This window comes from Phaseolus vulgaris, chromosome 11, assembly GCF_051622355.1.
Source record: "Phaseolus vulgaris cultivar YP4 chromosome 11, ASM5162235v1, whole genome shotgun sequence".
NCBI lineage: Eukaryota > Viridiplantae > Streptophyta > Magnoliopsida > Fabales > Fabaceae > Phaseolus > Phaseolus vulgaris.
The window spans coordinates 20,168,300-20,240,388 of NC_143508.1; the positions used below are offsets into that span (position 1 = coordinate 20,168,300).

Consider the following 72,089-nt stretch of genomic DNA (forward strand, 5'->3'; position numbering starts at 1 on the left):
CTGCGCTACGCATGAGCCAGACACGTGGATAACACAGTACCAGCGATGCCTGGCAGACGGTCTTCTCCCGCTGGATCCGATGGAGGCTAGAAAAATAAAGAAGAACTCCAGCAAGTTCACAATGATTGATGGCGAGTTGTATAGGTTTGGGTTCACACACCCACTCCTGGAATGTGTGCACGGAGAAAAATGTACAAGAATTATGGCCGAGCTCCATGAAGGGATATGTGGAAGTCACGTCGGGGGTCGAGCTCTGGCCGCAAGAACCCTCCGTGCAGGTTACTACTGGCCAACAATGAGGGAGGACTGCAAGAAGTATGCACAGTGTTGCAAGCAATGTCATTAGCACGCCGATTGGCACAGAGCGCCCCCAGAAGAGTTAAAGTCAATTTACAGCCCTTGGCCGTTTCATACGTGGGGAATTGACATCCTGGGACCTTTCCCATTGGCGATCAGGCAGATGAAATACTTGGTGGTAGCAATTGAATATTTCACCAAGTGGATCGAAGCAGAACCAGTAGCCCAGATCACCGCACACAAGATCGAGAGCTTTGTATGGAAGAACATCGTGTGCCGGTTTGGTGTGCCTAAGCGCCTGGTGTCAGACAACGGTACTCAGTTTGCAAGTCACCTGCTGAAGAAGCTGTGCGAAGAGGTGGGAATTCAGCAGGTGTTTGCATCCGTCGAGCACCCAACATGAGGTCTGCACAGGATAAAAATAGACAAGTAAGCACAAGAGCAAGGGCAAAATATACGAGTATGTGTGTGAATAATGCAAACAAATGGCGCATGAATTTAAAACCAAGTCCAGTACGCAACAAGCAGGACGCCCGATGGTAGATAACAAAGATGCGAAATCAGTCCCAACACAAAATGAAAACCCAAGTGTTGAGGTAAAGGCTAACCTATATGAGCTTCAAGTTGGCCCTCGAGGTACTCGAAGGAGATTATTGAGGAAGTGGGAAAGGTGATGTTGGCGGCTGCTACTTTCTTCCAGAAAAGGCATAGATCTTTGTCTAGCTCGCCCATGTTGTCAGGACTTCTGGGCCTCCTAAAGCTCTCTTTGGCGTCTTTGTTCCCTTTGTATACCCAGTACAAGGGGAAGCCGTCGAGCAGGGAAGGATCTTGGTCGTTGGCGCACACCTTCACGAATTTTCCTTTCCAATCTTTGTAAGATTGCTGGAAGATGGAGAGGATTGACCTCCCAGCAATCCCGTTCAGGCTAATCCAGAGGCGGTCTCCTGGATTCTTAGCTTCAAAAAGGAAGAGGAAAACGTCGACCGAAGCTGGCAATCCCAGGTGTGCGCACATGATCTGAAACGCCCTTACAAATGCCCAGCTATTGGGATGAAGCTGGGCGGGGGCGATATCGAGCTCGGTTAATAATTCCCTCTCGAAGCGAGTGAAGGGAAGTCGGAGCTTCACCTTCTTGAAGAATGTCGCGTAGAGGAAGCAGAACAGCTCGCCATTGTTCGCTTTATCGTCAGTGCAGATCGAGTCATCCGGGTGGCAAGGCAGCACGGCCATTTTGCTGTCATGCTCCTTATGGAATGAAAGCTCGGATTGGTCCCCTTTCCTTAGTCGGTGCACGCCCAACTTTGTGTTTATGGAAGAGGTTTCTTTCAACAATGTTGAGGTGGCCCACGGGTAGAGCTTCTTGTAGTCTTGTGTGGGAATAGAGGCTCCTCCGGCGACTAGTGGAGTTGCCTGAGCGAGATTGGAGTGAGAAGTTGCAGGCCTCTCAGCCTGGGTAGAAGGAGCACCAGATGCTCGTGGTAGGTTATGCGCTTGGGGTGGAGGGTTTCGCGATGGAGGAGGAGGGTTCGCGGTGGTTTTCGTGCGAGCCATCGCGGGAACTGCAAAGGAAAAAGGAAAAAGGATGAACAAAGGTTACAGAGAACGACTCGATTGTGGACGGAGAATGGAGAACGAACGAACGGGAGTTCGTTGTGACGAATATAATGGAAGATGAAGCCCTAAGTTACGAGAGGGAAGAAGAGGAGGAAACAACCCACAGCGTATGCACCAGACAGATAATGGATGATGCGAATCGGTTAAAATGCAGCAAATATCAACAGAGGAAATAAAAGAGGTACCTTTTGATGATCAGATGAGCGTTGAAGGGAGTTGGAGATTGAGAGAGTTGAGGAGCGTCGTGGGTTCGCAGAGAAAACCTAAAGCGTTTGAGAATGCAGAGAGATGATGAAACAGTAGAAATGAAAGGGTTTAAGGGTTTTTCAAACGTTTTTGGAAGCGCAAACGACAGCTGAAGATGACCGTTGATGAAGCCACGTGTCGAGCGATTGGAAAAAGGGGTTTGGAGGAGCGTCAGAAAAGCAGAGGGTACGAACGTTTGGAATTCCGTGCCAGCGCCACGGAGGTCGGCAGTGATGTGACCTCTTAGTCTTTTCGCTGGACAAGTCTTCGCTTAAGACTGGGGGGCTTGTGTACCGCCCAGGTAGTCGGAATAGATGACGTGGCAGCAAGCTATAATATAGGCGTGTTGAACGGGACACCTGGCTGGCAGAAGGGAAGGAAGTCAGGAGGCTCGTGTAGTCGCCAGTCATTAAGTTGGCGTGCCCCGATCTCTAGCATACCTAAACCGGCGGTCACCAAGTTTGTGTCGTAGTCGCCGGATGTGAACCCAAGCGACAAGGCGATCGGAGATTGCCGAAAGGGGGACATCGCCGAAGGATCAGGAAAGCTTGTTCCAGGCTTTCGAAGCAAAGGATGAAGTCGTCAGATGGTCATTCCCTAGCTGGCCAGAGGTTGAGGTCGGGGAACAGCTTACCCGAGCATGCACAGTGAAGTAAGTAAAGTAGAATATAATGGCGGCATGCGAGACCACAGGGAAGATGTGTATGATGACACCCGTACTCGCCACACAGAAGAGATCGCGCTCCAAGGCAGCTATACGCTGAGTTGCTTCCTGCATAGGTAACTTAGTCGAACAGCCTGAAGAGTAAGAAGTGACGCTCAAGTCAAGGATGCTCCAGATGGTGACACGTGTACAGCTGGATGCGAGCCACGTGTCCAGATGTGTAACTGTCAGGAGAGAGAAAGCGCACAGGTATATAAGGGATCATAACGAACTTCTGAGGTACGCGCGTTTTAGAATACTTCTTTTACGCTCGCGAGAACTTGAGTACGCTGAGAGAGAACATTGCACGGTTCCTGAAGTTCTTAGTTTTCCTCTTAGTATTTTGGTGGTTCAGTCGCTGACTTGAGCGTCGGAGCGCGATCGGCCGCAGCGGTGCCGTTCTGTCTTTTGCAGGTTCTTGAGGTGAATCAAGGTGAAGGACGGGTGCTAACACAGTGCAAAGTCGATCCAGAGGAAGCTACCTTTGACGAGGCAAGGCTCTCGCGTTCTGGTCAACAGGCAGGATCATGGGTCATTAAGGAATTAAAGTTGGATGGAAAAATTGAAGTGGAAGAGCCATATACAAGAAAAATGAAAGTGATAACAAGAGCTCTGGTCAAGTGAAATAATTATCCCCCTTGATAAAAACTTTCGTCAAGCTAGATGACGTTAAAACGAGCGCTTACTAGGAGGCAACCCAATCCACATTTTAGTTTTATGTTGTTTTGTGACCTTTGTTGATTTTATTTTTCAAAAATAAAAAATAAATAAATAAATTCCATATGCCTCCTAATCATTTTGTAGGTTATGTATTTTGACCTGGGGACAGGTGTTGAATATGGGAAGCTTTGATGTACCAAATCCTCTTGAAGCCTGAAGCTGTGTGATATTTTAGGTTTAGGTTTTGGTTTGGGGTTTAGAATTGTTGTAAGATCAGTGTTGATACTCAAACAAAGCTTTTTACAATTTGTTTTTAAAGATTAAAGTGTTTTTCCATGCAAAGGGAAAAACAACCGATTAAAGTTTCGAAATAATCGGTTGTTTGTCACTTAGCTGGCAGAGCTGTTTTAAAACTGCTTTTTGAATCAGTTGCATAACTAACAAAACCATTCAATCGGTTGAATCGTGGTTTTAACCGATTAAATGTGTGTTTTCACAACAGTTTTTTTGAAAGTCTGTTTTAACTGTTTTGATCGTTCAAAACTGTAGTCATGATAGCTCAACAAGTTTTATAAAATGAGTCTTTGTTTTTAAACAAAAAAGATTGAAAAAGAGAGAAGATTTTTACTCTGATTGAGTTTTGATTTGAGACATTACGAATTATTTAAGAAAAGGTTTCTACCAAGTTTTTCTTTAGCAAGATTGCCTTTGAAGCTTTGTTGTGGTTCAGAGAACTGATCAATAGGGTTCTGGTGTATAGAGATTCCAGGTGTTTTCCTATCTTGTTCAAGTTCTTATAATTGTTCAATGTTACTTTCTGTAGAACGGTGGTAAAATCCTGTAAAGTCAGTGTGATTCTAGCTTGAGGTGTTTGTTGTGTACAAAGAAGGTGAGAAGGCTTTGTGGGATTCAAAGTCACTTCTTTGTGGTTGGTGTATGTGTAATATGTGATTGATTGCCTAGAGAATACTCAGTGGTTTGGCTGAGGACTGGATGTAGCTCTATGATTGAGTGAACCAGTATAAACTCTAAGTGTAATTCTCTATATCTTTTTTCTCATTAACTGTTTGTATTTTCCGCTTTCATAAAGAACCGATTGAATTGTAATTTCAACAGATTGAATTTCTGATACCAGTTTCTGTTTGTTTTCTATATTGGTTTTCTGAATTTTTTTTCTGGAATAATTGTTAAAGTTTCTTTCTAAGCAAAGTTTTGAGAAAATCTTTTGAAAACAATTCACCCCCCTCTTGTTTTAGCCATCAATTCTAACAACAGGTTCTATTATTCAAGGGCGCAGATCCAGTAAATGAAGCAAGACTGTAGATAAAGATTTTAACAAAAAGCTGGATGATTTCTTAAGAAGAGAGGATTGAGCAAAAATATGGTTTTATCTTTCTAATTCTCTTTTCTTTTTAGTTATTTGAATTTTGTCTTATTTTTCTGTTTAGTTTTTCGGTTATTTTATTTTCTGTTTATTTGTTTATTTGCTTATTTGGTAATTTGAATAAATTTGGTTTTGTTAGTTTTATGTCTTGAATTAATTTTCTTGAATAAATTTCAATTTTATATTTTGTTTTCTAATTTTATTTTTCTCAAATAAAAAAGAACTATAATATTAATTTTGAATTGTGGGAAAAAAGAATTTGAGTTTAAATATTAGATAGTGAGATGAGTTAGACATAGGTCAGAAAAGAAAATATGGTTGAATCCCTATTCAAATGTAGTTGAAATTATGATACATGAAAGTTTAATAGGATGATTGATTAGGACAGAGAATGACAAGACAAAAAGGAATGAAACCAATTAAACCAAGTGAGGGTGTGAACCTTAAACAGTTTTGAGAGTTTTACTGATGAATTGACAGTTGTGGTTGCTTAATTTTTAATTTTGTTACATCATAAAAGAGCATGAAGATGATTGAGAAATTTGTTGTGTTAATTAGGAGCCATGCCAAATAGCCAACCTTTATCTTATTAGAATCCCATTTTTTTATATATCCCCTTTGGGCCAAGAAATTTTTGTTAATATTGCACCTTAACCTTTAATGGTATATTTTCCTACCCTTTAGCATGTTTAAGGAATGAGAACATAGATGCAATACATATAGAAAAGGGAATGGTTGGTTCTGATTGTGAAAGCTTAAAAAGTTGAAAATAGGAAGAATTTTTTCCTATTATTGAAAGAGAAAAAAAGAAAAAAGAGAAAAAGAATCAAAAGAAGAAAAAGAAAAAGAAAAAAAAAATCATCATGAAAAGTTAGAAAGAAAATGAGGAAAAAGGACATCGAAAGAAAGTGGTGAATAGATAAAATATATGTTCTCTATAATTGAATTGTAGGTATGTTATTCTTCTTTAAGATGTGCTCTTTGTTATCTAAGAAAAACCAATATTTTTTGGAAGCCCAACCTCATTACAACCCTGGAAAAGACCTCAACATTCATGTTTCTAATATGTTTGTGATTTGAAGATGAAATGAAAAGCAAACGTGATTTGTTATTGTACCGCCCTGGTAGTCGGAAGTGATGACGTGGCATCAAGCTACAGTATAGGCGTGTTGACGAGATGCCAGGTTGGCAGAAGGGAAGGAAGTCGGGGGGCTCGTGAAATCGCCAGTTATTAAGTTGGCGTGCTCCGATCTCCAGTATACCAGAACCGGCGGTCACCGGGTTAAAGATGAAGTCGCCAGATGTAAACTCAGGCGACCAAGTGATTAGAGATCGCCGGAGCAAGCACATCACCGAAGATGAAGGTGGTGCAGATTATGAAGGCGGCCGGCGAGACCACAGGGAAGGTGTACGAAGGCACCCTAACTCGCCAATCCCAGTAGAGATCGCGCTTCAAGTTAGCTATGCACTGGGCAGCACCATGCATAAGTAACTTAGCCAAAAGAGAGTCAGAAGCAGCGCCCAAGTCAAGGAGGCTCCAGATGATGGCACGTGTACGACTGGATGCGAGCCACGTGTCCAGGTGTGTAACTGCCAGGAGAGAGAAAGTGACCAGGTATATAAGGGTTTCCCAACGAATTTCTGAGGTACGCACGTTCAGATTGTCTTCTTTACGCTTGCGAGTTCTTGAGTATACTGTGAGAGAGAACTGGTTCACGGTTCCTTGAGAGTTCTTGAGTGTTACTCTTGAAGTATTTGGTGGTTCAGTCACTGACTTGGGCGTTGGAGTGCGATCGGCCGTAGCGGCGCCGCTCTGTTCTTTTGCAGGTTCTTGAGGTGGATCGTGACGAAGGACGGAGGTTGAAGCGGTGCACACGTCGATCCAAGTTTGACGAGGCAAGTTCCAACGTTTTGGTCAACAGGCAGGATCATCAGGCGCCCACCGTGGGGCCGTGTAAAACTTGTTCCCATCCACAGCGTGAGTTCTTGGAGGTTTTTGTAGTTTTCTGCGTGGTTGTGAGCTGGTGCAACCATTGCTCGCTGTTCGTTTGAGTTTTGTTCGGTGATTTCGCGTTTTCCACCGTTCGTTTGGGTTTTTGTTCGGTGAAGTGAAGTTTTCTGCTGCTTACGCGAGATTTGTTCGGCGAGATTTGAGTTCTTTGGCTCGTTTGGTTTGTCGTGGAAGAAGCGGTGGTTTCTGGTGGAGTTGCAGGTTTCTGTGGAGGTTTGCTGTGTTCTTGAGTTTTCTTGCGGAGTTTCGCTCAGTTTTGACCGATTGATCGCTGAATCGATCGTCGCTGAAGGAAGTGTTGTTCATTACTCTCTGTGATTTGCTGAGTTTTCATGAGAAAAATGAGAAGCAACCGTTCAAGTCCAGTTGCGCCCGTTGCTGCTGAAGGCGCCGACGCCATGACCATGGCGCAGATGGTAGAGATTATGCGTTCGTTGCAGGCAACTGTGGAAGCCTCGCGCATAGAACAGGCGAGAATGCATGAGGACCTGGTCGCCTCTCGGGCCAGGAATGATGAGCTTAGCAAAGTGACTGAAGAGCTGCGTCAAGCTCTTCAGGAGCAGCAAGGGCGTCCTATTGCTGAAGAGGTCGCGCCGTTAACGCCGCCTCGTGTTTTTCCTATGCCTTTCGCTCAAGCGATTACTGACACGCCTATTCCTGCGAGTGTGGTACCTGTTAAGGCTGTTTTTACCGGCGTGGAGGATCCTGAGGCACATCTCACCATGTTCCATACGCAGATGATGCTGTCAGGAGGATCAGACGCTGTATACTGCAAGATGTTCGTGAGCACGCTCCAGGGAACGGCGTTGGAATGGTTTGTGAGCCTGCCTACAGGTCACATAACCAACTTCCAATAGTTCTCGAAGATTTTCGTCGAGCAGTACATCGTGAATAAGGCACCGCCCAGGGTGTCTTACAATTTGTTTGATATAAGGCAATATCAGGGAGAGTCCCTCAGGGACTACTTGAATCGCTTTGGGGCGCAGATGGTCAGATCGCCGGCCAAAGATGAGGAAATGCTGGTCTACGCATTTAAGAAGGGCGTGCTGCCGGGACCATTCTGCGAGGCATTGATCAGGGCTCACCCCGCCACGTTTGCTGAGGTTAGGCGACTTGCGGTGGCCCACATCGCCGACGAGAGTGAAGTCGCCGAGAAAAGAGGAAGCGTGGCTCCCGCTAGGCCACGCGCCCAGACGAGGATCCAGCCACAGAGGGTGCTGGAGACAGCGGCGGCCAGAAGGGATCAGAGGACTCGCCATCCTTATGATCCAAGGAAGAACAAGGGTAGGGGCCAAGGACGCCCGCAACCAGCACGCCGGGAATACAATCGCCCGCCTAAGCACAAGTTTGTCATGGGATTGGCGGACCTGATCGCCATTCCCAATATATCCGCTAGGTTGAAAGCGCCAGAGAAGGTGGGCGACAAGGTGCTGGGACCAAAGGCAGACGCCTGGTGTGAGTTTCACCAGGGCTTTGGCCACACCGTGGATTCGTGCTTGGCTTTAGGATACCAGCTCGACGATCTGGTTAAGAGCGGGTTCCTAAATGACTATTTGCTGGATAGAAGGACGGGGGGCGCGTCGAGCTCCCAACCAGCAGGTGGAGAGGCTCAGCAGCACGAGATGCCTACGCACGGGGAAATCCACACCATTGCAGGGGTTTTCTCAGGTGGTGGATGCACCGCATCACAGAGGAAGAGGTATGCAAGGTCTGTGATGACGGTGGATATGTTTGAAGACCACTCGCCGGAAGTGGACATTACGTTCACCAAGCAAGATCTTCGGGACGTTGTACCTCATGACAATGATCCCATAGTAATCTCTTTGATCACAGCAGGAAGAAAGGTCCACAGGGTTCTGGTGGACCAAGGAAGCTCGGCAGACGTGATGTTCTGGCCGACTTTCACGCAGCTGGAGCTGCCCCTTGACCAGCTGAGGCCCTATGGAGGGTGTTTGTATGGTTTCGCTGGTGACCAGGTGGAGGTCAGGGGGTACATAGAATTGAGGACTACGTTTACAGATGAGGCGGGTTCGAGAACGGAGAAAATCAAATACCTCGTCGTGAACGCTCCTTCAGCCTACAATATTCTGTTGGGAAGGCCCACGCTCAATCGGATAGGCGTTATACCGTCGACCCGGCACATGAAGGTGAAGTTGCCGTCTATGGAGGGGGTGGTGATCACCATCAAATCCGACCAGAAAGAAGCGAAAAAGTGCTATGAGAATAGCCTGAAAAACAAGAGGTCGGTAAGTTACGTAACGACCACCCCGCCTCCCGGTATGAAGCCCAGATCGACGGTAATAGAAGAGACCGCCGGGAGAGACGTAGAGATGGTGGATGCTGAGCTGGGGGAGGGGAACGCCGGTCTGGACGAAGAAGAGGCGAGGAATCGCCCTGAGGAAGCGAGGGAGCTGGGAATCGCCAGGGCGGTGATCGTCAGAGAGACCAGGCCAAAACCCGTCGAGCGGTGGCTCGAGAGAGAAATCGGGGGAAAGATCTTCAAGCTGGGAAGATCCCTGGAGGTTGAGCTCCAGGACCAGATCGCCAAGGTGATAGAACGGAATCTGGATGCGTTTGCATGGTCCGCTTCGAACATGCCCGGGATCGATCCCGACTTCTTGTGCCATCATCTGGCGATGGACAACTTGGTGAGGCCAGTGCGACAAAGGAGAAGAAAGTTCAACGAGGAGAGGAGGCAGGCGATTAGGGACGAAACACAGAAACTCCTCGCTGCAGGCCACATCAGGGAAGTCCAGTACCCTGAATGGCTGGCAAATGTCGTGCTGGTGAAGAAGAGTAATGGAAAATGGCGCATGTGCGTCGATTTCACTGATCTGAATAAGGCCTGCCCAAAGGATTCATATCCTTTACCAAGCATAGACGCCCTGGTGGATAATGCTGCAGGGTGTAAGTTGTTAAGCTTCCTGGATGCCTTCTCGGGGTATAACCAGATCAAGATGCATCCCATGGATGAAGAGAAGACTGCCTTCATGACCGAGAGATCGTGCTACTGCTACAAGGTGATGCCGTTTGGGCTGAAGAACGCGGGGGCCACGTACCAGAGGTTGATGGATCGAGTACTTGCACCGATGCTGGGAAGGAATGTGCAAGCGTACGTCGATGACATGGTCGTGACCTCGCCAGAAAAAAGCAAGCACGTTGCAGACTTGGAGGAATTGTTCACGACGATCGCCAAGTTCAAGTTGAAGCTGAATCCAGAGAAATGCATCTTTGGCGTGGAGGCTGGAAAGTTTTTGGGTTTCCTCTTAACTGAAAGAGGAATAGAGGCCAACCCGGATAAGTGTGCCGCCATCTTGGCGATGAGGAGCCCAGCTACCGTGAAGGAAGTACAACAACTAACAGGTCGGATGGCCGCCCTGTCTCGCTTCGTGTCAGCTAGCGGAGAGAAGGGCCATCCCTATTTCCAGTGCTTAAGGCGCAATAACAAGTTTGCTTGGACGAAGGAGTGCGAGGAAGCCTTCGTCAAGCTGAAGGAGTATCTGGCGAGCCCGCCGGTTTTGTGTAAACCGCTGGTGGGAACCCTTCTCAGGTTGTATTTTGTTGTAACTGAGAGGGCGGTAAGTGCGGTGCTCGCCCAGGACCAAGATCAGGCTCAGAAGCCTATTTATTTTGTTAGTAAGGTGCTGCAGGGCCCCGAAACGAGATATCAGGCCCTGGAGAAGGCTGCACTGGCAGTGGTATTTTCGGCGAGGAGGTTGCGCCACTACTTCCATAGCTTCACGATACTGGTGATGACTGACCTGCCCATCCAGAAGGTATTGAAGAAGCCCGACGTTGCGGGAAGGATGGTGAAGTGGGCAGTGGAGCTGTCGGAGTTTGACATTAAGTATGAGCCCCGTGGCCCGATTAAGGGGCAAATCTTCGCAGATTTCGTGGTCGAGCTCTCATCTGAGGCGACACGAGTTGAAGGGGACGATTTCCGTTGGGTGCTCTCGGTGGATGGATCGTCGAACCAGCAGGGTAGCGGTGCTGGAGTCATCTTGGAAGGACCCAACGGCGTGCTGATCGAACAATCTTTGAGGTTTGCCTTCAAGGCCAGCAACAACCAAGCAGAGTATGAGGCGCTGATCGCCGGAATTTTGCTGGCCAAAGAAATGGGAGCCAGGGTGCTGATGGCTAAGAGTGACTCGCTGCTAGTCACGGGGCAAGTAACAGGCGAGTTCCAGGCTAAAGATCCACAAATGGCGGCTTACCTGGAGTTTGTGCAGGAATTGAAGAGTTCCTTTGCCTCCTTTGAAGTGGTGCATGTGCTTAGAGAGCAGAATGCCCGAGCTGACTTGCTGGCTAAGCTCGCCAGTTCAGGCAAGGGGGGTAGGCAGAGGACGGTGATTCAAGAAACTCTGAAGACGCCGAGAGCATTTGTAGCAGATCACCTGGTTCTTCAGATAAGCAGGTCGACGGAAAAAGCGGCAAGAAGTCACAGGTCTTTGACGCAAGAAACATTGAGATCGCCGAGAATTAGAGCATGTCGAGGAGAGAAGGTGAACATGACGCAGGTCTGCGCTACCCATGAGCCAGACACCTGGATAACACAGTACAAGCGGTGCCTGGCAGATGGCCTTCTCCCGCTGGATCCGACAAAGGCTAGGAAGATAAAGAAAAATTCTAGCAAGTACACAATGATTGATGGCGAGTTTTACAGGTTTGGGTTCACTCACCCACTCCTGGAATGTGTGCATGGCGAGAAATGCACGAGGATTATGGCAGAGCTCCATGAAGGGATATGCGGAAGCCACGTCGGGGGTCGAGCTCTGGCCGCAAGGACTCTCCGTGCAGGTTACTACTGGCCAACGATGAGAGAAAATTGCAAGAGGTATTCACAATGTTGCAAACAATGCCAACAGCACGTCGATTGGCACAAGGCGCCTCCCGAGGAGTTGAAGTCGATTTACAGCCCTTGGCCGTTTCATACTTGGGGAATCGACATCCTGGGACCATTCCCGCTGGCGATCAGGCAGATGAAGTACTTGGTGGTGGCGATTGAGTATTTCACCAAGTGGATCGAAGCAGAACCAGTGGCCCAGATCACCGCACACAAGATCGAAGGTTTCGTGTGGAAGAACATTGTGTGCCGGTTTGGTGTGCCCAAGCGCCTGGTGTCGGACAATGGGACTCAGTTTGCAAGCCACCTGTTGAAGAAGCTGTGCGAAGGGGTGGGAATTCAACAAGTGTTTGCATCCGTCGAGCACCCTCAAACAAATGGCCAAGTAGAGTCAGCTAATCGGGTGTTGCTAAGAGGTTTGAAGAGAAGGCTGGAGAAAGCCAAAGGAAGCTGGAGATCCAGGAGATCCAGGAGAGCTCGCCGAGATTCCAGAACTTCGTGGAGGAAGACTCGAACGAGGAGAGAAGGTTGAACCTGGATCTACTGGATGAGGTCGGGGAAGAGGCGAGATTGAAAGCTGAGGCGGTGAAGAGAAGGATTGAACGAAGATATAACTCGAAGGTGATGCTGAGACAGTTTAGAGAAGGCGACCTGGTGATGAGGAAAGCCCACCAGTACGAGATGGAGAATAAACTGTCGCCCAAGTGGATGGGACCGTTTAGAATAACCGAGGCGCTCGGGAACGGCGCCTACCGCTTAGAGACGTTGGAAAGAGGGGCGATTCCTCGCACTTGGAACGCCACGCACCTCAAGTTATATTACAGTTAAGAACTTTGTAAGTAAAGACAAACACGAAGTTATATTACAATGTCTCTGTTAAAACAGTTTGAAGGGGGCACTCTTTTTTCCCTAAGGAGGGTTTTTAACGAGGCCACCCAATAAAGAGGAGTTTTCGAAGTTTAAGTTGTTTTAGATTGCATGCTTGTTGTTTTCCGAAAGTTTTGAAGAAAGACCTTGTCACTTATATGTGATTTAAGGCAAGTTAAAGATATGTTGCATGCTTTCTAAAAAGTTAAAGTCCTCATCGTCTTTCGGCGATCTAAGGCACCAGTTAAAGTTAAAGTCCTCATCGTCTTTCGGCGATCGGAGGCACCAGTTAAAAGACCTCAACGCCCTCGCGCGTTCTGAGGCGAGATAAAGACCTCCTCGCCGTCGAGCGAGAAGAGTGAAAAGTCCTCAGTGTTTCTGGGAGCGAGAAGATGTAACCCCTGGGGCAATGTAGAGGCACCAGTGAAAAGTCCTCAGTGCTTCTGGGGGCGAGAAGATGTAACCCCTTGGGCAATGTAGAGGCACCTGCGAAAGTCCTCAGTGTTTCTGGGGGGGAGGAGATGTAACCCCTGGGGCAATGTAGAGGCACGAGTTAAAAGACCTTCTCGCCTATGAGCGAGTTCAGGCGAGTTAAAGACCTTCTCGCCTATGAGCGAGTTCAGGCGAGTTAAAGACCTTCTCGCCGATGAGCGAGTTCAGGCAAGATAAAATCCTTCTCGTCTCGAACGAGTTCAGGTATGGTGTAAAGGGTGGAAGAAGTTTGGAGGGTGGCTAAGGTAGGTTCGAAGAGAGCGCCTAGCCACCCGGTCTCTTGTTCTGAAGCTCAAGGAGCTAGAGAAGGATCCGAAAGGCGCCTCTACCCCCAGATAAAGGAACAATGGCCAAGGTATGAAGCCAGAAAGAAGCTGATATCGCCAAGAGTCTTTGGCGACCAGGAAAAGTTCAAGCAGTGGCAAGAAAGTTAAAGACCCGTTTTGATGAAGCAGGCCGGGTTAGCGGTGTCTTAAGCCATTAGTTGAGTTAAAGTTCGTTGTTTGAAGAGTGATTTTACGCTAAAGTTCATTGCCTTGAGATTACAAGTTGTTAGAGTGATTGTTATTCGAAAGTCAGTGGTTCGAAGCAGTTAAGTGTATAATCGTGCTTACGAAATCGCTAAGTTAATTTCTTGAAGAAAATTGCGCATGGAAAGATAAAGTAGCCAAAGAAGTTACAAGAATAATGCAAGGACTTTATCATAAAGTAAGTATTAGATTCAAGGCACATGTACAGAAAAAGAAAAAAAGTTCATTACAATCATATGAAAGGAGAAAGCACAAAGGTAGTGGATGGGGGGAATCAATCAGTCTTCAGCAGGAACAACCTTCCCATCCACCACCTCGTTATTGAGGGACACCATGGTAAGATCTAGATCGGGGAACAAGCAGGCAAACTGTTCCCGTGCGGCCTCGAATCCAGCAGCAAGAATTTGGGCAGAACTCAGATTAAGTTCTTCGATCTGTTTCTTAAGTTCTTCAATTTGGTTCTTCAGCCCCTCGTTCTGCTGCTTCAGCTCTTCAGCTTGCTTCTTGAGTTCTTTGTTGGTTTCCTGAGCTTGAAGAAGGTCTTCAGCAACCTTCTTGGATTCTGCCTGCACCTGGCCCAGTTCAGCAGCGATCTTCCCTTTTTCTTCGTTGGCTTCGGCAAGCTTAGCCATGGTGTCGTCCCTCTCCTTCTCCACCTTTCCCAGGAAGACCTCCCGATCGGTTGACCTTTGTTCCAGCTTCTTCACCTTGGCGGCGTCAGTTTTAATCAAGGCCTCCAGGTCAGCCACTTTGACGCGATAAGGCACTAGCTTGCTCTCCAGCTCAATCTTCTCTTGAGCCAAAAGCTGCACCTTATGGCGTAGATCGGTGGCCTCCTTGCGCGCCACCCGGAGCTCGGTGCTCATTGCATCTTCTACTCGGGAGTGTTCAATCTCGGCGAGTGTAAGATTGCAGGATAACCTCTCCGCCTCAATCCTTATGGAGTTATTCTCGGCTCGGAGTGTGAAGAGGTCGTCCTGGAGCTTCCTGGTGGAGCTCTCCACAGCTTTAGATATAATGGCGGGGAAATCCTCCGCCATCATCTTTAGTTTTGCTGAGAAGGGCTCCCACATCCTCGTGACCTCAAGAGAGAGGTTTGCTTGTGGAGGCACCGGGTGGGCTCGTTGTTGGTTTTCGCCGCCACCTTCTTGAGTTGGTTGCTCAGCGGGTGCTTCTTGGCGTGGTGGCGACGTCGGGGATTCAGTAATAAGAATTGGAGAGTGGTGAGCACCTTCATCCCCGATTGGTGCAACGTTTGCGGTTGAGGCATTTGAAGGAGGACCCCCTCCAGCTGATACATAAGGCGTGGAGGCACTTGGGGGGTCCTCCATGAAGTTAGGCTCGGCGGCCTCAACCACAGGAGGCGCAGATGCCAAAGGAATCGCTTGGACTGGCGAGGCGGGAGCTGGTGGAGGAGGCAATGTTGGAGGCGGGGCAGGTGTAGATGGTGGTGTTGATGTTGGAAGAGGGGGTGGAGCAGATGGTGAAGAAGGTGCCACCCTCTTCCTCTTCGTGACGAGGCTATCTTCAGTCGCCTCGTCGTCTTCTTCTTCCTCCTCATGGACTACTTGGGGGGCTTTCCTCTTTGGTTTCCTGAGGATAAGCTTTTGGCGTTGGTTGGCGGGTTGGGCCTCAAAGGAAGTTGGGCCTTTGGGTGGCGATCTACCCTGAGCAGCGGCGATCTCCACCACAGAGTTTGGCACGGTTTGGGAACCCGATGCCAACCCATGGGATCGGGCGAGCGCCCTCAGTTCAGCGAGGTTTCCTTGGCCCAACATACGATCTGCATAATGCAGAGATACATGAGTTAGCTCAGAGGATTGCAAAGATACATGGGTTAGTTCAGAAGAAAAGGTAAACACATAAGGCAGTATGCAGCAAAAGCAGATAAATGGTGCAGAAAATAAAACCAAAGTCTTGCGCACAACGCACAAGACGCCCAGAAACAGTTAACAGAGGTAATGTCAAAATAAAGACTTAGACGTTGAGGTGAGTTCTAACCTATGCGAATTTCGAGTTGATCTTCGAAGAACTCGAAGCAGATGAGCGTGGTGGTGAGGAAGGTGATGTTGGCATCTGCCACACTCTTCCAGAAGAAGCATAGGTCCCTGTCCAAGGCACTCATGCTATCAGGACTCCTTGGCCTCCTGAAGCTGCTTTTTGGACTCTTTGTTCCCCTTGTTTACCCAATACAAGGGGAAACCGTCGAGCAGAGAAGCGTCCTTGTCATTGGGGCGCACCTGGACGAACTTGCCCTTCCAGTCTTTGTAGGATTGCTGGAAGATAGAGAGGATCGACCTCCCAGCAATCCCGTTCAAGCTCACCCACAGGCGGTCTCCTAGGTGCTTGGCTTCAAGAAAGAGGAAAACGTCCACTGACGCTGGCAGCCCCAAGTGGTCGCACATTATCTGGAAGGCTCGTACGAACGCCCAGCTGTTGGGATGGAGCTGGGCGGCGGCGATGTCGAGCTCGGTGAGAAGCTCCCTTTCAAAGCGAGTGAAGGGAAACCTAAGTTTCACCTTCTTGAACAGAGTGGTATATATGAGGCAGAACAACCCGCCGGTGTTCCCCTTATCATCAACGCACACCGGCATGTCGGGAGAGCAAGGCAGCACCATCATCTTCTCGTCGTGCTCCTTGTGGAACGATAGGTGAAGCTCGTCCCCCTTCTTCAATCGCAGAACTGCCCCAGCAGAGTTTACAGAAGATGTTTCCTTCAACAAAGTCGGGGTGGCCCATGGGTACAGTTTTTTGAAATCTGGAGAAGGCACGGAGGCTCCTCCGGTGACGGGTGGAGTGGCCTGAGCCAAGTTGGGGCGGGAGGGTGCAGGCCTCTCAGCCTGAGAAGAAGAAGCACCGCGTGCTCGCGGTGGGTTGTGTGCTTGTGAGGAGGGGTTTCGTGACGAAGGAGGAGGATTTGGGGTGATCTTTGAGCGAGTCATTGCGGAAGCTGCAAAGGAAGAAGAAAAGAAAAGGTGATCAGGACTCGCAGAGGCTGACTCGATCATGAACGAAGGGTGAAAAAATGAACGAACGAAGGTTCGTTGTAACGAAGACGAAGCCCTAAGTTACGAAGAAGGAGAAATAGAAAAAAAAACAACCCACAACGTATGCAGCAGACAGTTAAAGGATGATGCGAATCGGTTAAAATGCAGGAAAAACCAGCAGAAGAAGGAAAGGAAGTACCTTTTTATGATCGGAAGAGTAATGAAGGATGTTGGTGATTCAGGAGGTTGAAGAACGTTGAGGGCTTTTGCAGAAGAGAGTTGGAGCGTCTGAGAATACGAAGAAAGTGATGGAACAGTGGAGCGAAATGGGTTTGGGAAGCGCAAACGTTAACTGAAGGTAACTGTTGATGAAGCCACGTGTCGAACGATGGGAGGGGTGTTTGGTGGAGCGTCAGAGAAGCAGAAAGTACAACCGCTTGAAATTCTGCGCCAGTGCCACGTAGATCGGTATTGACGTGACTCCTTTAGTCTTTTCGCTGGAAAAGTCTTTGCTTAAGACTGGGGGGTTTGTGTACCGCCCTGGTAGTCGGAAGTGATGACGTGGCATCAAGCTACAGTATAGGCGTGTTGACGAGATGCCAGGTTGGCAGAAGGGAAGGAAGTCGAGGGGCTCGTGAAATCGCCAGTTATTAAGTTGGCGTGCTCCGATCTCCAGTATACCAGAACTGGCGGTCACCGGGTTAAAGATGAAGTCGCCAGATGTAAACTCAGGCGACCAAGTGATTAGAGATCGCCGGAGCAAGCACATCGTCGAAGATGAAGGTGGTGCAGATTATGAAGGCGGCCGGCGAGACCACAGGGAAGGTGTACGAAGGCACCCTAACTCGCCAATCCCAGTAGAGATCGCGCTTCAAGTTAGCTATGCACTGGGCAGCACCATGCATAAGTAACTTAGCCAAAAGAGAGTCAGAAGCAGCGCCCAAGTCAAGGAGGCTCCAGATGATGGCACGTGTACGACTGGATGCGAGCCACGTGTCCAGGTGTGTAACTGCCAGGAGAGAGAAAGTGACCAGGTATATAAGGGTTTCCCAACGAATTTCTGAAGTACGCACGTTCAGATTGTCTTCTTTACGCTTGCGAGTTCTTGAGTATACTGTGAGAGAGAACTGGTTCACGGTTCCTTGAGAGTTCTTGAGTGTTACTGATGGCATTTTCATGAAGTTCTTCTTGAATCAATGTAGAGTATGGGGCGGAAGCAATGAATGAGAGTGAGCAAGATCCTCCTAAGAGTGGTGTTGATCTTGTAGGTGCATGATAAGTGTGGGTATTGGGTGGTTCGGCCAGCCCAAGGGAAAAGATGAAGGAATTGAAGTTTAGAGCCTAGGATTCTAGGGAGAAGCAAAGTTGAGCACAAATGGGCAGCATAACTTTACTCACAATAAACTTGAAAATACAAGGTGTAGGCTCCTCATTTTATAGGCTAAGGAGGACCATAATGCAACCCTAATGCTAGCCAAATGAAATGTAAATGTGAAGCACATGGGTGCACATGGCACATGGGTGCACAAATGAGCACATGGGGAGGGGTGTGTCTAGTTTTTATGCTCACCCCCTCCATGGGCTTTCTAGACCGGCCTTGGTAAATTTAGAGGTTTTTTTAGAAACTCTAAGTTTACCTAGGTTGGTGTTTTAGGTGCCAAAATTAACTCTAAGAAAATTACAAATAAAGTTCCTATGCTAATTTTGACAAGAAATTAAAGTCTACTCTACACTAGAGTTTATGGCATTTGAACATGTAAAAGAACGTCTTCTTGGATCCTCTTGGCCATAACTCTATGGTTGGCCCAAATCTACCCTTTGGTGGGCTTGCACGTGGGCTTGTGCTTGGGCCTCTTCCATCATCCCCTCCCTCTTGAAAAGGATTTGTCCTCAAATCCATTGCTTCTTCTTCTTCATGGCTAGGGGAATGGATGTGGCTGGATGGTGTCCATCATCTCCTCCTTCTTGAGAAGATCTATCCTCAGATCTACAGACTTGATCTCGGATAACAACCTTTTGCTTCGCCAAAGCTTGTCCTCCTGGATCAAACGTCCACCTATAGAAATAATCAAATAAGGCATAGGTGTTAGTTTGCAAATTAATTTTACTAGGTTGCCATTTTTGTTTTTCTTTTGGTTTTGGCAACCTTGGACAAAGTTTCTCTTTTAATGGTTGTGTGTGGTCTCTAATCATCTTATGTATTTTAAAATGTTCATTTGTGGTTACTTTCTCTTTAGGCATAAATCCTATAGAAGATGGTAACAACTTAAAAGGAGAAAGATGATTGAACCCACACATAACTTTAAAAGTAGAAATATAAGTAGTTTTGTGAACTACTTTATGGTATGTTTGCTCACCTCTAGAGTTGTGTGTGCACTTCATGATTATTCTAGGCATAGTAGAAAGAGCTAGATTTTCAAATATATTTTGACCATGCGTTTGAGGATGATAAGAATTTAAAGTGTGCAATTTAGTTGCAAGTTTTCCAAAGGAAATCCTCAAATCATGGTTTGCGTAATTTGGAACTCTATTCAACACTATGCTTGAAGATAAACCATGAAGATGTATCACTTCTCTAGAGAAGAGTTTATCCATAACCATGAAGATTGAATCACAACCTTTTGTTGTCCTAGGGAGTTTTAATATGAAATTTATATCTTCCCAAGGATCATTTGCAAAAGGTGAAGGAGTATAGAGTTTATGAGACATTGCCTTGGGCGTAGTTTGAAAACAAGAATTGTACCTAAGGTAATGTATTTGAACTTCTTTTCTCATGGGGGACAAAAGTTTTCCTTTTAAAAGCTCTAGAGTTTTATCAACTCTAATTTGTCCCATGAGTTCTCCTTCATGAAAACTTTTTCTCTTATGTGTAAGGATAGTCTCGTTGTGACAACCATTGTTTATAAGGATTTGTACACTTTGCAATGGTTGTCTCAATAAGACATGACAAGTTTCTTTAGGCACTACTTCACATAAAAAATTGTTTTTGTAGATGCTTATAAAAAACTTGACATTCACTTGGTGATATCCTAGCACATATGAGAAATAATCTATTTCATTTTTATCTATGCAAGCTTCTTTTAAAGACTCTTCTTTTTCACTTAGGCTTGCAAGTGTTCCTTTACAAAAGGTAAGGCTTTGAGGTTGTTCAACAAGACACATATTTTCAAAGGTATTTTTAAATCTTTGGTCTTGTTGAATGACCTTGTGGGAAGGAACACTCTTCTCCCACGTCTTTTGTTCTTCAAGGGTCTTCTCATGCTTTTCTTTTTCTTCTTTTTCTTTAGCTTCCCTTTCGACTTCCCCTCTCTTCTTTTGTGTTTTTCTTTCCTTTCTTTCTTTATGGGAAGCAAACAATTTTTCTACCCTCATTTCCCAATCTACGCATGCTTCTATATTTTCTTTTCCATGGAAATGGGGTTGGTCTACCCTAACCCCTCTTGGGTTTTCTTGTTCTTTTCTATCTCTTCTATGTCTTCTAGGGGGTGCTTGATAATAATCATTTACTCTAATGCTCCCCTCCCCAAAAGAATCATGATCTTTAGAGATATATGCATGAGAAGGTAATTTTTTTAGAATGTGAGACTTCTCATCCTTTGCTTTAGTCAAAACATTAAGTTTAGTCTCACTCTCCAATTGTCTATAAGCAATTGATTGCACAGTTTGTGAAACTTCTTTCAAAAGAGTTTTTAAAGATTTTAATTCACTTCCAATAGACTTTGTAGAATGAGAAGAAGAAGACATGGCTAAAGCTTTGTGTATACAAGTATTTTACCTTGAGAAAACTTAGGAAAGTCAAAGAAGGTAGTTTTCCAGGTAAGGGAGGTGAGTCACAAAGGACTACTTAAATACCAAGCCTTTGCCTTAGCCAAAAACTATCCCTCAATGTCTTCACACAAAACTTTCTCTTAGTAAACCACTTAGAACACAATTAAGTTGAGAAATCAAATTTTCAAAGAAAGAAAACAATGCAAGCTACTAATCAACAAAGCTAGTCGGTTTAACACAAACTTAACAAAATAACCATGCAAAGCGTCACTAACTAAGCAAAAGAAAAGGCAATTACAAACAAGTAACAATTACTAATCAAGAATGCTATACTATTCGGCCCTAGGTGAGGCTTCTTGGACACTTTGAGCCCTTGAAGACACACTCACCGTCTAAACGTAATTAACAAGGTAATTAACAATAAACCAAGTTGCAAAGGAAATAAGAGAACTCCCTTTGTTGATCCTCTTTTGGTTAGTGCACTTCCTTGTTGTCTTTGTTTGTTGATCTTCCAAGTGTTTGTAGTGTTTTCTCAAGAATGCTTGTTTCGGCTTTGGCCTTGTCTTCTCCTTAGAATGATGGCCTTTAATCCTCCAATTTCCAGCACCTAGCAAAGGGCTAAACCTTAACCAAATCAAGTTCCCATTCACATAAGCACCAAAGAAGAATTAAATTCCAGCACCCAAATTAGAGGTCAAAGAACAAAAGCAAGAAACAAATTTAATTGAATAAAACAGTACCACCAAAAGGATTTAGATTGTGACAGCTAGAAAGAGAGTCAATTAAGTAAAGCAAACAAATAAAGGTACTCAATTAAAGGTTGGCACACAAAAGAATTCCTAAAGAAAAGCACTAGATTAGATGACCAAATAAAAAAAACAGCACCACTGGAAAATGTTGTGGGCCAGAAAACGTGTTTGTTCCCCGATTTATGCTGAGCTGTATTTTTAGAATTTGGCTCTGAAATTTGATATGCAAGATATTCAGGATCTTATCTAAAATCTGGCTTTGGAATCACTCAAAACGGATGCACCATTTTTTTTTAATAAATTTTGCAAAATTGGTGTTCGGTTATGCCAGCTGGAGCGCTTCAGATTTGCACTCTGATCTTAAAAGATTTATCATTTTTTTTCTGTTGCTTCCTTTGACCTAATTCTTTTTTTGTCCTTTCTATAACACTTTAAACTTGCATTTTCCAGAGAATCAAAATTTTCCTATGGGTGGAAATATTTTTCTGGGTTAAAACAGCCAAAACAGAGAAGGTGAAAACAGGGGAATCTGAAAACTGGAAACAAAAACAGCAAGATACCAAAGTTTAGACACAATGGAAATTTGTGAAATAGATTTGTGTATGATCTAAACACAATATGAACTCAAACTAAAAATTAAAAAGGCACCAAAGGAGCAAAGAACAGCAGATTCAAGCAAATAAAGAGACCCAAAATCAAGAAACAAATAAGCCAAATAAAAGGGGTACTATGAATTGTTGACAATATGGATGAACATGACTTGACAAAACATGTATAGATTCAGAAAATTAAAGACTCAAAGCATAATATGAACCAAAATAATGAAAGCAATAAAGACTCAAAGCCTAAAACAAAATAGCAACACAAAGGTGTATGGAATCCTATCACAAATTGCACAAGAACTTGTTCAAGATCAAATGAACAAGAGTGCTTCGGTTGGGTCTTCCACAAAGCACACCAAGAACAAATTAAAATGTAAAAAACAGCAAGACAAGTAAGGAAAGTAAATGACAATATGAAATAAAGAAGAACTAAAATTGAAAAGACAAGGAGCTACTCATCTTGAAGAACCAAAGCTCATGATACCAAATGATGGCATTTTCATGAAGTTCTTCTTGAATCAATGTAGAGTATGGGGCAGAAGCAATGAATGAGAGTGAACAAGATCCTCCTAAGAGTGGTGTTGATCTTGTAGGTGCATGATAAGTGTGGGTATTGGGTGGTTCGGCCAACCCAAGGGAAAAGATGAAGGAATTGAAGTTTAGAGCCTAGGATTCTAGGGAGAAACAAAGTTGAGCACAAATGGGCAGCATAACTTTACTCACAATAAACTTGAAAATACAAGGTGTAGGCTCCTCCTTTTATAGGCTAAGGAGGACCATAATGCAACCCTAATGCTAGCCAAATGAAATGTAAATGTGAAGCACATGGGTGCATATGGCACATGGGTGCACAAATGAGCACATGGGGAGGGGTGTGTCTAGTTTTTATGCTCACCCCCTCCATGGGCTTTCTAGACCGGCCTTGGTAAATTTAGAGGTTTTTTTAGAAACTCTAAGTTTACCTAGGTTGGTGTTTTAGGTGCCAAAATTAACTCTAAGAAAATTACAAATAAAGTTCCTATGCTAATTTTGACAAGAAATTAAAGTCTACTCTACACTAGAGTTTATGGCATTTGAACATGTAAAAGAACGTCTTCTTGGATCCTCTTGGCCATAACTCTATGGTTGGCCCAAATCTACCCTTTGGTGGGCTTGCACGTGGGCTTGTTCTTGGGCCTCTTCCATCAGTTACTCTTGAAGTATTTGGTGGTTCAGTCACTGACTTGGGCGTTGGAGTGCGATCGGCCGCAGCGGCGCCGCTCTATTCTTTTGCAGGTTCTTGAGGTGGATCGTGACAAAGGACGGAGGTTGAAGCGGTGCACACGTCGATCCAAGTTTGACGAGGCAAGTTCCAACGTTTTGGTCAACAGGCAGGATCAGTTATGATTCAGTGAAAATAGAGAGAAACACTTACCTGTGAGCATATGAGAAGATATTCCTTGATGAATTGTCATTTATTTGTTTTGATTTGATCCTAGAAGTTGATTGTGTCTATATTTTTCTATTTGAATTTGGAAGCATCATAAGTTTCTAATTTGATCTGTTGTTTAGTGAATTAAGTTGTTTGATATTTAAATTCAAATATATTCATTTTCTTTTCTTGAGGACAAACAAGATTCTAAGTTGGTGAGAGTGATAAGTGCCTAATTTCAGTAATATTTCATATTAACATATATAGGCACTTATGAGGATTTATTGCTAATTTACATATAAAATAATCCCTAATTTATGAATTTATTCGAGCTAAAAAGAGAAAGTTGGGAGGTCCTAGAATGGAAAACGATGCAAAGAAAGATTGGACTTTTTTTATGTTTTATCACTTAGCCCATTAGTGCGACACAAGAAGCAACCTAACCCTAGAAAATTAGAATAAATAGGGGGCTAGAGATTCAACCCTAGTGTGCTAGATTGAGAGGAAAACACCATAGTATGAATTGTAACCCAATTGGGAGAATGGAAGGTGCTAGAAGTATGCGTGGCTAATTCTACCCTTTGGGATTGGGAGTAATCCGCTCAAACTCTTATGTATTTAGGTGATATCTTATATATTAATATTCATTTCTTGATTGGTTATTGGTATTGTTGTTTTACTTTTAACTTTCCGTGACAAATTGAGAATCTTAAATATGACCGAGAGGTATTTTTAGAGTTCGGACATAAACATCAATACTTAACATATTTGAGTGTTAGAGATAAACTTGAAATGTTAATTTCCATTAACATCTGATTGTGATTTCTAAGTTGTTTTTATAAGTATGCGAGAGATCGATATTTAGGAAACATTTTTAAGAATTTTATATGCGAGAGATCGATATAAATAAATTTTCTACGGGCATCAATTTCAATCAAAGAACTTAATATTGACATGTTAATCAAAATACATAAAAGTGAGAGAGATGAAACCTAATCCCTATTTTTTGAACTCAAACAACTAATTCTTTGTTTGTTTTCTTATTGATCATTGCCAACAAACTTAATTCAACACTTTTTGCTTTTTGTATTGTGTTTTATTGTTCTGTTGTTATATTTAACGAATATTGTACTTGATAATTCATTGTTCCTTGTGGGATCGATATCCGTCCTTAGGGACAATTATTGCTTATGAAAAATGCGGTGCACTTGCCGTAAAAAGTCATCACTGGGATGATAAGTCAATCACATATCTCTTCACATTGTCAGTTAGCAGATATGTTTACTAAGCCTCTTGGGAAAGATCAGTTTGTGACTTTGTGAAACAAGTTGAGAGTCCATGATATTTTCTCATTAACTTGAGGGGGGTATTGAAATTATTATATTTTCCATATAAATGTATATAGAAAGTGTATCAATATATAATATACATAGTAAAATAAGACAATAGTTTGATGTAATTGCTGATAGATATGTATAACATATGGAGTAGTGATTTACATGGAGCACATATCTCCAATCTGATTGTATATAAACACTAGGCATGCGTTAAATGAATATACAAAAATATCCTATCCATAATATTTGATAATTTTTCTAGAAATTTGATCATTATGCATAACAAAAAAAGCATATATAACAATATTTAAAAATTTATAAAAAAAGGTCATTTTTAACGACAATTTTAAGCATAAACAGTCGTTAAAGCTATTTATGACTTTTTTTTTTCTTTTAAGTGAAGTAACAACAATTTTATTTTCAATGTCGTAATTTTTTTTATAACAACGGTTATATAACTGTCTTAATAATCATTATGTTTAACGACGTACCTTTATATATCGTATTAACTATGCAGAATAGAGATTTGTAGAATAGTTACTAGTCATATGATTGGCCGTTACGAATTATCCAAGGCTAAGGGATTCAACTAATTAATTATATATATTGATATGCCATGGTGGTTTAGACGGATGACATGTGTATTTGGATTCATTAATTGTCATTTGACATTTTAGTTCAAAACTGTTTTTCTACGACCTATGCCCGTCCTATAATAATAATATTGAATAAAATAAAAACCAAATAAACCCAAAATTTAAAAATAATTTTTTATCAGATTAGGTCGGTTCTTTTAAAATCTAATTAAATCCAAACCCAGTTTATGTATAATTATTCATAAATTTATAACATCCCTTTGTATATACAAAAGAATAAAAGATACCCAAATAATTTTTATTACTAAAGACATATAATATAGTCATCACTTTAATTTTAGTAATACAAATTTTAAGATTATGTCATTATTTATTATTTGCTATATATAATAGCTTATGAATAAAATAATATTTGGTATTTGAAAATGTTTCTATCATGTTTTCTCTAAAAATAAAAGTAAGATTAAAGCTATGTAGGAATTGATGAAGTCAATAATTTAGGTTGTATCGCATAGAACTTAAACTAATACAACTAAAGTAAAATAAGAAAACTCCAATAATCAAATGGTTTTTCTCTTTAAAATCATCCAATCTAATCTGCACTCGAATTATTTTGTACACATTGAGTGTGGCTTCTTAGCAACTACTTCTCAATATTGTGTCTATTGATTCACCGACAAATATCTCTATCTCTGCAGCATGAACTGTGGTACAAAATCATGACACGTAAAATATTTTATTTCATTAAAAAATATAGATCCTTTTAGCATTAGTTTTCAGATTGTAAGTGTGCACGACTTGATTAAGTATGAACAGAAAAACAAAAGAAACAACAACAAAAATTATACACCACTTTGTTTTATTTCTTTTCAACTCTAGAAAGATTTCACTATAAAATCATGAAATATAAATCAATTTTGAAAACAAAAAATAATTAGTTGTTATAGTGATTAAATTAAAAATTATTTTAGAAATTAAATAAATGTTTGGTTTTTAAATTAATTTTTATTATTGTTAAATTGGTATCTAATTAGTAACCAAAGTTTTTCTACTAAATTTAAAATTTAAATAATGGGTAGTTAAAACCTTGATTGCTAATCAAATACCAATTTAAAAATTATTTAATAATATTAAAAACTATTTTTTTAGTTTGTTAAATGGTTTTTATTGTAATTGTTATTGTAACTATTGTAATTATTTTTTAGTCTTTAAAAATTGATTTCTACTTGATTACTTTCTTCGTGAAGTATAAAAATCTTTATCCAAAAGCTTTATAATTTTTTTGGCCTTTACTTCCTGTATTCACATTATTACTAATTGAGCTTTCATACTAACAAAAAGAAAACTAAAATACCATTCCCACCATACCACCGGTGTCACTCTACCACCATTCTACACTGCATTATTTGAGAGGAAGAAGAAGAAGAGATAACTTCTTCTAGAATATATCATTTACATTCTAGTTTTTCTGAAAATTCTTTTCCATAAATTCTCGTAAGCTTTGTGCCTTAACCTCACACACCCACTACATTAACCTATTTTGCTAGTTCTCTTAGCTTCGAAAAATCATCTCAAAGGTTTCTATTATATTTTAGGGTCTTTATACCGCAAACAAGAGGCACCAATAAGAAGTTTTGTTTGTGTTTTTAGTTATATTTACTATATATATATATAATTAATGTATATATACATATATAATTATAAGTGGTTATTCCATTTTTTCCTTCTCTAATATAATATATTTATATTTGCTTATTAAAAAATAAAGTTAAATTATAAGTCATTCTCCGGGGTAAAGATAATTAAGGTGTGTGGTTGGCTATACCTATCATTACCACCAACCAGCACATGCCTTCTGACATTCCATTTCATTCGGAGTCACTAGAGGACCCTATATTATAATACTTTGTTTTAGTTAAATAGTTTTTATGCATTAAGTACACAAATCAATGTATATAGAAAATAGTTAGCTAACCCTTAAATCAGTTATTTCCTTTTTCTATATAACAAGAGTACATTTGAATAAACTTAAAAAAACTAATTTTAATGATATAGTTTTTGAAGATGTTTTTCTAGATTGAATTTTTTGGCCACACTAAAAAAGTTTCACGTGAAAATTACCTTTTTAAAATAAAATCTCTACAGATTCAAAAAAAGAAAAAATATTTCTAGATGATGTTAAACTCAAGATTGAAACATTAATTAATATGTTAAAAATAAAATATAAATAAAGTTTTTCTCATGGTCTCTTATTTCCACATATTAAAAAAGTATTGCATTTTCTATTGTTCAAACTTGAAGTTTTTTTAAATGATATCACTAGACCCAATTATCACTTTTGAGTATTCTCTATTTTTACAAATTTATTATAAAAGACATTCAAAGACTTAAAGAAAAAAATATATATTTAAATTGTCTTTAATTTTTAATCTCGACTCTAAATAAGAAACTATTGGCTGTAGTAGAATAAACCTCCAATAAAAGATTAAGATAAGAGAACATAATTTTGGTTTGAAACCTCTTTATAGATATATTTTTTCTTAATAGATTAAGTGTTTTTTCATGAAAAAATTTGGATAGAATCACCAAATATTAAAATAGAAAATATGAATAAAAAGACACTGTTTACTGTTTTTTTTTTTTAAAGGGTTGCATTAAATTCTAATGTAATAATATTGTATTTTAAAATTATTTTTGAAACTATATATATCGTTCATCATTTTTGGACTTCTCATCCCGTACGTTAATTGGATATATCCATATCAATGAACACACTTTTTTATTCTGATCTAAATGCCGCACTAATTATTGGCCATAGCTTTATTTCAAACTCCAAAGCCATATATTTTTCAAAGTAATTGATGTGCCACCATCATTAATGTATCAACCAGATTGGTAGTTCTACATCCTATCATATAGAAACAACAATTGTGCTATATATTGATGATGGTTTGTATTGGCTTAAGCATCCAAAAGCAATAGTTTCTGAAGTCTTACTTTTATTCTCTTTTTCATACACACAAAATAGCACAATGGATCAATTATATGAAGAGGTTGAAGAACCAGTGAGTCCCCCTGGACAATATTTCAACAGTTCAGTGATATGTTCCTATGTTTTTGGCTTTCTTGAAATAGCAATTCCAATTGATGACTCAAAGACCGTATCTTTGATCAAAGATGTCTTCCTCCCTATCAACCCACGTTTCTCCTCTATCATGGTTCTTTTCTCTTCCATCCTTGAGTTAATTTTGATTTTTGTTGGCCAAAATACTTCTTTATGTGCCCTTAATAACGGTTTTTGGTATTAAAAAATAAGTAAATTTTTATTTTAGTGTGTGTAAATATTTTTTAATATTTTTTCTTTGTAATATGAAATTTCTATTTTGTTCCTATATTAATTTTAAATTAGATTTTACATTTATTTTTGGAATTTAGATTTTGTTTTAAATATCACATGCTAACATGATAGTACAGACATTAACATTGAATATGATCCCTTTTGCTTTCTTTTAGTACATAAAGAATGTCACATAATAATAATAAAGATAAAAAGTAATTATTTCAGATTTGGATAAAAAAACAAAAGACAATAAACATAAAAAGCCCTCATTCATTTATATTAAAAAAAAGATTTAAAGGCTTAGTGATATGAATTAAATTAGTATATATCACCAAGTTCAAATTAGTATTCAGTGATATTATGTATGTTTTGATTGTTGAATTCGTTGCTTCACCACAGATAAGAGACCAAGATGGTAAAAGGAGATGGAGAAGGGTAGAAGTGAAGCCTGAAGAGCATGTAAAGATTCCCAAATTTCCAGAAGGCAATTCACCTGAATTATATGACCATTATTTCGATGACTATGTGACAACGATTCTAACTGAAAGAACACCACAGAACAAACCACTGTGGGAAATCCATATTATTAAGTATCCCACGAGCAATGCTGCAGGCACAATAATTTTCAAGCTTCATCATGCTCTTGGAGATGGTTACTCCTTAATGGGTGCCCTTCTTTCTTGCCTTCAAAGAATTGATGACCCTTCTCTTCCACTAACTTTTCCTTCAAGAACATCATCAAGTTCACAAGGTTCAAAGAAAAACATGTTTCAGAAGTTACCTTCAGTTATCTCCTCCTTTTTTAGCTCCATGTCAGATTTTGGATCAAGCTTAGTGAAGACAACAATGGATGTAGATGAGAAAACACCTGTAAGATCTGGATATGAAGGAACTGAGTCCATGCCTTTTGCCTTGTCAAACATATCACTATCTCTTGATCATGTCAAAGCAATCAAGACCAAGCTTGGAGTGGTAAGATTATAGAAAAAAATAGTCCTTGCATTAATATGTAAAAAGTTTTTATGTTCTTCTATCAGTTTTTTTATCAAACCTACCTTAAAACAGTTTGTATATTTAAAACAAGTAGTACAATATTTGGATGATGTCACTTTGGATATGAAATACTCACTTGTTAAAAGTCTGATGAATCAGAAATTGTTTCTGATATGATTAATCTATACTGATACATATATGGTCTCAAAAAGTTGATTTATTTATTTGCAAGCTTGCAGACCATAAATGATGTGATTACTGGGATGTTTTTCTATGGGATTCGGTTGTACATGCTCGAGATTGACAACATGGCTAGAAAAGCAAAATCCACAGCTGTGGTAATGCTCAACACAAGAAATGTTAAAGGGTACAAATCACTGAAGGAGATGCAAAATTCAAAGGTGAAAGGTCTGTGGGGGAATAAAATTTCTTTCCTACAAATACCTATTCCAAAGCTAAGTCAATCCAGAAGCCACAACCCTCTTGAGTTTGTTTGGAATGCCCGAAAACTAATAAATAAGAAGAAACGTTCTTTCAGTGTTTATCTCATAGGTTTGCTCTTAGATTTGGAGATGAAATTAAAGGGTCCTGAGGTATGTATATGTAATTTGATGTTTAAGTTTATAAAAATAGTTTAGGGCTCTTTTCACTTCTTTTTAACTCATTTTAGTAAGTTCTATGCTCAAATTTATAACACAAGTTATCATATTGTATGGAGAATCTCCCTTAATTATTCTGCCATATTCTATTCAACTTCTGTTATTTGTTATGTTGGTGTCTTAGGCTGTAGCTAAAATCATCTACAAGACTCTTGGAAACTGTAGTGTTGTTATATCCAACATTTTTGGACCAATGGAACAAATGGCTTTGGCAAATAATCCTATAACTGGTTTATATTTCACTATGACTGGTGGACCTGAGGTATTTATTGAACTGCTCATTTATTTTTGGGAGTTAAATTCATTCTCATGTATATATAGTGATAAGAAAATGCATAAAAACCACTACCTATGTAGGTTCTAACATGCTTTTCTGTGTGCTGGCAGAATATAGACATAACTATTATGAGCTATGTGAAAGTACTAAGAATCACCTTGAGAACACTTAAGGGATTCATTGATGAACAGAAACTCAAGTTTTGCATGGAGAAAGCCTTTGATGTGATATTCAAAGCTGCCATGGAGATCTCTCAAACACCCAACTAGAAATAATTGAGACAAAACATGTGACATTGTCATTCCAGAATGAGTCACACATTCAAATTAAAACATGTAGCTGCTTATTTAATATTGTATCTTAGTTTTAAAAAATTGAATCTTCATTTTTATGATAGTGAAATATGAACGCTATTTAAGCCAATGAAGACATAGAATTCCTGTGGAACCATTCAAATGTGGTTCCTCTTACTTTTCAAAATCTTTCCACCTTACACTCATAATTTATTTTCGGTGTAGAAATTTTCTCTTTATTTTCCTAATGAATTTTTTTTCGTCAAGTCTATGTTATAGAGGAAATTTATTTTTCTAATGTTTAAAGTGAATAATGATATTTATATTTAGATACACCCCATTAATTTTAAACATCCAGTTATCATTTATAATTCTTGGGAAAATTCAATTAATTTATCCTCTTTGATGTAGATACAAGATGGACACTTTCAGAAACCATACGCAAATAATAGAAAATAGAGCAAAATTAGAATAATGAGACAAATAATTTTTAACGTGAAAAAACCTTCTCAACTTGAGAAATAAAAACCCACGGGACCTAATCCAGAAAATGTCTCTATTATAAAAGTAGTATTACAAAATTTGTTTATCTCATTATGTGAGGATAACACTCAATCTCACCAAAGAAGGATGGAATACAAAGTCTCTCTAGTCTCTCACTAGGATTTCTAATCTCACATTGTTCCGGCCGGTTGACCTGGATACGTCTTTGTGCGCAACCTTGCCCGTCAGCTAAGGACACCTTCCCTCTGGCAACCTGTGAACACCTGCAAAGAAGGACAAATGGGCGCCCTAGCGGCCGTTTGCACTCCGACGCTCAAGTCAGCTAGCAAGAAACACCAAAACTCTGCACCTCCGTATCGGAACACCGTGGATGGTGCTCTGAAGGTGGTAAAAAGAACTGTGTATTGTGTATCTTTTCTCCCTCTGGCAAACAATTTTTCTCTAGTCCCTTGTCCGTAACCTCAAGACTCGAGCAAACAACTAGAGTGTATTCTGGGAAAATTTGCCAAAAGTTCGAACCCCGTTTCCAACATCCAAGGTTCTATTTAAACGCCTCTAGCATTTAAAGCGTCTTAAAGCGCATTTAATTCAGCGCCTTTAAGACGTTTAAACCGCCTGAAGCATTTAAAGTACCTTAAAACGCTCGAAACGTAAACTTTAATTACCTTTAAATAGCTTTAATTACCTTATGGATGTTTCTGTTCTGACCTGGCTGTTATTACACGTGGAGGGCCTCACAGCACCGTGACCCAACTTGGGGGTATTTCGTCGCGTGAGTCCTCCTTCCTTGGGCATCTGGCGCATGGGGTGACTTTTTGGGTGCCAACTCATGCCCCCAAACCTCTAGTCACTCGCTTTGAGGAGAGCGTATCTACCTTCCTTTTGTACCCTGCACCTGGTTACCCCTGGGCGTGACCCTCTCATGAGTCGTATCTATCCCAAGGGCCTCTCTGGGGCGACATGGGCATTTCACGAGTCAGATTGCTCTCCACTGGCGCTAGTACTATGGCCTTGAAGCCACCTTTCTCTTTACTTTCTCATTGTTTCTGCGCTTGGTGGGCCCGAAGCCTCCATGGCGTCACTCCCTCCATGGTCTTTCCTACCCATGGGTATCGGGGAGTGACATTACCGGCGGCTTGTTTGGCGACGCCGTATCTTGGCGGCACCTTGTCTAGGCGACGTCTTATCTCGGCGACGCCATGTTAAGGCGACGCCCTTCTTTGGCGACGCCTTGTCCTAGCGACGCCTTGTGTAATTATTTTGTTGACTTCCTTTCTTTGACCCCTTCGCATGGCCACACCACATGTTGACCTTGGCCCCGACGCTGACTTTGACTTTGGTCAACGCCCGGGGGCGGGACGGTACACACACTATGATGGATATCTCTTATCTCTTTTTCTCTTATGTTGCTCTTCTACTTGCTTCCTTGTTTCTTCTTTCTCTTTCTCAGAAGTTCTCGGTATATAAAGAACGAGAGGAAGCCCTTCATAAAGAGATTAATGCTCATTACATTTTCAACCGAGAAAGTTACAATTTTCAAAAAACTTTTTAATGGTCATCATTGAATAAATTCAATGGATTGATTACCAATATTAATTGGTCATAATCTTCCATTAAATTATTGTGGATTACCAATAATTTTTTTCCTTAATTAACTTAATTGAGGGTATCAATAATTCAGCTCTTCCAATATTATGACCAATATTCTCCTTAAAACTTTTAAGGAGAGATGACCAACAATAATTTATCTACATAGTATCGTGTATGTTTTCCTTACAGAATTTCATTTTTTTTCTTCGGGTTATTTACACCAATCTTTGTCGATGCTACTTTTTTTTATAGTAATACTTGAACTTTTTTTATTATATCATATAGATTTTTTTAATTTATTTTAAATCTACAATTAGGAAAGTAAAATTCTTATATTTGATTTTCTTCTTAAAAATATTTTTGTTAAAATTCAGTATACTATATAATTTTTTTCTTCAATAAAATATTAATTCATGTTTATGATAGAGTTGAATTAACGTAATTATTAAATATCAAACGAGACAGCGCATCACTACCACTATATAGAGCATATCTTCTAGTTCTCTCCAGATTTTCCAAATGGCACATTCCTTCTTTTTTTTCTTTAGAATATATATTCTCCTGTTGAATAAAATGAAGTTATGAAGGAAAAGTTTACATTCAATGATAATTTGCATACTCAATCATTTATTAATTTCATAATGAAATCAATAGGACGTATACATAATTCAAATCGTTTAGTACACATTTCATTTAATGCATTCACTAGTATAAATAGCCAGCAAATATTTATTATGTCATCACTTCTTTGTTTTTGGTGAGACACCTTCTGTTGTCATTGTCATGGCGATAAGAATACAACAACAATTTGAAGTTACCACCATTAATGGACGGGATGTGATCTTCATGACCATCTCTTTCTTTAGGGGTGTTATTGGAAACCCAAATTATAATCTTATCAATGAATGAATGGCATGTTATAGTTACAATTATTAGCAGATGCAATTTAGAGTTGAAATTATAATTGAGTTTCGAATTCAACATTTCAAAAGAATTCGGGGTTAATTGTAATGGCAACATGTAATTCTAAACATTAAGTTATTCAAATATCAAAGTAACTTTTTTATTAAGAAAAAATATAATAAATAAGAGTATTTAAGAGATATTTCTACCCATTACATATATCCTATAAAAGCCTTAAAAACACTAAGAGCTAGATCATCCAAAAAAATTTGCCCATAATCCACCTAAAATAAATGTGTCTTTACATGGAGGGAGAGTACACTAGTGCATAAAGGCTAAACAAGGGCGGCTATTTGTATATTTACAAGGGCGACTATATACTCGCATTTGATAAGCACGTATTTGTAAATCAAAGAGATACAAGTGCGGTTGAATAGCCGCATTTGTAAATACTATTTATAAGGGCAGTTATTTCTGGTAGCCGCACTTGTATATGCTTCTGAATCAGAGTTTAGGGGTTTAGGGGTAATGCATTTACAAGTGCGGCTATTACCATAAATGCACTCGTATTACAAGGGCGACTTTGGTAAATAGTCACCCTTGTAATAACCGCACTTGTAAATCTTGCACTAGATTTATAAGTGCGGCTATGGTAAATAGTCGCCCTTGTAAATAGTGGTTTTTTTTTAATGCAATCTGTTTATTGCTAATTCCCATATAAATTAACCTGTTCAATTATATATACCCAGGCAGACAAATACATAAATTCAGAGAATCAAATATATATTGATAAAAATGTATTACAAATACTAATCAAATTACATATAATCCCTACACTATTGATCAACTATCCTAGAGTTATAAAAATTTATGAAATATGTGGACCAAAAATGTCTCACATATGTTGTGGCTTCTGAAGTTATTGGTGTTTCTTCCGTGAAGAACTGCATTTCAAAATATAGTTGACATAAATTAGTTTTAAGATACATATATGTTAAAGAATTATAAAAATAATTTAACATATCATGTTACCTCTTTCCAATCACTTTTAATGTCTAGTCTTACAATGCTAATCATCCATTGCATAACGTAATAGCCACACTCATAGCTTCCTGGTTGTTTATTACACTATAATTCAATAAAAAAAGTAAAAGTTAGTATATTGATAAACAATGAAAAGAGAAAGAAAAAAATTACAAACCTTTATTCTTATCCAGTTTAAATTATTTGAACTAGATCGACCTTTTAGGATGTTATATCCACGTTATGAATTGGTTAATACAAAAAACCTCGTTAGTAGATGGTTAATTAGTAACATACAGAGTTAAGTTTATAGTGTACTTACGTATCAATGATATTCTTAAGATTTGGGGGTATCTTCTTGTGTAGGGAAAAGAACCACACAACAGTCTTATCAACCATTGATAAGACAAGTAACTACCAATAATGCCTATATCATCGATGAAAAGAGTTAGTAAATATTTAAAACATGAAATAGTAATAATTGATGACATATAATTAAACTTACCCATTAATATAAGGGCATAAATAAATTTTTTTCCCTCTTTTCCAGGGTGTTAGTGATGTATGATTGGGTCTCAGTTGCCTTTGCTGCAGTGGGATTAGTATATGCAGGATCTAAGAATCCATACACATTTTCCTTTTCCTCAGTGAGACAGACTCCATGCAAAAACCTACAAGTTACTAATAATCAATAATAATTTAACATAAAGTAAATTGAAATATAGGTAAAGATACTTACATTATAAAAAATTGAATTATATTTATATTGAGCTCCTGATCCCCAACTACAAATTCTAATAAATTTGTCATGTACATGTACAGTGGCAGTTCAGTGTTTATTTGAAAAAACGTATCATCCCAGGGAACTTCAAAAGGATCTTGACCAATCTGTCTAGTAGCTAGAGCTAAGGAAGCTATAGGATCGTCAACCGGAACCTCATGCTTCTTTTCCGGAGTTGGTTTCCAACGAGGTTTCTACAAAATAAAGAACATTTGTATTAAATTATATGTAATATATAAATATAAATATAAATTAATATAATGAAATGAAATTATTACATAAGGTTCTAGCATAATTGGAATGAGGTGTCTAGGCCAGGCAACGAATGTCTTAAATGCATCGGCCATAGTGGTTACCTCATTTGAAGGTAGTGGAACACGAACATTAGGTACTCGTACTTTTTCAACTGTTACCTTCGCCACAGCAGGGGAGAAAGGAACGTTATGTAAGGTGGTGACCTCTCCATAGACTTTTCCAAGGGCCACCACCTGAGGAAGCTTGCCGCCCGCTACCAGTAGCTCACATTCCCTCGTCTGCCCAATGATATCCTCCCATGATGTTGTAGGAGTCGCACAACTCCCCTCTTTATTCTTGGGAGTGGGACTATTACAAATAGCCGCCCTTGTAAATCAAAGTGCTTGATTTGTGAGTGCGACTTTTACTATATCCACACTTGTAAATCAAAGCGCTTGATTTACGAGTGCGGCTATTACAAATAGTCGCATTTTTAAATGAACTTAATTTTAAAAATGCCACCGTGTTTTTTACGAGTGTGTTTGTTTGTAAAGCCGCACTTAATAAGGTGCCCTTGTTTTTCCTTTTCTGCACTAGTGGTAGAAGGTGAAACAACATCCATAATCAAATATATATAACAGTTAAATCTAACAAGGTTGTATAGATGAGTTTTTACAAATCAAAAAATCAAACAAACCCTTGCCAAAGCTTTACAAGCTCTAGACACAACACTGATGATGGAGGAGGGCCAAGCACACCGACCCAAGGAAGCCAAGGCCCAAGCCAAGGAGAGCGTCTAGACCAAGACCAAGGTGAGCGTCTAGGACGTGAAGGAGGGAGGCTACCCTTAGAGCTAGACCGTCTAGGACCCCTTACAAGATCAATGGCCAAACATATTCAAACACAAGCAAATGAGGCCACGGATGGAAGAGAGAAGGCTTTGTATATGTTTGCATAAAGGCCCATTGGGGGTACTTAGTAGATAGGATAGTGTAGAAAGCATTTTGGAAGGAAACATTCTAGAATGTAGGGTTTGTGTGGCCGGTCATTGCTTGGCACATGGCTTAGCATTTAGATTTAATTTTTGGTTTTCTTTTTCTTGTAATTCAGCTTACAAATTACGTCCAAGATAGCCTATAAATAGGAAGGCTATCTCATTGTATTTGACAAGTTTAATTGAGTAATGTTATGCTGCCATTTTTGTGCACTAGCTTTACTTCTCCTAGAAATCTAGGCTATAAACTTCAATCCTTTCACCTTTCTCCCTTGAGCTGGCCGAACCACTCAAACACCACACTCATCATGCACCTTCAAAGCCAACACAACTCCTAGGAGGGCTTTGTTTCACTCACCCATTGCTTCCGCATCCCTTTTTACTACTTTGATTCAAGAAGAACACATGAAAATGCCATCATTTGGTATCATGAGCTTTTGGTTCTTCAAGATGAGTAGCTTGGTCTTTTAATTTCAGTTCTTCTTTATTTCATCTTTGTCATTTCAATTCCTTACTTGTCTTGCTGTTTTTATATTTTAAGTTGTTCTTGGTGTGCTTATGGAAGATCCAACCAAAGCACAATTGTTCAATTGATCTTGAACAAATTCTGTGCAGCTTGTGATAGGATTCCTTACACCATTGTGTGGCTGTTTTCTTTTAGGAAATTGAGTCCTTATTGCTTTCTTATAATTGCTTCATTTTATGCTTTGAGTCTTTATTTTCTGAATCTATAAATGTTGTGTCAAGTCATGTGAATCCATAATTGTCATCAATTCTTAGTAGTCCTATTTTTTTGGCTTGATTGTTTCTTGTTTTTGGGTCTCTTTATATTGCTTTAATCTGCTGTTATTTTGATCCTTTGGTGCTTTTTATTTTTAGTTTGAGTTCATAATTGTGTCTTAGTTCTTACACAATTTCCATTCTTACATTTCCATTGTGTTAATTTTGGTTATCTTGCTGTTTTCTTCCAGTTTTCCAGAATTCCCCTGTCTCATCTCTCTGTTCTGGGCTGTTTTGTTTTAAAAAATATATTTCCACCCATAGGAAAATTCTGATTTTCTGGAAAATGCAAGTTTAAAGTGTTATAGAAAAGACAAAAAAAGAATGAGGTCAAAAGAAGCAACAGAAAAAAAATGATAAATCTTACAAAATCAGAGTGCAAATCTTGAGCGCTCCAGCTGGCCTAACTGCACACCAAATTTGCAAAAATTATTAAACAAAAATGGTGCATGCGTTTTAGGTGATTCCAAAGCCAAAATTTAGATAAGATCCTGAATTTTCTTGCATCCAAATTTCAGAAACAAATTTTACAATTACAGCTCAGCATAAATCGGGGAACAAACACGTTTTCTGGCCCACAACATTTTCCAGTGGTGCTGGTTTTTTTTTATTTGGTCATCTAATCTAGTGCTTTTCTTTAGGAATTCCTTTTGTGTGCCAACTTTTATTGAGTACCTTTAATTGTTTGCTTTAATTTCTTGAATCTCTTTCTAAGTTGTCATATTATAAATCCTTTTGGTAGTACTGTTTTCTTTCAATTAAATTTGTTTCTTGCTTTTGTTTCTTGACCTCTCATTTTGGGTGCTGGAATTTAATTCTCTCTTGGTGCTTATGTGCATGGAAATTGACTTGGTTTAAGGTTAAGCCCTTGTGAATAGGTGCTGGAAATTGGAGAATTAGAGCCAACTTTCTAAGGAGGAGACAAAGCTAAGGCCGAAACAAGCTTTCTTGAAACAAACACTACAAACACCTAGGAGATCAACAATCAAGACAACAAAGAAAGTGCACTAACCAAAAAGAGGAACAACAAAGGGGGTTTTCTTATCTCCTTTACAACTTGGTTTATTGTTAATTACCTCTTTTAAATTACGTTTTAGACGGTGAGTGTGTCTTCAAGGGCTCAAAGTGTCCAAGAAGCCTCACCTAGGGCCGAATAGCATAGTAATTTTGCTTAGTAATTTGTTGCTTGTTTGAACTTGTTTTTCTTTTGTTTTGGTAGAAACGTTTTGCATGCTTAGTATTGTTTAATTTTGTGCTATACCGACTAGCTTTGCTGCATATCTAGCTTACATAGTTTTCTTGCTTTTTGATTTCTCAACTTCTTGTGTTCTAAGTGTTCTACTAAGAGAAAATTTTGTGTGAAGTCATTGGAGGAAAGTTTTTGGCAAGGAAAAGGCTTGGTACTTAAGTAGTCCATTGTGACTCACCTCCCTTACCTGGAAAACTACCTTCTCTAACTTTCCTAAACTTTCTCCAAGTAAAACACCTATATACACAAAGTTTTAGCCATGTCTTCTTCTTCTCACTCTCCAAAGTCTATAGAAAGTGAAGTAAAATCTTTGAAAACTCTTTTAAAAGAAGTATCCCAAGCGGTACAATTGATATCTTTTAGACAATTGGAGAATGAGAACAAAATCAATGAGTTGGCTAAAGCTCAAGAAGAGAAGTCACAAAAATCACAAAAATAAAAAAAAAACTCATGCATCCCATTCTCAAAGTATTGAGTCTCTAGGGGAGGGAAGCCGTAGAATCAATGATTATTACCAACCACCCCCTAGAAGAACTAGGCAAAGGGAACAAGAGGTGCCAAGGGAAACAAGAGTAGACCTACCTCATTTTCATGGAAAGGAAAATGTAGAAGTATATCTAGATTGGGAGATGAAGGTAGAGCAACTTTTTGCTTGCCATAGGGTAAGTGAGGAACGAAAAGTACCCTTAACCACCTTTAGTTTCCAAGGGAATGCCATGTATTGGTGGACCTCTCTCGAAAGAGATAGACGTCTTCATAGGGAACCTTCCATTACATATTGGAATGACCTTAGGGGAGCCCTAAGACGTCGACATATACCCTCTTACTACCATAGGGAGTTGATGGACAAGCTCCAAAGACTCCAACAAAGAAATATGAGCGTAGAGGAGTATAGACAAAAGATGGAACTCTATATGATGAGAGCCTCTATTAGAGAGGAAGAGGAAACCACCATAGCTAGGTTCCTTAGTGGCCTATCACTTGAGATAAGAGATAGAGTAGAGCTCTTACCTTATCAAGACTTGAATGATTTGGTTCAACTTTGCATTAAAGTTGAGCAACAAAACTTGCGCAAAACCTCAAGTCAAAAGGTGAGCCCCTATTCTAGCTTTTATCCCAAGAAAGAGTTTAGAAGGGAGGGTAGTACATCCAAGGAAAAACCAAAAGAGCCTACCAAGCCCTTCACCAAAGAAACCTCAACCCCACCCATCCGAGCTAGAGATGTCAAGTGTTTTAAGTGCTATGGTAGGGGGCATGTGCAAGCACAATGTCCAAACCAAAGGACTTTGTTTTTAAAAGGTGTAGACGAGTACACTAGTGGCGAGGATGAGCCTAGTGAGAAAGAGGAAGGGGGAGAGGATGAGAGGGTAGCTCCACTAGAGGGAGAATTGCTTATGATTAGGAGAACCCTCAACAATCACCCTAGCACATCCATGGAAACACAAAGGGAGAACATCTTTCATACAAGATGCAATGTTTTAGAAAATATATGTTCCCTCATTGTGGATAGTGGATCTAGTTGTAATTGTTGTAGTGCTAGGATGGTTGAAAAGCTTAAGCTACAAGTAGTTCCTCACCCAAAACCTTACAAACTTCAATGGCTTAATGAAAATGGGGAACTACATGTAGACAAGCAAGTGGAAATCAAGTTTTCCATAGGGAACTACAAAGACAAAGTTTTATGTGATGTAGTGCCTATGGAAGCTTGCCATATCTTATTAGGGAGACCATGGCAATTTGATAAGAAAACCTTGCATGATGGTCTCACTAACGAGATTTCCTTCACCCATAAGTATAAAAAGTTTGTACTTAGTCCTTTACCACATTCTCAAGTGGTGAAAGACCAAATACAAATGAAACAAAAGAGGGATGAGGAAAAAAAAAAAAAAAAAGAGCTAGAAAAAGAGAAAATCCTTAGGGATAGAAAGGCGTGGGAGAAGAGTGTTCCTTCCCACAAGGTTGGTCAACAAGAAAAACCTCTTGAAAATGTTTTTGAAAACTTGCTTCTTGTTGAACAACCAAGCCTTATCTTTTGTAAATGAGCACTTACATGCACTGCCACAAGTAGTGAACTCATGGTTTTACCTCCTCAAGTAGAAAACCTTTTGAGTGAATTTGAAGATCTATTCTCCCAAGAAGGACCCATTGGGCTTCCTCCTCTTAGGGGGATAGAACATCAAATTGACTTTATACCGGGGGCAAGCCTACCAAATAGGCCTGCTTATAGAACCAACCCCGAGGAAACAAAGGAGATAGAATCACAAGTTCAAGACTTGTTGGAGAAGGGTTGGGTTCAAAAGAGCCTAAGCCCTTGTGCTGTACCTGTCTTGTTGGTGCCCAAAAAGGATGGAAAATGGCGTATATGTTGTGATTGTAGAGCAATCAACAACATCACCATCAAGTATAGGCATCCAATCCCGAGGCTTGATGATATGCTTGATGAATTGCATGGGTCAACTCTATTCTCCAAGATTGACCTTAAAAGTGGATATCACCAAATTCGAATCAAGGAGGGTGATGAGTGGAAAACCGCTTTTAAGACCAAATTTGGATTATATGAGTGGTTGGTGATGCCCTTTGGGCTTACTAACGCTCCAAGCACATTCATGAGGCTTATGAATCACACCTTGAGGGATTGTATAGGTAAATATGTAGTAGTTTACTTTGATGATATCTTAGTATATAGTAAAACCCTAGAAGACCATCTAAGCCACCTTAGGGAAGTTCTTCTAGTCCTTAGGAAAAATAGTCTTTTTGCCAATAGGGATAAGTGTACCTTTTGTGTAGATAGTGTAGTCTTCTTAGGCTTTATAGTAAACAAAAAGGGGGTGCATGCAGATCCCGAGAAAATCAAAGCCATCCGCGAGTGACCAACTCCACAAAATGTAAGTGAAGTAAGAAGTTTTCATGGGTTAGCTAGCTTCTATAGAAGGTTTGTGCCTAATTTTTCTAGCCTAGCTTCTCCTTTGAATGAACTTGTAAGAAAAGATGTTGCATTTTGTTGGAATGAAAAGCATGAGCAAGCCTTTCAAAGGCTAAAAGCTCAACTCACCAATGCACCCATCCTATCTCTCCCAAATTTTTCCAAAACTTTTGAGATAGAGTGTGATGCATCGGGAGTAGGCATAGGTGCGGTTTTGTTGCAAGGTGGACACCCCATTGCTTATTTTAGTGAAAAACTCCATGGTGCCACCCTCAACTACCCCACCTATGACAAAGAGCTCTATGCTCTTGTGCGAGCCCTAAAGACATGGGAACACTACCTTGTGTCCAAAGAATTTGTTATCCATAGTGATCACGAGTCTTTAAAATATTTAAAGGGCCAACACAAGCTCAACAAGAGACATGCTAAATGGATGGAATTTCTTGAACAATTTCCTTATGTAATCAAATACAAGAAAGGGAGCACCAATATAGTGGCCGATGCTCTTTCAAGACGGCACACACTCTTTTCAAAACTAGGTGCCCAAATTCTTGGATTTGACCACATAAGAGAGCTTTACCAAGAAGATCAAGAACTCTCATCCATCTATGCCCAATGTCTACATAGAGCACAAGGAGGTTACTATGTGTCCGAGGGATATCTTTTTAAAGAAGGAAAACTTTGCATTCCCCAAGGAACACATAGAAAACTCCTTGTCAAAGAATCACATGAAGGGGGACTCATGGGCCATTTTGGAGTTGATAAGACTCTAGATCTTTTAAAAGCAAAATTTTGTTGGCCACACATGAGGAAAGATGTCCAACGACATTGTTCTAGATGTATCTCATGTTTAAAAGCAAAGTCTAGAACAATGCCGCATGGACTCTACACCCCTTTGCCGATTGCAAATGCTCCTTGGGAAGACATTAGCATGGATTTCAGTTTAGGACTTCCTAGGACTGCAAGAGGCCATGACTCTATTTTTGTGGTAGTGGACCGATTTAGCAAAATGTCCCACTTTATTCCATGCCACAAAGTAGATGATGCTCAAAATATTTCTAAACTCTTCTTTAGAGAAGTGGTGAGACTCCATGGTCTCCCTCGAAGTATAGTGTCCGATAGAGATCCCAAGTTTATAAGCCACTTTTGAAAAACTCTTTGGGGTAAACTTGGAACAAGACTACAATTTTCAACTTCTTGTCATCCTCAAACGGATGGGCAAACCGAAGTAGGTAATAGATCTCTTGGAACTATGCTTAGGGCTATCATGAAGGGCAGCCACAAATCTTGGGATGAGTACCTTCCCCACATTGAATTTGCTTACAATAGAGTAGTTCACAAGACTACTAATGCTTCTCCTTTTGAGGTAGTATATGGTTTTAATCCTCTCACGCCCATGGATTTGATACCCCTTCCTAATCCAAAAGATTTTGTGCATAAGGAAGGAGTACTCAAAGCTGATTTTGTCAAGAAAATGCATGAGAAGATTAAAATTCAAATACAACAACAAAATGAGAAGTACACAAAATACAACAACAAAGGGAAGAGAGAAATAATTTTTGAGGAAGGAGACTTAGTTTGGCTTCACCTTCGCAAAGATAGATTTCCAAATCAAAGGAAGTCCAAACTAAGTCCCCGAGGTGATGGACCTTTCCAAGTTCTCAAGCGAGTCAACAACAATGCATATAAGTTGGACCTACCTTTTGAATATGGAGTACATGACACTTTTAATGTAATGGATCTTTCTCCATTTGTAGGTACCAATGACGATGACGAGCTGGATTTGAGGACAAATCCTTTCCAAGGGGGAGGGGATGATGGAGGAGGGCCAAGCACACCGACCCAAGGAAGCCAAGGCCCAAGCCAAGGAGAACGTCTAGACCAAGACCAAGGTGAGCGTCTAGGACGTGAAGGTGAGCGTCTAGGACGTGAAGAAGGGAGGCTACCCCCTTAGAGCTAGACCGTCTAGGACCCCTTACAAGATCAATGGCCAAACATATTCAAACACAAGCAAATGAGGCCACGGATGGAAGAGAGAAGGCTTTGTATATGTTTGCATAAAGGCCCATTGGGGGTACTTAGTAGATAGGATAGTGTAGAAAGCATTTTGGAAGGAAACATTCTAGAATGTAGGGTTTGTGTGGCCGGTCATTGCTTGGCACATGGCTTAGCATTTAGATTTAATTTTTGGTTTTCTTTTTCTTGTAATTCAGCTTACAAATTACGTCCAAGATAGCCTATAAATAGGAAGGCTATCTCATTGTATTTGACAAGTTTAATTGAGTAATGTTATGCTGCCATTTTTGTGCACTAGCTTTACTTCTCCTAGAAATCTAGGCTATAAACTTCAATCCTTTCACCTTTCTCCCTTGAGCTGGCCGAACCACTCAAACACCACACTCATCATGCACCTTCAAAGCCAACACAACTCCTAGGAGGGCTTTGTTTCACTCACCCATTGCTTCCGCATCCCTTTTTACTACTTTGATTCAAGAAGAACACATGAAAATGCCATCAACTTTCCTCATTGCAGTTGCCATAAACTATTCATAGGAAGATGTAAAAAATAATTTTCATTCTTTATACCCTTTACATTGTCTTTCCTTTTAACCGTTGAATTTTTGTCCCAAACCTATGCTACATGATGCCCACATCTCTATTGTGGCCTGCATTAGCCACTGATCCCTAGAAAACTGCAAAGAAAAATTTATCTAGGCTTAAAAGCCTAATATTTAATTTAATGATTGAATACAAATGTTAGGGTTTAAACATCAATTAGAATATGAAAATAGGGTCAAAGGGAACTTAGCAGTTATCCAAGCCCAAGATTTTAATTGGACCAACATGAAAACTTGTATCATCTAGGATTTTATTATTAAAAATGATATTGATTCTCATAGTCCAAATATTTCAAATTATGGCTATCCAAATGATCTTCAAGATATCATTTCATTAAAACTCATGAAATCAAACCCACAAAAGTGTATCGATGCAGTGTCGTGATGTGTGATTACAAGACCCAACCAATTAGCCATCACATTTCAAATTATCACATCTTTCAAGTAGTTAAAAAATAAATTATCTGAATTCTCTAACTCCCTATCGCACATTACATAATTTAGTTTTTAGGGATGTATATTTCTATGAAGAAAATTCTGGATTGTTGCAATTTTATCATGAAAGAAGCGCCAACAAAAAGAAGTAGTCGTAGGTAATGCTTTAGTTTTCCAAAGTTTGGTATAGACCTTTGATTCCTCTTCCATTTGAACATTTGACAGGATCTTATAAACAAAGTTGACAGTGTATATCCCCAAGCTCACATCTTTCCATACCCATTCGTCCTGGTTACTGTAAATTAGATGTTTTTTCATTAATAAGTTGAAACATTTCTTTCACCAAAATTTCCTCCCATACGAACTAGGGTCTTCTCCAACTTAGTCTCCAGCTCCAAAGACCCTCCTCCCAAACACCTAATTGACCTATGTTAATGTGTGATCCTGCCTGTTGACCGGAACGCTGGAAACTGCCTCGTCAAAGGATCGACGTGCGCACCGCTTCTCACCTCCGTTCCTCTTCGGGATCTACCTCAAGAACCTGCAAAGAAACAGTACGGCGCCGCTGCGGCCGATCGCACTCCAACGCTCAAGTCAGTGACGGTATCACCAAATACTAAGAGAACAGGAACCGTGCAAATCCTCTCTCACAGTCAGCTCTATCACTCGCAAGCGTAAAGTGTATAAACTGAACGTGCGTACCTCAGAAAGTTTGTTAAGAACTCTTATATACCTGGTAGCTTTCTCTCTCCTGGCAGTTACAGACTTGGACACGTGGCTCGCATCCAACTGTACACGTGCCATCATCTGGAGGCTCCCTGACTTGGCGCTGCTTCTACTCTCATTTTGGCTAAGTTACTTATGCATGGTACTGCCCAGTGCATAGCTAACTTGGGAGTGCGATCTCTACTGGAACTGGCGAGTTAGGGGTCTTCATACACCTTCCCTGTGGTCTCGCCGGCCGCCTTCATAATCTGCTTCTCCTTCATCTTTGGCGATGTGCTCACTCTGGCGATCTCCTTCATCTGGCGACTTCATCTTTAACTTGGCGATCGCCGATCCTGGTAAGCTGGAACTCGGAACACGCCAATATAACGACTGGCGACTACACGAGCCCCCCGACTTCCTTCCCTTCTGCCAACTTGGCGCCTTGCAAACACGCCTATACTGTAGCAGGGTGCCACGTCATCACTCCCGACCACCAGGGCGGTACACAAGCCCCCCAGTCTTAAGCGAAGACTTGTCTAGCGAAAAGACTGAAAAAAGTCACTTCAACACCGGTCTACGTGGCACTGACGCAGAATTCCAAGCGATTGTACCTTTTACTGTTCTGACGCTCCACCAAACCCCTCACTCATCGTTTGACGCGTGGCTTCATCAACGGCTCTCTTCAGTTGCCGTTTGCGCTTCCTAAACCCATTTCGAAAAAACCCTTAAACCCATTTTCACTCAGCACTGTTCCATCACTTTCTTCGTGCCTGCAAACGCTCTAACTTTCTTCTGCGAAAACTCTCAGCGCTCTCCAACGCTCTAGATCACCATCTTCCTCCATCGTCTTCCTGATCATCAAAAGGTACCTACTTTCCTTCTTCTGCTGGCTTTCCTTGCATTTTAACCGATTCGCATCATCCTGTAACTGCCTGGTGCATACGCTGTGGGTTGTTTTTCCATTTATTCTTCTGCGTAACTTAGGGCTTCGTCAATCGTCGCAACGAACCTACATTCGTTCGTCTTTCACCTTCCTTCTATGATCGAGTCAGCCTTTGTAACCCCTGATCATTTTTCCTTTCTGCTTCCTTTGCAGCTGCTATCATGACTCGCACCAAGATTACCCCGAACCCTCCTCCTTCAGCACGAAACCTTCCTTCACAAGCACACGACCCAACACCAGTTCGTGGCGCTTCATCTTCGCAGGCTGAAAGGCCTGCGTCTTCCCAACCTGTCCTGGCCCAGGCGACTCCACCTAATGCTGGAGGAGCCCCCGTTCCTCTGCCAGACTTCAAAACTTTGTATCCCTGGGCCAACTCAACCCTTCTGAAAGAGACATCCTCTGTGAACACTGCGGGAGCAGTCTTGCGGCTGACTAAGGGGGACGAGATCTATCAATCGTTTCACAAGGAGCACGACGAGAAGATGATGGTGCTGCCTTGCCCCGCCGATCTGCCCGTGAGTGCTGATGACAAAGTAAGCGCCGACGGGCCCTTCTGCTTTGTCTATACGACTTTGTTCAAGAAGGTCAAGCTCAGGTTCCCTTTCACCCGATTCGAGAGGGAACTTCTTACCGAGCTCAACATTGCTGCCGCCCAGCTCCACCCCAACAGCTGGGCGTTTGTTCGAGCTTTTCAAGTAATGTGCGCCCACCTGGGGTTGCCCGCGTCGGTGGACGTGTTTTTATTCCTTTTCGAAGCCAAGCACCCAGGAGACCGCCTGTGGGTCAGCTTGAACGCGATTGCTGGGAGGTCCATCTTTACCATCTTCCAGCAATCGTACAAAGACTGGAAGGGGAAGTTCGTCCAAGTACGTGCGAACGACAAGGACGCCTCCCTTCTCGATGGCTTCCCCTTATACTGGGTGGACAAGGGGAAGAAGGAGTCCAAGAGCTGCTTCAGGAGGCCCAGAAGTCCTGACAGCATGGGAGCATTGGACAGAGACCTCTGTCTCTTCTGGAAGAAGGTGGCGGACGCCAATATAACTTTCCTCACCACCACCCTGATATGCTTCGAATTCTACGAAGATCAGCTAGAAATTCGAATAGGTTAGGACATTAAACTCTTGTTTTGATGCCGCTTCTTGTTTAGCTGTTTCTGGGCGTCTTGTGCGTTATGCGCAAGACTTTGGCTTTACTTTTCCTGCACATATCATCTGCTTTGCTGTTTATTACCTTATGCACTTATCTGTTTTTCTTGAGTTAACCCATGCTTCTTCGTTCCATGCAGACGACATGTTGCCCAGAAACATGCTCGCTGAACTGAAGGCGCTCGCCCGAAACCACGGGTTGGCGACCGGTTCCCAAACGGTGCCCAACTCGGTGGTGGAGGCCGCCATTGTCCAAGGGCGATCACCACCCAAGGAACCCGCCCAACGCAAGAAATTGGTCCTTAAGAGACCTAAAAGGAAAGCCCCTCAAGTCATGCATGAGGAGGAAGAAGAGGATGACGAGGTCACCGAGGATGGCCTCGTTACGAAGAGGAAGAGGGTGGCACCTTCTTCACCACCTGCTCCACCCCCTCTTCCATCCTCAACACCACCATCGACGCCTGCTCCTCCTCCATCATCGCCAACACCACAGGCTCCTTCCTCACCAGTCCAAACGGTTCCACTGGCCACTGCGCCACCTGCAGCTGAGGCCCAAGAGCCAAATTTCCTGGAGGACCCCCCAAGCGCCTCTACGCCATACGTGTCAGCTGGAGGGGGCCCCCCTTCAAACGCTTCAGCTGCAGAAAATACTCCAATCGGGGATGAGGTTGCTCATACCTCTCCGATTCTGATTACCGAATCCCCGATTGCGTCGCCACGCCAGGAAGCAACTACTGGAGAACCTGCTAAGGAAGGTGGCGACGAGAACCCACAACAAGCCCCCACAGCGCCTCTGGTGCCTCTGCAAGCCGCAAACCTCCCTCTTGAGGTCACAAGGATGTGGGAGCCTCTAACTGCCAAGCTGAAAACCATAGCAGAGGATATCCAAGCGATCATAACCAGGGCTGTGGAAGGCTCAACCAGAAGGCTCCAAGACGACCTCTTCAACCTCAAAACCGAAAACAGCACCATGAGGATCGAGGTGGAGAAGTTGTCCTTCAGCCTGACGCTCGCAGAAATCGAACACTCCCGAGTGGAGGATGCAATGAATACCGAGCTCAGGCTGGCGCGCAAGGAGGCTACTGACCTTCGCCGCAAAGTTCACCAACTTGCCCAAGAGAAGGTCGAGCTGGAAAGCAAAATTGTGCCTCTTCGCGCCAAGGCGGTCGACCTGGAGGCTCTCATGAAAGCTGACGCCGCTAAGGTGCAAAAACTGGAGCAGAGGTCGATCGACCGAGAGAAACTACTTGGGCAAGTAGAAAAGGCGAGGGACGACGCCATGGCTGATCTCGTCGAGGCCAACAAAGAGAAGGGAAAGGTGGCTGCTGAGTTGGCCCAAGCACAATCGGAATCCAAGAAGGTTACTGAAGACCTTCTCCAGGCTCAAGAGACCAACGAACAACTTAAAAAACAGGTTGAAGAGCTGGAACAGCAGAATAAAGAGCTGAAAGAGAAAACTGAAGACCTCAAGAAGCGGATTGAGGAACTTCAGGGGCAAATTGAAGAACTCAAGCTAAACTCTGCTCAGATTCTGGCTGCTGGATTCGAAGCTGCTCGGGAACAATTCGCTTGCCTATTCCCCGACCTGGATCTCAGCCTGGTGTCGCTGAACAACGAAGTAGTAGATGGAAAAGTCGTTCCTGCTGAAGATTAATCAACTCCTCTTCATCTGCTACTTTTATGATTTCCCTTGTATTATTCTGTAATAAACTCGTGTATATGTGCCTTTAACAGATACTTATCTTAATGACAACGGTTGGATATTCCCTCTCCTGACTTCTTTAAGCGCTTTAACCTTCTTCGCATGTTTAACTTTGCCGGATTTGACTTAACGATTTTGCAAACACGACTTTTGACTTAACTGCTTCGAACCACTTCTAACTTAAGCAATAATCACCTTAACCAACTTGTACTCTTAAGGCAACTAACCTTATCGTAAGAATACCCTTCAAGCAACAAACTGTAACTCAGTTATTGGCTCAAAACACCGTCCCACTCAACCTGCTTCATCAAACAGGTCTTTCAACCTTCTCGCCGCTGTTTGAACTTTTCCCGATCGCCAAGAACTCTTGGTGATATCAGCTTCTGTCCAGCCTCCCGCTTTGGCAATTGTTTCTTTATCTGGGAGTAGAAATGCCTTTTGGGATCCTTCTTTGCCCCCCTGAGCTTCAGAACAAAAGACCGGCTGACTAGGCGTTCTCTTCGAACCTACCTTAGCCACCTTCCAAACTTCTTCCACCCTCTGCGCCATACCTGAACTCGTTCGAGACGAGAAGGATTTTATCTTGCCTACGCTCGCATGTAAGCGAGAAGGTCTTTAACTCGCCTGAACTCGCTCAACGGCGAGAAGGACTTTATCTGGTGCCTCAACTTGCCCAGGGTGTACATCTCCTCCCCCCTGGATGCACTGAGGACCTTTTCTCTTTCTCGCCTGCGCTCGCTCGACGGCGAGGAGGTCTTTAACTTGCCTCTACATTGCCCCAGGGGTTACATCTTCTCGCCCCTAGAAACACGGAGGACTTTTACTGGCGCCTCTACATTGCCCCAGGGGTTACATCTTCTCGCCCCCAAAAACACGGAGGACTTTTTACTCTTCCTCGCCTGCACCCGCTCGACGGCGAGGAGGTCTTTAACTAGCCTTAACTCGCTCGACGGCGAGAAGGACTTTATCTGGTGCCTCAACTTGCCCAGGGTGTACATCTCCTCCCCCCTGGATGCACTGAGGACCTTTTCTCTTTCTCGCCTGCACTCGCTCGACGGCGAGGAGGTCTTTATCTTGCCTGAACTCGCTCGACGGCGAGAAGGACTTTATCTGGTGCCTCAACTTGCCCAGGGTGTACATCTCCTCCCCCCTGGATGCACTGAGGACCTTTCTCTTTCTCGCCTGCACTCGCTCGACGGCGAGGAGGTCTTTTCTTGCCTCAAAACGCGCGAGGGCGTCGAGGTCTTTCATCTGGTGCCTCCGATCGCCGAAAGACGATGAGGACTTTAAAACTTTAAATGGTGCCTCCAATCGCCGAAAAACGATGAGGACTTAAAACTTTTAACTGGTGCCTCCAATCGCCGAAAAACGATGAGGACTTAAAACTTTTAACTGGTGCTTCCAATCGCCGAAAAACGATGAGGACTTAAAACTTTTAACTGGTGCCTCCAATCGCCGAAAAACGATGAGGACTTAAAACTTTTCAGAAAGCATGCGATATATCTTTTCTTGCCTTAAATCACATACAAGCGACAAGGTCTTTCTTCAAAACTCTTGGAAAAAAGCAAACATGCAATCTGAAAATGCCTTATACTTCGAAAACTCTTCTTTTATTGGGTGGCCTCATTAAAAACCCTCCTTAGGGAAAAAAGAGTGCCCCCTTCAAACTGTTTTAACAGAGACATTGTAATATAACCTTTGTGTTTGTCTTTACTTACAAAGCTCTTAACTATAGTACAACTTCAGGTGTGTGGCGTTCCAAGTGCGAGGAATCGCCCCTCCTTCCAGCGTCTCTAAGCGGTAGGCTCCATTCCCGAGCGCCTCGGTTATTCTGAACGGTCCAGTCCACTTGGGTGACAGTTTATTCTCCATCTCGTACTGGTGGGCCTTCCTCATCACCAAGTCGCCCTCTCTAAACTGCCTTGGCATCACCTTTGAGTTGTATCTTCGTTCAACCCTTCTCTTCACAGCTTCAGCCTTCAACCTCGCCTCTTCCCTGACCTCATCCAGTAGATCCAGGTTCAGCCTTCTTTCTTCATTCGAGTCTTCCTCTACGAAGTTCTGGAATCTCGGCGAGCTCTCCTGGATCTCCACCGGAATCATGGCATCACACCCATAGACCAAGCTGAACGGGGTCTCATGGGTTCCTGACTGCTCGGTGGTGTGGTACGCCCAGACTATACGGGGCACCTCCTCAGCTCAACTTCCCTTGGCTTTCTCAAGCCTTCTCTTCAAACCTCTCAACAACACCCGATTAGCTGACTCCACCTGGCCATTTGTCTGAGGGTGCTCGACAGATGCAAACACTTGTTGAATTCCCACCCCTTCGCAAAGCTTCTTCAACAGGTGGCTTGCAAACTGCATCCCATTATCTGACACCAGGCGTTTAGGCACTCCAAACCGGCACACGATGTTCTTCCATACAAAACCTTCGATCTTGTGTGCGGTGATCTGGGCCACTGGTTCTGCTTCAATCCACTTGGTGAAATACTCAATCGCCACCACCAAGTACTTCATCTGCCTGATCGCCAGCGGGAAAGGTCCCAGGATGTCGATTCCCCAAGTATGAAACGGCCAAGGGCTATAAATCGACTTCAGCTCCTCGGGAGGCGCCTTATGCCAATCGGCGTGCTGCTGGCATTGTTTGCAACACTGGGCATACTTCTTGCAATCTTCTCTCATGGATGGCCAGTAGTAGCCTGCACGGAGAGTCCTCGCGGCCAGAGCTCGACCCCCGACGTGGCTTCCGCATATACCTTCGTGGAGCTCCGCCATGATTCTCGTGCACTTCTCGCCGTGTATACATTCCAGGAGTGGGTGAGTGAACCCGAACCTGTACAGATCGCCATCGATCAACGTGTACTTGCTGGAATTTTTCTTTACCTTCCTAGCTTCTGTTGGATCCAGTGGGAGGAGGCCATCTGCCAGGCACCGCTTGTACTGTGTTATCCAAGTGTCTGGCTCATGGGCGGCGCAGACCTGCATCACATCCACCTTCTCTCCATGACATGCTCTAATTCTCGGCGATCTCAGAGTTTCTTGCGTCAAGGACTTATGGCTTCTCGCTGCTCTCTCCGTCAACTTGCTTATCTGAAGGACCAGGTGATCTGCTACAAATGCCCTTGGCGTCTTCAGAGTTTCTTGAATCGCCGTCCTCTGCCTACCCCCCTTGCCTGAGCTGGCGAGCTTAGCAAGCAAGTCAGCTCGGGCTTTCTGCTCTCTGGGCACATGTACTACTTCAAAGGAGGCAAAGGAACTCTTCAATTCCTGCACATACGCCAAGTAAGCCGCCATTTGTGGATATTTAGCCTGGAACTCTCCTGTTACTTGCCCTGTGACTAGCAGCGAGTCACTCTTAGCCATTAGCACCCTAGCTCCCATCTCCTTGGCCAGCAAAATTCCGGCGATCAGCGCCTCATACTCTGCTTGATTGTTGCTGGCTTTGAAGGCGAACCTCAAAGATTGTTCAATCAGCACGCCGTTGGGTCCTTCCAATATGACTCCAGCACCGCTGCCCTGCTGGTTCGACGATCCATCCACCGAAAGTACCCAACGGAAATCGTCCCCTTCGACCCGCGTCGCCTCTGATGAGAGCTCAACCACGAAATCTGCGAAGATTTGCCCCTTGATCGGGCCTCGGGGCTCGTACTTAATATCAAACTCTGACAACTCTACCGCCCACTTCACCATCCTTCCCGCAACGTCGGGTTTCTTCAAGACCTTCTGGATGGGCAGGTCAGTCATCACCAGTATTGTGAAACTGTGGAAGTAGTGGCGCAACCTCCTCGCCGAAAACACCACAGCCAGCGCAGCCTTCTCCAGGGCCTGATATCTCGTTTCTGGGCCCTGCAACACCTTGCTCACGAAATAAATAGGCTTCTGAGCCTGATCTTGATCCTGGGCGAGCACCGCACTCACCGCCCTCTCAGTCACAGCAAAATACAACCTGAGAGGGATTCCCGCCAGCGGTTTGCACAGAACCGGCGGGCTCGCCAGATACTCCTTCAGTTTGACGAAAGCTTCCTCGCACTCTTTCGTCCAAGCAAACTTATTATTGCGCCGCAGACATTGAAAATAGGGATGCCCCTTTTCTCCGCTAGCTGACACGAAGCGAGATAGGGCTGCCATCCGACCTGTTAGCTGCTGGACTTCTTTCACCGTAGCCGGGCTCCTCATCGCCAAGATGGCGGCACACTTGTCTGGGTTGGCTTCTATTCTTCTTCCTGTCAAGAGGAAACCCAAAAACTTTCCAGCCTCCACGCCGAAAATGCATTTCTCAGGATTGAGCTTTAACTTGAACTTGGCGATCGTCGTGAACAATTCTTCCAAGTCTGCCACGTGCTTGCTTTTTTCCTACGAGGAAACGACCATGTCATCGACGTAAGCTTGCACGTTCCTTCCCAGCATTGGTGCAAGTACTCGATCCATCAGCCTCTGGTACGTGGCCCCCGCGTTCTTCAGCCCAAACGGCATCACCTTATAGCAGTAGCACGATCTCTCCGTCATGAAGGCTGTTTTCTCTTCATCCATGGGATGCATCTTGATCTGATTATATCCTGAGAAGGCATCCAGGAAACTCAGCAACTTACACCCTGCAGCACTATCAACCAGGGCATCTATGCTTGGTAAAGGATACGAATCCTTTGGGCAAGCTTTGTTCAGATCGGTGAAATCGACGCACATGCGCCATTTCCCGTTACTCTTCTTCACCAACACGACATTCGCCAACCATTCAGGGTACTGGACTTCCCTGATGTGGCCTGCAGCGAGGAGTTTCTGTGTTTCGTCCCTGATCGCCTGTCTCCTCTCCTCGTTGAACTTTCTTCTCCTTTGTCGCACCGGTCTCACCAAATTGTCCATCGCCAGATGATGGCACAAGAAGTCGGGATCAATCCCGGGCATGTCCAAAGCGGACCATGCAAACGCGTCCAGATGCCGCTCAATCACCTTGGCGATCTGGTCCTGGAGATCGACCTCCAGAGATCTTCCCAGCTTGAAGATTTTTCCTCCGATCTCCTTTTCGAGCCACTGCTCGACAGGTTTGGGCCTGGATTCTCTGGCGATCACCGCCCTGGCGATTCCCTGCTCCCTTGCTTCCTCAGGGCGATTCCGCACCTCTTCCTCCTCCAGGCCAGCATTCCTCTCCCCTAGCTCAGCGTCTACCATCTCCACATCCCTTCCGGCGGCCTCCTCTGTTACCGTCGATCTAGGCTTCACACCGGGAGGTGGGGTGGTTGTTACATAACTCACTGATCTTTTGTTTTTCAGGCTATTCTCATAGCACCTTTTCGCCTCTTTCTGATCAGACTTAATCGTGATCACCACCCCTTCCATGGACGGCAACTTTACCTTCATGTGCCGAGTCGACGGAATGGCACCTATCATGTTAAGCGTGGGCCTTCCCAACAGGATGTTATACGCTGAGGGGGCGTTTACGATGAGGTACTTGATTTTCTCCGTCCTCGACCCAGCCTCATCCGTAAACGTGGTTCTCAGTTCAATGTACCCCCTGACCTCCACCTGGTCACCAGCGAACCCATATAAGCACCCCCCATAGGGCCGTAGCTGGTCAAGGGGCAACTCCAGCTGCGTGAAAGTCGGCCAGAACATCACGTCTGCCGAGCTTCCTTGGTCCACCAGAACTCTGTGGACCTTCCTTCCCGCCGTAATCAACGAAATAACTATGGGATCGTTGTCATGAGGCACAACGTCCCGAAGATCCTGCTTGGTGAACGTAATGTCCACTTCCGGCGAGTGATCTTCAAACATATCCACTGTCATCACCGATCGCGCGTACTTTTTCCTCTGCGATGCGGTGCATCCACCACCTGAGAAACCCCCTGCAATGGTGTGGATCTCCCCGTGGATAGGCATCTCGTGTTGCTGGGCTTCTCCACCTGCTGGCTGGGAACTCGACGCTCCCCCCGTCCTCCTGTCCAGCAGATAGTCATTTAGGAACCCGCTCTTAACCAGATCGTCGAGCTGATATCCCAAAGACAAACACGAGTCCAAGGTGTGGCCAAAACATTGGTGGAACTCGCACCAGGCGTTCGGCTTTGACCCCAGCACCTTGTCGCCCACCTTCTCAGGCGCTTTCAACCTAGCAGAGATATTAGGAATGGCGATTAGATCCGCTAATCCCATGACAAATTTGTGCTTAGGCGGGCGATTGTATTCCCGGCGTGCTGGTTGCTAGCGCCCCTGGCTCCTTCCTTTGTTCCTCCTGTCGTAAGGATGGCGAGTCCTCTGGTCCTTTCTGGCCGCCGCCGCCGTTTCCAGCAGCCTCTGCGGCTGGATCCTGGTCTGGGCGCGTGGCCTGGCGGGAGCCACGCTGCCTCTCTTCTCGGCGACTTCACTCTCGTCGGCGATGTGAGCCACCGCAAGTCGCCTGACTTCAGCAAACGTCGCTGGATGAGCTCTGATCAAGGCCTCGCAGAATGGCCCTGGCTGCACGCCCTTCTTGAAGGCATAGACCAGCATTTCTTCATCCTTGGCCGGCGATCTGACCATCTGCGCTCCGAAGCGATTGAGGTAGTCTCTGAGGGACTCCCCTTGGTACTGCCTTATATCAAACAGATCATAAGACACCCTGGGCGGTGCCTTATTCACGATGTACTGCTCGACAAAAATCTTCGAGAACTGTTGAAAATTGGTTATGTGGCCGTTAGGCAGGCTCACAAACCACTCCATCGCCGTTCCCTGGAGCGTACTTACGAACATCTTGCAGTAGACGGCGTCTGACCCTCCCGACAGCATCATCTGCGTGTGGAACGTGGTCAGATGAGCCTCTGGGTCCTCCACGCCGGTAAAGACAGCCTTAACCGGGACCACGCTCGTGGGAATAGGCGTGTCGGTAATCACCTGAACAAAAGGCATTGGGAAAACACGAGGTGGCGTCGACGGCGCCACCTCTTCAGCAGAAGAACGTCCTTGCTGCTCCTGAAGAGCTCGACGCAGCTCCTCAGTCACCTTGCTAAGCTCCTCGTTCCTGGCGCGAGAGGCGACCAGGTCCTCATGTATCCTCGCCTGCTCTACTCGTGAGGCTTCCACAGTTGCCTGCAACGAGCGCATCATCTCTGCCATCTGCGCCATGGTCATGGCGGCGTCGCCTTCAGCAGCGACAGGTGCCACGGGGCTTGAACGATTGCTTCTCATTTTTCTCATGAACTTCAGCGAATCACAGGAATGCAGCGAACAACACTTCAACCACGATCGAATCAGCGATCAATCGGAGAAAACAGTGCGAAACTATGCAAGAAAACTCAAGAACACCGTAAGCCTTCAAAGAAAACCACAACTTCGCCAGAAACCACCGCTTCTCCGCGAACAACCAAACAAGCGAAAGAACTCGAACTTCCACCAAACAGATCACGTGCAAACAGCAGGAAACCTCACTCCACCGATCGAAAAGCCAAACGAACGGTACAAAACGCAAATTCACCGAACGGAACTCAAGCAAACAGCGAGCGATGGTTGCACCAGCACACAACCACGCAGAAAACTTCGAAAACTTCCAAGAACTCACGCTGTGGATGGGAGCAAGCTTTACACGGCCCCACGGTGGGCGCCTCATGATACTGCCTGTTGACCGGAACGCTGGAAACTGCCTCGTCAAAGGATCGACGTGCGCACCGCTTCTCACCTCCGTTCCTCTTCGGGATCTACCTCAAGAACCTGCAAAGAAACAGTACGGCGCCGCTGCGGCCGATCGCACTCCAACGCTCAAGTCAGTGACGGTATCACCAAATACTAAGAGAACAGGAACCGTGCAAATCCTCTCTCACAGTCAGCTCTATCACTCGCAAGCGTAAAGTGTATAAACTGAACGTGCGTACCTCAGAAAGTTTGTTAAGAACTCTTATATACCTGGTAGCTTTCTCTCTCCTGGCAGTTACAGACTTGGACACGTGGCTCGCATCCAACTGTACACGTGCCATCATCTGGAGGCTCCCTGACTTGGCGCTGCTTCTACTCTCATTTTGGCTAAGTTACTTATGCATGGTACTGCCCAGTGCATAGCTAACTTGGGAGTGCGATCTCTACTGGAACTGGCGAGTTAGGGGTCTTCATACACCTTCCCTGTGGTCTCGCCGGCCGCCTTCATAATCTGCTTCTCCTTCATCTTTGGCGATGTGCTCACTCTGGCGATCTCCTTCATCTGGCGACTTCATCTTTAACTTGGCGATCGCCGATCCTGGTAAGCTGGAACTCGGAACACGCCAATATAACGACTGGCGACTACACGAGCCCCCCGACTTCCTTCCCTTCTGCCAACCTGGCGCCTTGCAAACACGCCTATACTGTAGCAGGGTGCCACGTCATCACTCCCGACCACCAGGGCGGTACAATGTGAGTTGATTAGGAGTAGATTCATTAGGTGATACTTTAAGAATTAGGATCAAAATTCTCAAGCAATTCAAGAACTAAAAACCGAATTGAAACCCATTAAATAAAGATAAATCGATTGAATATATCAAAGAATGCACATGAACCGATTATAATGATGTAAGGAAGCATTTGAACCGAACAAAATGAAGAACAAATCATTACAACCGATTAGAACCACACAATTACAACTTTCTACTGATTGAAAACATGAACAAATGAACAAGACATGTTTAGAGTTTGATATGGAATGAAAATGGAAGAAGAAGATGAAAGGTTGGTGAAAACTTATGTGGTTGTAGACAAGGGAATGGTCATGCTACTTGAAAGGTGATTGGCTCCAAGATGAGTGAAGAATGCCGCCACTTGAGAGCTCCCAAAGACTCACAAGATAAGACTAGGAGAAGAAGAACAAGTCTCTCAAAAATCTCTCTCAACTTGAGAAGAGTAACTTTACTTCAATTTCAATCTAATGTGTCTTTAGAAAATCCAAGCTCATCTTTATATAGAATAGAGGGTCGGTCATAACAAGGTAAAGGGAAATGAAAAGGCATTTGAAAATGAAGCCCAAATAAGTCACTCCTATTCTAGAAAATGTGACTTTTTGTTCTACTTCTAATAAGTCCTATATGTTGAACAAGATGCTTTGATGTCTCCAAATCCTAGTGGAAAGCTTGAAGACCTTGCTGTTGTTGTGTGTGTGTGTCTATTTGTTTGAAACTTGTTAATTCACTCCTTAAGTTGATCCAAGCTCAATTGAATCTTTAACATTTTGAAAAGATGGATTTTCTAAAAGGAAGTGAAATTTCAATTTAACAGGTTGTTTGACACATTGGATTTTAAGCTTTGTCTTTGCCTTTACTGTCAAACAAATTTTAACAGGTTGAAATTTCGTTTTAACAGGTTGTTTGACACTTACTAGATTTCAAACTGATTTGGAAAAACTTTGTCTTTGCCTTTGTTGTCAAAAAATTTTTAACAGGTTAAAATTTTGAAACAACAGGTTATTTGACACTTAGTGATTTTGAATGTTGTCAAAAAACATTCAATCAGTTATTTCGAAAAATCAATCAACTGTTTTGCTGAAAACCTTAACAAAATGTTGTTAGGTGGTTTTTCTGTTTTGAATGATTCCAATTGCTTTTGGTCTTTTGTTGTAAATTGTTTTAACCATTTGATTGAAAGATAAAAAGGTGTTTTTTACGCTCCTATGTTTGAACTAAGAAAGAGATCAATCAAAAATAGTTTTGAATGAGCTTTGGATCATCTCAAGTGTGTGGAATAGGATTGGGTCTTGTATTATGATCTTTGATCTTGTGATTTACCCAGGTGTTTTCTATTCCCTTCCTTCTTAATAATTGTATTTTTGTACTGGTGTTTCCAAGAAGTGTTGTGTGTTCTTGAGGGGATCAAGATAAACATTCTTGGAGTGTGAAATCCTATAAAGTTAGTGGGATTCTGGCTTGAGGTGTGTGGTGTTGCAAAGAGGGTGAGTGGGCTTTGTGGGATTCAAAGTCACCTCGTTATGGTTGTGTAATTTGTAATCTGTGATTGATTACATAGTGAATTCTCAGTGGTTTTTGAGGACTGGATGTAGCTCAGGTGTTGAGTGAACCAGTATAAACATTCTCTGTGAATCTCTCTATCCTTACACTCTTTAAATTGCTTTAAATTTGTTTTGATTATATTGTTGATAAAAAACAACCAGTTATTTCGTAAAAACAACAGGTTGAATTTCTGCATCAAGCTTAAAACAATTTTATATTTGGCTGAGCAGTTTTTCCATTGATTAATTCTTCATAGCCTTTTACTCTACCTTCAATACTTGCGAAAATCTTTCAAAAACAATTCACCCCCCTCTTGTTTTGGCCTTACAATTCTAACAATTGGCATCAAGAGCAAGGTTCTTGAAAGTTATTCAAGTTTTGGTACTAAATCTTTTTTAAATGGCTGAAAAATTACCCTTTGGGGAGGGTGCTTCAATAAACATGCCACCTATGTTTTGTGGAATGAATTATCAATTCTGGAAGGTTAGAATGAAAATTTTGTTGAATCAATTGATAGAGGAATTTGGGATGCTATTATAAATGGCCCTTTTGTTCCTAAAATTGAAAAAGATTATGTTTTCATTGAAAAACCTTGGTCCCAATGGACTGAGTTTGAAAGTAAAAGAGCTCAATATGATTGCATTGCTAAGAGTATCATCTCTTTTGCCTTAAATTCCAATGAGTTTTTCAGGGTCTCAAAATGTGCTTTTGCAAAGGAGATGTGGGACATCCTTAAGGATTTCCATGAAGGTGCAATTAATGTGAAGAATAGTGTTCCTACCGGTTGACTCGATTGCCTTCGTACGTCTACGACGATTACACGCCCAATTATCTCTGCCTTCGTTCGTGCCTTTCTTCGATCAAACACCTGAAAATGCAAAGACAAAGGGCGCCTTAGAGGCCGTTTGTACTCCGACGCTCAAGTCAGTATAGGGCTAGGAAACACCGAAAGTAAGTTGTGTACCGCCCTGGTGGTCGGAAGTGATGACGTGGCATCAAGCTATTGTATAGGCGTGTTGATGGGGCGCCTGGCTGGCAGAAGGGAAGGAAGTCGGGGGGCTCGTGTAGTCGCCAGTTATTAAGTTGGCGTGCTCCGATCTCCAGCACACCAGAACCGGCGGTCACCGGGTTAAAGATGAAGTCGCCAGATGTAAACCCAGGCGACCAAGTGATTAGAGATCGCCGAAACAAGCACATCGCCAATCGAAGATGAAGGTGGTGCAGATCATGAAGGCGGCCGGTGAGATCACAGGGAAGGTGTGTACGAAGGCACCCTAACTCGCCAATCCCAGTAGAGATTGCGCTCCAAGACGACTATGCACTGAGCAGTATCATGCATAAGTAACTTAGCCAAAGGAGAGTCAGAAGTAGCGCCCAAGTCAAGGAGGCTCCAGATGATGGCACGTGTACAGCTGGATGCGAGCCACGTGTCCAGATGTGTAACTGCTAGGAGAGAGAAAGTGTCCAGGTATATAAGGGTTTCCCAACGAACTTCTGAGGTACGCACGTTCAGATTGTCTTCTTTACGCTTGCGAGTTCTTGAGTATACTGAGAGAGAATTGGTTCACGGTTCCTTGAGAGTTCTTGAGAGTTACTCTTAGTAATTGGTGGTTCAGTCACTGACTTGGGTGTTGGAGTGCGATCGGCCGCAGCGGCGCCGTTTCGTCTTTTGCAGGTTCTTGAGGTGGATCGCGACGAAGGACGGAGGCAAACACGGCGCATACGTCGATCCAAGTTTGACGAGGCAAAGCTCCAGCGTTTTGGTCAACAGGTAGGATTCTCAGGCGCCCACCGTGGGGCCGTGTAAAACCTGTTCCCATCCACAGCGTGAGTTCTTGGAGGTTTTCACAGTTTTCTGTGTGGTTGTGTGCTGGTGCAACCATTGTTCGCTGTTCATCTAGATTTTGTTTGGTGATTTCGCGTTTTCCACCGTTCGTTTGGATTTTTGTTCGGTGAGGTGAAGGTTCTTGCTGCTTACGCGAGATTTGTTCGGTGAGATCTGAGTTCTTTGGCTCGTTTGGTTCTTCGTGGAAGAAGTGTTGGTTTCTGGTGGAGTTGCAGGTTTCTGTGGAGGTTCGCTGTGTTCTTGAGGTTTCTTTCAGAGTTTCGCGAAGTTCTGACCGGTTGATCGCTGAATCGATCGTCGCTGAAGGAGGTGTTGTTCATTGCACTCTGTGATTTGCCAAGTTTTCATGAGAAAAATGAGAAGCAACCGTTCAAGTCCACTTGCGCCCGTTGCTGCTGAAGGCGCCATGACTATGGCGCAGATGGTGGAAATCATGCGTTCGCTGCAGGCGAATATGGAAGCCTCGCGCATAGAGCAGGCGAGAATGCACGAGGACCTGGTCGCCTCTCGGGCCAGGAATGATGAGCTTAGCAGAGTGACTGAAGAACTGCGTCAAGCTCTTCAGGAGCAGCGAGGGCGTCCAGTCGCTGAAGAGGTCGCGCTGTCAACGCCGCCTCGTGTTTTTCCTATGCCTTTCGCTCAGGCGATTACCGACACGCCTATCCCTGCGAGTGTGGTACCTGTGAAGGCTGTTTTCACCGGCGTGGAGGATCCTGAAGCTCATCTCACCACGTTCCATACGCAGATGTGCTGTCAGGAGGATCAGACGCCGTGTACTGCAAGATGTTTGTGAGCACACTCCAGGGAACGGCGCTGGAATGGTTTGTGAGCCTGCCTACAGGTCACATAACCAACTTCCAATAGTTTTCTAAAATCTTCGTCGAGCAGTACATCGTGAACAAGGCACCGCCCAGGGTGTCTTATGATTTGTTCGATATAAGGCAGTATCAGGGAGAGTCCCTCAGGGACTACCTGAATCGTTTTGGGGCGCAGATGGTCCGATCGCCGGCCAAAGATGAAGAAATGCTGGTCTACGCATTTAAGAAGGGCGTGCTGCCGGGACCATTCTGCGAGGCATTAATCAGGGCTCACCCTGCCACGTTTGCTGAGGTCAGGCGACTTGCGGTGGCCCACATCGCCGATGAGAGTGAGGTCGCCGAGAAAAGGGGAAGCGTGGCTCCCGCTAGGCCGCGCGCCCAGACCAGGATCCAGCCACAGAGGGTGTTGGAGACAGCGGCGGCCAGGAGGGATCAGAGGACTCGCCATCCTTATGATCCAAGGAAGAACAAGGGCAGGGGTCAAGGGCGCCCGCAACCAGCACGCCGGGAGTACAACCGCCCGCCTAAGCACAAGTTTGTCATGGGATTGGCGGACCTGATCGCCATTCCCAATATATCAGCTAGGTTGAAAGCGCCTGAGAAGGTGGGCGACAAGGTGCTGGGACCAAAGCCAGACGCCTGGTGCGAGTTCCACCAGGGCTTTGGCCACACCGTGGACTCATGTTTAGCTTTAGGATACCAGCTCGACGATTTGGTCAAGAGCGGGTTCCTGAATGATTATCTGCTGGACAGAAGGACGGGGGGCGCGTCGAGCTCCCAACCAGCAGGCGGTGAGGCTCAGCAGCACGAGATGCCTACCCACGGGGAAATCCAGACCATTGCAGGGGGTTTCTCGGGTGGTGGATGCACCGCGTCACAGAGGAAGAAGTACGCGAGGTCTGTGATGATGGTGGATATGTTTGAAGACCACTCGCCGGATGTGGACATTACGTTCACCAAGCAAGATCTTCGGGACGTTGTGCCTCATGACAACGATCCCATAGTCATCTCGTTGATCATAGCAGGAAAGAAGGTCCACAGGGTTCTAGTGGACCAAGGAAGCTCGACAGACGTGATGTTCTGGCCGACTTTCACGCAGTTGGAGCTACTCCTTGACCAGCTGAGGTCCTATGGAGGGTGTTTGTATGGTTTTACTGGTGACCAGGTAGAGGTCAGGGGGTACATAGAGTTGAGGACTACGTTTACAGATGAGGCGGGTTCGAGAACAGAGAAAATCAAATACCTTGTCGTAAACGCTCCTTCAGCATACAACATTCTGCTGGGAAGGCCCACGCTCAACAGAATAGGCGCTATACCGTCGACCCGACACATGAAGGTGAAGTTGCCGTCTATGGAGGGGGTGGTAATCACCATCAAGTCCGACCAGAAAGAAGCGAAGAAGTGCTATGAGAATAGCCTGAAGAACAAGAGGTCGGTGAGTTACGTGACAACCACCCGCCTTCTGGTGTGAAGCCCAGATCGACGGTAATAGAAGAGACCGCCGGAAGAGACGTGGTGATGGTGGATGCTGAGCTGGGGGAGGGGAACGCCGGTCTAGAGGAAGAAGAGGTGAGGAATCGCCCTGAGGAAGCGAGGGAGTTGGGAATCGCCAGGGCGGTGATCGCCAGAGAAACCAGGCCAAAACCTGTCGAGCAGTGGCACGAGAGAGAGATCGGAGGAAAGATTTTCAAGCTGGGAAGATCTCTGGAGGTCGAGCTCCAGGACCAGATCGCCAAGGTGATAGAGCGGCATCTGGATGCGTTTGCATGGTCCGCTTCGGACATGCCCGGGATCGATCCCGACTTCTTGTGCCATCATTAGGTCAGACCGGTACGACAGAGGAGAAGGAAGTTCAACGAGGAGAGGAGGCAGGCGATTAGAGACGAAACCCAGAAGCTCCTCGCTGCAGGCCACATCAGGGAAGTCCAGTACCCTGAATGGCTGGCAAATGTCGTACTGGTAAAGAAGAGTAATGGGAAAAGGCGCATGTGCGTCGATTTCACTGATCTGAATAAGGCTTGCCCAAAGGACTCATATCCTTTACCAAGCATAGACGCCCTGGTGGATAGTGCTGCAGGGTGTAAGTTGTTGAGTTTCCTGGATGGCTTCTCGGGGTATAACCAGATCAAGATGCATCCCATGGATGAAGAGAAGACTGCCTTCATGACCGAGAGATCGTGCTACTGCTACAAGGTGATGCCGTTTGGGCTGAAGAACGCGGGGGCCACGTACCAGAGGTTGATGGATCGAGTACTTGCACCCATGCTGGGAAGGAATGTGCAAGCGTACGTGGATGACATGGTCGTGACCTCGCCAGAGAAAAGCAAGCACGTTGCGGACTTGGAGGAGTTGTTCACTACGATCGCCAAGTTTAGGTTGAAGCTGAATCCTGAGAAGTGCATCTTTGGCGTGGAGGATGGAAAATTCTTGGGATTCCTCTTAACTGAAAGAGGAATAGAAGCCAACCCTGATAAGTGTGCCGCCATCTTGGCGATGAGGAGCCCAGCCACTGTGAAGGAAGTGTAACAGCTTACAGGTCGGATGGCCGCCCTGTCTCGCTTCGTGTCGGCTAGCGGAGAGAAGGGCCATCCATATTTTCAGTGCTTAAGGCGGAATAACAAGTTTGCTTGGACGAAGGAGTGTGAGGAAGCCTTTGTCAAGCTGAAGGAGTATCTGGCGAGCCCGCCGGTTTTGTGCAAACCGCTGGCAGGGACCCCTCTCAGGTTGTATTTCGCTGTAACTGAGAGGGCGGTGAGTGCGGTGCTCGCCCAGGACCAAGATCAGGCTCAAAAGCCTATTTATTTTGTTAGTAAGGTGCTGCAGGGCCTTGAAACGAGATATCAGGCCCTGGAGAAGGCTGCACTGGCTGTGGTATTTTCGGCGAGGAGGTTGCGCCACTATTTCCACAGTTTTACAATACTGGTGATGACCGACCTGCCCATCCAGAAGGTCTTGAAGAAGCCCGATGTTGCGGGAAGGATGGTGAAGTGGGCAGTGGAGCTGTCGGAGTTTGATATTAAGTACGAGCCCCGAGGCCCGATCAAGGGCAAATCTTCACAGATTTCGTGGTCGAGCTCTCATCTGAGGCGACACGAGTTGAAGGGGACGACTTTTGTTGGGTGCTTTCAGTGGACGGATCGTCGAACCAGCAGGGCAGCGGTGCTGGAGTCATCTTAGAGGGACCCAACGGCGTGTTGATCGAACAATCTTTGAGGTTCGCCTTCAAGGCTAGCAATAATCAAGCAGAATATGAGGCGCTGATCGCCGGGATCTTGCTGGCCAAAGAGATGGGAGCTAGGGTGTTGATGGCAAAGAGTGACTCGCTGCTAGTCACGGGGCAAGTAACAGGCGAGTTCCAGGCTAAAGATCCACAAATGGCGGCTTACCTGAAGTATGTATAGGAATTGAAGAGTTCTTTTGTCTCCTTTGAAGTGGTGCATGTGCCCAGAGAGCAGAATGCCCGAGCTGACTTGCTTGCCAAGCTCGCCAGTTCTGGCAAGGGGGTTAGGCAGAGGACGGTGATTCAAGAAACTCTGAAGACGCCGAGAGCATTTGTGGCAGATCACCTGGTTCTTCAGATAAGCAAGTCGACAGAGAAAGCGGCGAGGAGTCACAGGTCTCTGACTCAAGAAACCTTGAGATCGCCGAGAATAAGAGCGTGTCGGGGGGAGAGGGTGAACATGACGCAGATCTGCGCTACACATGAGCCAGACACCTGGGTGCGCAGTACAAACGATGTTTGGCGGATGGCCTGCTCCCACTGGACCCGACAGAGGCCAGGAAGATAAAGAAGAATTCTAGCAAGTTCACAATGATTGACGGCGAGTTGTACAGGTTTGGGTTCACACACCCACTCCTGGAATGTGTGCACGGGGAAAAATGTACAAGAATTATGGCAGAGCTCCATGAAGGGATATGCGGAAGCCATGTCGGGGGTCGAGCTCTGGCCGCAAGGACTCTCCGTGCAGGTTACTACTGGCCAACAATGAGAGAAGATTGCAAGAGGTATGCGCAGTGCTGCAAACAATGCCAGCAGCACGCCGATTGGCACAAGGCGCCTCCCGAGGAGTTGAAGTCGATTTACAGCCCTTGGTCGTTTCATACATGGGGAATCGACATCCTGGGACCATTCCCGCTGGCGATCAGGCAGATGAAGTACTTGGTGGTGGCGATTGAATATTTCACCAAGTGGATCGAAGCAGAACCAGTGGCCCAGATCACCGCACACAAGATCGAGGGTTTCGTGTGGAAGAACATTGTGTGCCGGTTTGGTGTGCCCAAGCGCCTGGTGTCGGACAATGGGACTCAGTTTGCAAGTCACCTGTTGAAGAAGCTGTGCGAAGGGGTGGGAATTCAACAAGTATTTGCATCCGTCGAGCACCCTCAGACGAATGGCCAAGTAGAGTCAGCCAATCGGGTGTTGCTAAGAGGTTTGAAGAGAAGGCTAGAGAAAGCCAAAGGAAGCTGGGCTGAGGAGGTACCCCGCATAGTCTGGGCGTACCACACCACCGAGCAGTCAGGAACCCATGAGACCCCGTTCAGCCTGGTCTATGGGTGCGACGCAATGATTCCAGTGGAGATCCAGGAGAGCTCGCCGAGATTCTAGAACTTCGTGGAGGAAGACTCGAATGAGGAGAGAAGGTTGAACCTGGATCTAGTGGATGAGGTTAGGGAAGAGGCGAGATTGAAAGCTGAGGCGGTGAAGAGAAGGATTGAACGAAGATATAACTCGAAGGTGATGCCAAGACAGTTCAAAGAGGGCGACCTGGTGATGAGGAAAGCCCACCAGTACGAGATGGAGAATAAGCTGTCGCCTAAGTGGACGGGACCGTTCAGAATAACCGAGGCGCTCGGGAACGGCGCCTACCGCTTAGAAACATTGGAAGGAGGGGCGATTCCTCGCACTTGGAACGCCACACACCTCAAGTTATATTACAGTTAAGAACTTTGTAAGTACAGACAAACATGAAGTTATATTACAATGTTTCTGTTAAGACAGTTTGAAGGGAGCACTCTTTTTTCCCTAAGGAGGGTTTTTAATGAGGTCACCCAATAAAGAAGAGTTTTCGAAGCTTAAAGTTGTTTTAGATTGCATGCTTGTTGTTTTCTGAAAGTTTTGAAGAAAGACCTTGTCACTTATATGTGATTTAAGGCAAGTTAAAGATATATTGCATGCTTTCTAAAAAGTTTCTAAGTCCTCATCGTCTTTTGGCGATTGGAGGCACCGGTTAAAGTTAAAGTCCTCATCGTCTTTCGGCGATCGGAGGCACCAGTTAAAAGACCTCAACGCCCTCGCGCGTTCTGAGGCGAGATAAAGACCTCCTCGCCGTCGAGCGAGTGTAGGCGAGGAAGAGTAAAAAGTCCTCAGTGTTTCTGGGGGGGAGAAGATGTAACCCCTGGGGCAAGGTAGAGGCACCAGCAAAAAGTCCTCAGTGTTTCTGGGGGGGAGAAGATGTAACCCCTGGGGCAATGTAGAGGCACCAGTGAAAAGTCCTCAGTGTTTCTGGGGGAGAGGAGATGTAACCCCTGGGGCAATGTAGAGGCACGAGTTAAAGACCTTCTCGCCGATGAGTGAGTTCAGGCGAGTTAAAGACCTTCTCGCCGATGAGCGAGTTCAGGCGAGTTAAAGACCTGCTCGCCGATGAGCGAGTTCAGGCAAGATAAAATCCTTCTCGTCTCGAACGAGTTCAGGTATGGTGTAAAGGGCGGAAGAAGTTTGGAGGGTGGCTAAGGTAGGTTCGAAGAGAACGCCTAGCCACCCGGTCTCTTGTTCTGAAGCTCAGGGAGGTAGAGAAGGATCCGAAAGGCGCCTCTACCCCCAGATAAAGGAACAATGGCCAAGTTGTGAAGCCAGAAGGAAGCTGATATCGCTAAGAGTCTTTGGCGACCAGGGAAAATTCAAGCAATAGCGAGAAAGTCAAGACCCGTTCTGATAAGGAAGATCAGATGAGCGGTGTCTTAAAGCCATTAGTTGAGTTGAAGTTCGTTATTTGAAGAGTGATTTTACGCTAAGGTTCATTACCTTGAAGTTACAAGTTGTTAGAGTGTTATTGTTCGAAAGTCGGCGGTTCGAAGCAGTTAAGTATGCAATTGCGCTTACGAAGTTACTAAGTTAATTTCGTCGAAGTAAATTACACAAGGAGAGATAAAGCAGACAGAGAAGTTATAGGAAGAAGTACAAAGACTTTATCATAAGGTAAACATCAGTTCATGGTACATATGCAGAAAAAGGGAAAATCTATTACAATTATGTGTAAGGAGAGCATAAGAATCGTGGATGGAGGGAAGCAATCAATCTTCTGAAGGAACAACCTTCCCGTCCACCACCTCGTTGTTAAGAGACACCATGGTAAGATCCAAGTCGGGGTACAGGCAGGCGAACTGTTCCTGGGCGGCCTCGAATCCAGCAGCAAGAATCTGGGCAGAGCTCAGCTCAAGTTCTTCGATCTGTTTCTTTAGCCCCTCGTTCTGCTGCTTCAGCTCTTCAGCTTGTTTCTTAAGTTCTTCAATTGTTTCCCGAGCTTGAAGAAGGTCTTCAGTAACCTTCTTGGATTTTGCCTGCACCTGGGCCAGTTCTGCGGTGATCTTCCCGTTTTCTTCGTTGGCTTCGGCAAGCTTGGCCATGGTGTCGTCTCTCTCCTTTTCCACCTTCCCCAAGAAGACCTCCCGATCGGCTGACCTTTTTTCGAGCTTCTTTACCTTGGCGGCGTCTGCTTTGATCAACGCCTCCAGGTCAGCCACTTTGACGCGATAGGGTACCAGCTTGCTCTCCAACTCAATCTTCTCTTGAGCCAAGAGCTGCACCTTATGGCGTAGATCGGTGGCCTCCTTGCGTGCCACCCGGAGCTCCGTGCTCATAGCATCTTCCACTCGGGAGTGTTCGATCTCGGCGAGCATCAGATTGCAGGATAACCTCTCCGCCTCAATCCTTATGGAGCCATTCTCAGCTCGGAGTGTGAAGATGTCATCCTGGAGCTTCTTGGTGGAACTCTCCACAGCTTTAGATATGATGGAGGGGAAATCCTCCGCCATCATCTTCAGTTTTGCTGAGAAGGGCTCCCACACCCTTTTGACCTCAAGAGAGAGGTTTGCTTGTGGAGGCACCGGGGGGGCTTGTTGTTGGCTCTCGCCGCCACCTTCTTGAGTTGGTTGTTCAATGAGTGCTTCTTGGCGTGGTGGTGACGTCGGGGATTCAGTGATAAGGATTGGAGAGTTGTGAGCACCCTCATCCCCGACTGGTGCAGCATTTGCAGTTGAGGCGTTTGAAGGAGGACCCCCTCCAGCTGATACATAGGGCGTGGAGGCGCTCGGGGGGTTCTCCATGAAGTTGGGCTCGGCGGCCTCAACCACAGGAAGTGCAGACGCCAGTGGAACCGCTTGGACTGGCGAGGTGGGAGCTGGTAGAGGAAGCAGTGTTGGAGGCGGAGCGGGTGTGGAAGGTGGTGTTGATGTCGTCGGAGGAGGTGGAGCAGATGGTGAAGAAGGCGCCACCCTCTTCCTCTTGGTGATGAGGCCATCTTCAGTCGCCTCATCGTCTTCTTCTTCTTCCTCATGAACCACTTGAGGGGTTTTCCTCTTTGGTTTCCTGAGGATAAGCTTTTTGCGCTGATTGGCGGGCTGGGCCTCGGAAGGAGTTGGGCCTTTGGGTGGCGATCTGCCTTGTGCAGCGGCGATCTCCACCACTGAGTTTGGTACGGTCTGAGAACCCGACGCCAACCCGTGGGCTCGGGCAAGCGCCCTCAGTTCAGCAAGTTTTCCCTGGCCCAACATACGATCTGCGTAATGCCAAGATACACGGGTTAGCTCAGAGAGAAAGATAAACGCATAAGTCAGTATGCAGCAAAAGCAGATAAGTGGTGCAGAAAATAAAACCAAAGTCTTGTGCACAACACACAAGACGCCCAGAAACAGTTAGCAGAGGTAATGTCAAGGTAATGACTTAGACGTTGAGGTGAGTTCTAACCTATGCGAACTTCGAGTTGATCTTCGAAGAACTCGAAGGAGATGAGCGTGGTGGTGAGGAAGGTAATGTTGGCGTCTGCCATGCTTTTCCAGAAGAAGCACAGATCCTTGTCCAAAGCACCCATGCTGTCAGGACTCCTTGGCCTCCTGAAGCTTCCTTTGGACTCTTTATTCCCCTTGTTTACCCAATACAAGGGGAAGCCGTCGAGCAGTGAGGCGTCCTTGTCGTTTGGGCGCACCTGGACAAACTTGCCCTTCCAGTCTTTGTAGGATTGCTGGAAGATAGAGAGGATTGACCTCCTAGCAATCCCGTTCAAACTCACCCATAGGCGATCTCCTGGGTGTTTGGCTTCGAAGAGGAAAAGAAAGACGTCCACTGACGCTGGCAGCCCCAGATGGTCGCACATGATCTGGAACGCCCGCACGAACTCCCAGCTGTTGGGATGGAGCTGGGCGGCGGCGATGTCGAGCTCGGTAAGTAGCTCCCTTTCAAAGCGAGTGAAGGGAAACCTAAGTTTCACCTTCTTGAACAGAGTGGTGTATACGAAGCAGAACAACCCGCCGTTGTTCCCTTTGTCGTCGGCGCACACTGGCATGTCGGGGGAGCAAGGTAGCACCATCATCTTGTCGTCATGCTCCTTGTGGAACGACAGGTGAGGCTCGTCCCCTTTCTTCAATCGAAGAACTGCCCCAGCAGAGTTTACTGAGGAGGTTTCCTTCAGCAAGGTCGGGGTGGCCCATGGGTATAATTTTTTGAAGTCTGGGGAAGGAATGGAGGCTCCTCCGGCGACAGGTGGAGTAGCCTGAGCCAGGTTAGGGCGGGAAGGTGCAGGCCTCTCAGCCTGTGAAGAAGAAGCACCAGGAGCTCGCGGTGGGTTGTGTGCTTGAGATGAAGGGTTTCGTGACGAGGGAGGAGGATTTGGGGTGATCTTTGAGCGAGCCATTGCGGAAACTGCAAAGGAAGAAGAACAGAAAAGGTGATCAGGGCTCGCAGAGGCTGGCTCGATCGTGAAAGAAGGGTGAAAAACGAACGAACGAAGGTTCGTTGTAACGAAGACGAAGCCCTAAGTTACGAGAAAGGAGAAATAGAAGAAACAGCCCACAGCGTATGCACCAGACAGTTAATGGATGATGCGAATCGGTTAAAATGCAGGAAAAATCAGCAGAAGAAGTAAAGGGAGTACCTTTTTATGATCAGAAGAGCGATGAAGGAAGTTGAGGATTTAGGAGGTTGAAGAACGTCGTGAGCTTTTGCAGAAGAAACTTGAAGCGTTTGAGAAAGCCAAGAGTGATGGAACAATAGAAGCAAAATGGGTTTAAGGGTTTTTTCGAATGGGTTTGGGAAGCGCAAACGGCAATTAAAGGTAACCGTTGATGAAGCCACGTGTCGAGCGATTGGAGGAGTGGTTGGTGGAGCGTCAGGAAAGCAGAAAGTACAACCGTTTGGAATTCTGCGCCAGCGCCACGTAGATCGGCATTGACGTGACTCCTTTAGTCTTTTCGCTGGACAAGTCTTCGCTTAAGACTGGGGGGCTTGTGTACTGCCCTGGTGGTCGGAAGTGATGACGTGGCATCAAGCTATTGTATAGGCGTGTTGATGGGGCGCCTGGCTGGCAGAAGGGAAGGAAGTCGGGGGGCTCGTGTAGTCGCCAGTTATTAAGTTGGCGTGCTCCGATCTCCAGCACACCAGAACCGGCAGTCACCGGGTTAAAGATGAAGTCGCCAGATGTAAACCCAGGCGACGAAGTGATTAGAGATCGCCGAAACAAGCACATCGCCAATCGAAGATGAAGGTGGTGCAGATCATGAAGGTGGCCGGCGAGATCACAGGGAAGGTGTGTACGAAGGCACCCTAACTCGCCAATCCCAGTAGAGATCGCGCTCCAAGACGACTATGCACTGACCAGTATCATGCATAAGTAACTTAGCCAAAGGAGAGTCAGAAGTAGCGCCCAAGTCAAGGAGGCTCCAGATGATGGCACGTGTACAGCTGGATGCGAGCCACGTGTCCAGATGTGTAACTGCTAGGAGAGAGAAAGTGTCCAGGTATATAAGGGTTTCCCAACGAACTTCTGAGGTACGCACGTTCAGATTGTCTTCTTTACGCTTGCGAGTTCTTGAGTATACTGAGAGAGAATTGGTTCACGGTTCCTTGAGAGTTCTTGAGAGTTACTCTTAGTAATTGGTGGTTCAGTCACTGACTTGGGTGTTGGAGTGCGATCGGCCGCAGCGGCGCCGTTTCGTCTTTTGCAGGTTCTTGAGGTGGATCGCGGCGAAGGACGGAGGCAAACACGGCGCATACGTCGATCCAAGTTTGACGAGGCAAAGCTCCAGCGTTTT

General features: G+C 44.0%; 1 protein-coding gene across 2 annotated transcripts; it reads left to right on the plus strand.

Annotated features, from left to right (window-relative positions):
- Positions 1 to 27,830: 27,830 nt before the first annotated feature.
- Positions 27,831 to 30,847, plus strand: LOC137826517 (wax ester synthase/diacylglycerol acyltransferase 4). 2 transcript variants are annotated; one of them, XM_090297637.1, is made up of 5 exons: positions 27,831 to 28,315; positions 28,837 to 29,409; positions 29,663 to 30,023; positions 30,214 to 30,351; positions 30,477 to 30,847. In XM_090297637.1, the coding sequence occupies exons 2-5, from the start codon at positions 29,321 to 29,323 to the stop codon at positions 30,633 to 30,635; spliced, it is 747 nt and encodes a 248-aa protein (XP_090153763.1). In that variant the 5' UTR covers positions 27,831 to 28,315; positions 28,837 to 29,320; the 3' UTR covers positions 30,636 to 30,847. The 2 variants fall into 2 exon arrangements, with proteins under 2 accessions (XP_090153763.1, XP_068488612.1); XM_068632511.2 differs by having other exon boundaries at positions 29,670 to 30,023.
- The last annotated feature ends 41,242 nt before the right edge of the window (positions 30,848 to 72,089 follow it).

Coding starts and splice junctions, on each gene's coding strand:
- LOC137826517 (XM_068632511.2), top strand. CDS start 28,130: ATGGATCAATTATATGAAGAGGTTGAAGAACCAGTGAGTCCCCCTGGA. Junction 29,410..29,669: donor TCAAGACCAAGCTTGGAGTG/GTAAGATTATAG, acceptor GCAAGCTTGCAG/ACCATAAATGATGTGATTAC. Junction 30,024..30,213: donor TGAAATTAAAGGGTCCTGAG/GTATGTATATGT, acceptor TTGGTGTCTTAG/GCTGTAGCTAAAATCATCTA.